Here is a 72,089-nt window from a genome sequence, read left to right as displayed (position 1 = left end):
CCCCCAGTCAGCAATGCCGACAGTTATATTGCTGAGAACACAAAGGTGAAATTCAAAAGAATAACAATTTGATACATTTCAATATTCAAATAAAAACAATTTCCCAATCACTCTTCCTCCTCTAGACCAAGTGATAACCTATTGCATCCTTTGATTAATAGTGTGAGATTGTTTTTCAACCTGTCCTTGTTTTCTACTCATCTGTGTCTCTCCTATCCCGCCAATTTCTTCTTTCCTTTCGACTTCCCTCCTAACTCCTTTTCTTAGCTGCTCCTTCTCCATTTCCTCCTCCTCGACTCCTTTTCCTTCTCCTCCTTGGCTCTGCTCTCCGACTATCCTTTGATTCACAATCGACTTCTCCACTAGTCTCTATTCCGTCTCTCTCCTAGAGACTCGGGACTTAACCACACCGGATGTCTGTCCCCTAAAAGCTGGCTGTGAAAACCCAAGAACGTTAGCATATTTCCTTAGCCATCTCGTCTCACACTAAACCAACAATCAATCATCAGATAAAGGCTATTCAATTTTTCGGTCACGCATTCGTGCACATCGAAATACCCATACGCTTTTCTATGGTAAGCAACGTCGTAATAAAAGCACGGTATCAACTACCTATCATACAGACATCTATAATTGCATCACATCAGTATATATATATATATATATATATATATATATATATATATATATATATATATATATATATATATATATATATATATATATATATATATATATATATATATATTCTTGATCTCATTATACAGAACAATAGCACACGAGTCCGACACATTTCTGTACATTACACTCCTACAAGTGTACACAAATATTCAGATATCTATATTAACTACTTTTACACACTGCAACTATTTTCCAAAGTCACACTTCGATTCAACAGTTGCAAAATATAGACTATCACATGAATAAATGCACTAGTTTACTACGAAGTAACCAAATAGCGATTTACAATATTAATTCTAACCACGAGCTAGCAATGTACATACTTCTTTATATAATCATAGTTCATTTCTCAAATAAGCATGTAAATTAAATACTACAAAGGTAATTCTACGTACTAACGATTCTAGTAATGAAGTATACATATTGCACATAATTACAATGCCGTACTATTCTGCTACAATCGAGCAAATAACTCACTGACCTTTACGAAGCTTTGTCTTTCCTTAGAATTTCATAAGTTTTCCCGCCAAGTTACGAGTGGCTTTCCTGAAGTTATTGCTTAACTTTCCAGCACGATGTTTCACAATTACTGAAGTTTCTAGTCTAAATTACTCAATTAAATTCGGATTGAAGTGGTGACCACGCTCTCTCTCAATACATTTTGGATATCTATTCTACCCTGTTCTATTCAACTTTGCAGACAATGCTCCGGCCGTCTGTCAACGTGGTGAGATTTACGACGCCAATAAAGGTCCTTTGTTCTTGAACATAGCTTTCAACTTCCACGTGTAATTTTTGACACTCAACAAAGCTAGTTACGAACAGGACCATCATAGCCGCGTGATCTAATATATATACATGGCTTCTAGCCGATCCCTTTGTTCTTGACTTACGTAATCGCGGGCAGGCAACGTGACAGTCATATGCATCTCACAAACAACAATAAAAGCCGAGAGCAAACCAGTGAAACCAAAAAGTAACTCTGAAGCTGGACCATTTGTCGCCAATCCATACTTACTTTTCTTCTATTTCATATATAAATATTCAACAGCATGCCACTCTGACTATAACTGACAGATTTCTATTGCTTTTTGATGCACATTAGCCTACGTTGGTTCAATTCATTCCTCAACGTTTCATCATAGGTTGATCGACTTGTTTTTGTGTATTAATCGTACAAACTGATGTATGGGAAGAAAACAGGGATACTTGCATCCTCCAGTTGTCATTAAACAACAAGCGAATGCAACTTTCTACACAATTTCATAAAGTTTAAAGTCATTTTTTATAATTATTAAAATAAATAATTCTTCCACATAAGTCAGTGGCAAATCTTTCACATCAGTCAGTTGCAAACATACTATGGAAACAAAGTACTACCTCTTTGATATCGGTAAACCACAAGGAGCGGGTGGGTGGGGTTCGTGGTCTAAGGCCGACTGGAGATTGTAAAATCCGATTTATATCAAGATAACGTTTCCTAGTGTAATTCTTTGTCGTTTCATAAGATTTTGCAATTGTTTCAGTCCTAAACGACGCTGTCTGCGATTGGTGGGCAGGAAGCGGCTACTGTGATGGGGGAAATTGGTGAAGATGTTGGATACACAGTAGAAGATATTTATATTATCACGGGCATTTATTCACAGCTGCTTGGTTGTTGTTTTGTTTTGTTCTTGTTGTTTGTTGGTTTTTTGTTTTTTTTTTTTGGGGGGGGTCTTTTCTATTTGTTTTTTATTATGCTGAAGACGCATCCAAAGATCAGAAAGGTTTAGGCAGAATTTACTCTCGCATTAACAGCAAGGAGGCTAGACACAAACCATTAGAAAACCAAGTTAGAGAAGGAGGCCAAAATGGACATACAAGGTCGAAAAGGATAAATAAAGGCCTCTAACGCGTCTGGGAGGCTGGACCGTAGACTAGCGCGCCAGCCAACCCTGCTGCTGTAGATGATCGGGGAACGACCAGTGGTAGACCGTCGTTGATTGTCTGCGCCGCTGTTTACAGCGGGATGCTGGACCACGAACAAAATAATAGTAGCTGCCGGCGAGAGATCTCTCAACCAAAACTTGTACCGAGACCAATGCAATGTCGCCACCGATGATTTATTTTTCTAAACCTGACTCCAATGGAACAAACAAATAAAGTTTGGATCGGAGAAAACAAATAAACCTAAATAGCTGAACATAGTCAGAGTGTGCAGAAAATTTTATATTCATTTTTTTTTTATGTAAGGGGCATGGTGATCCAGGTACATCTATCTGCTACTGAAAATTTGTAGGCCTCCAAATCGCCACATTCATGCGTTTTTTGTAGGGATTCAGCTATAGCTTCCATAGCTTGCCTAACATTGTATCAAAATAGTTAAAATTGAAAGTACGACATAAAATACGCCTGCAGACATACAACAAGAACACAGTAAGTGTGAATGACTTCAAAAATTGAAATGACTATGTATGCTTAATTTTCTCCTTATAAACATCGTATATTGTGGCTATATCTCGTAATACACCCACACGTGACAGCATATACTACTCATTTTGCGTCGAATTGAGCCTATTTACGTCACCTAGCGCAACCAATGGGAAGTTACAGAATTATTCTCGAAACATCGAAATCCCATTAGTCACTGAGAAATTACGCCATAGGCGCCATTTTAAGTTATATTATTAAGATTATTTTTAATAATTGTCAACACATACGTCAACATTTATTTATATATCCTATGCAGTTTGCGTTCATAATAGAGCCAGGTCGCGTACATAAATTTATAACAAACATATTCTGTGCGGTTTATAAAATGAATACAAAAAATTGCGAAAATAATATCGTGTACCAGGAGTTACAAACAATATAGATATAAAATACCATCTGAAACATTCTATTTGCGAAAAGTTACGAATATTTATCCTAAATAAATGTTTAAATGATTAGAATGGTATTTTCATTACTGCTTCTCTCACGTGCATATGCAGTTATCACGTCCATTCATTTGCTTGTTTGAAATTTTCATTTTTGTCTTAGTGGAACTCGTCCACATCATTAAAGTTATCATCTCTACTTTCAAATGGGCATCAGCTTGTAGTGTTCATTCACAAATAAATCTAATAAATCAAAAGCTAAAGCATTACTACATGAGCACACATTATGTGTTAATAGCGTAGTTCCTAATACACGATACTATTTTACACACACGTGTCGTGAAGTATGAAGCCTTATGGTATGGGAAAATACTACACGATTCTGACAATGTAAAGTTGTCGGAGAAAGACAAACGTAACATCTAATAAGTACTGTACACAAACCAACCAGAGGAGGGAAGATATGGATCGGTAATGCTCACTCACACACTTATGCATTATCCAACATATCGTGTAACAAAATTACCATCACAAATAAGCAGTATATGACCCGTATTTGCTGAGATACTATGACCAATAAAAAGTAGACTCACTGAAGATTTTACAAACTACCACCACCACCACCACCTCTTGAAATAAGACAAATAAATTATTTCAATCAACACTCAAAGTTATTGCCAAATATTTTCTCTCCAAACCCAACACCTGACCATCTATCCACAAACAGCCTTCTTTTCATTTTTTTTTTTAAATTAAAGCTTTTAAGGAGTTTACAGATCCACTTGCCCGACGATCGAGACAAGCTAACTTCCGGCTCCGACGAATTCAAATCTGCAAAGTGCTTGCATGCTAGCAAGTTTTTTTTTTTTAATGTAGGGGAGAGGAAGCGTGAACCAGAAAGATAGCTCGTATTCAGTACATAGTGCTTAATGTTCTGGAAGTTGCATACAGTACATATATCAACGTCTTTATTTAGCGTTTATATTCACCTCATTTTTCTATTACGTGACTGCCAGCATTTTCTTTCAACTTTTGATCCATTATTTCATTCACAACATTCACTGTCCAAGTCTTCACTTTCCATTTCGAGGTCAATGTCAAGGCCAGTCTCGCTATAACTTGCGTGACTGCTCCAGTGGCCTAGTGGTTAGAGCGTCCGGTTCGGATGCGGGAGGTCGTGGGTTCGAACCCCGGCCGAGTCATACCAAAGACTTACAAAAATAGTACTAACAGCTGCTTCGCTAGACGCTCAGCATTAAGAGGTTAGTGTTAGAACTGGTCGGCCTGGTGTCAGGATAATATGACCGGGTGGGACATCATGCAACATGTCTGCGGCATGATGACCCAGTGCTAGACATATCTATAAACTGTCACACTGGAGACATTGTAGCGATATGACTGACACTATTTCTTGAAATGTTTCTTGTTAGACTTACATTCCCCAAAGTAGCATGCATATAACAACTTCAAACGGGCTGAGGATAATGACATTGTGAAACAGTCCTTGTGCTTCCTTCTATAAAGATAAACGATCGCCTTAGATTCTAAACCCCAAAAATTAACAAATATAAAAGAAATTCTTGCGTCTAATGTTACAACTTTATATTGTTAGAGGCAAAGATTATTCTTGCACGCAGATGAAAATCTCAAAAGATGTGTTCTGGTCAAGTTTGACGTCATGAAATTTCTCGAGAAAAGGCTTATTAGGTCTCACTGGACAGTTTATCTGGTGAATTTTCATCTGACAATTACCTATTGCAGAAAAATGAGAATAATTTTATCCTGGAGATACAAATAAAAACAAAGTAATGATTTTCGTTGAAAATATGCGTGTGAGATTTTGACTGCGGCAATCAGGTTAATTCCTTATACAACTGGTGGCTTTTATACTGAACCAACAATGCCACCAACACCTCTTTTTTACATTCATTTTTGACAGCAAAGATTTTTTTGAATATTTTCCTGTGACAAGGCAGCTAACAGAAGCAGTATGTGCCTTATGCATAAAGTTCACTAGTACTATAACAAATCATCATACTTTTCATCACCCCTCAACCATCTCGATTTTTAGATATTTACCTCTGTAGCAGACATATGTAAATACGTAAGCCAAGTCGACTGTTCATTTGCAGCCCAAGTTACGCATTTGATCTCCAGTGCTAGTCTATCTGTGACAGGCATTCACCAAACAAGCCAACCCATTTTCAAGCCTAACTCAAACCTAACCTAAACCACATTACATATTTAGCGGGCAGGGGCCAGTTTTTATGTACAAATTTAATGCCGCAATCAGCGACCTAGTATAAAAAAAAATCATAAAAAGTCAAATGCACAAGTGAGGTCAAAAAGGTCCATATTTTTAGATACCTGTATTAAAACGAAGCATAAGAATATTATCCACTTGACCAAAGAAGTAAATGGCAGTTCATCGCAGAAGACGTTTATGCACCCCAACCCCAAATTTGCACCTACAATGTTCATGTCCGAATGTCATTTTTGACACCATGTGATGCCCTTTTTCTAGATGACAATTCTGCAAAACAGTGTGTACTAAACAGGTTGATGCAATTGAAAATAGTTGTCATCTAAACCGTTTTTGAGATTTTCTACTTCCCCCAAACCCACGTGTTTACTGCTATGGGAGGCTAGCTCGTCTTCCTAGCCGACTATTGGTATTTCACTATCAACATACTGCAGAGTAACTATGGAAGGTGTACGTGCCTGACATCAGTGTCAAGAACTACACAAGCCGGAAACACCTAGTTCACAAATATATCCATATCTTTAAATAGTAAACAATAATAGCTGAAAAAAGTCACACCATAGCCGTAAGTCAATAAATTTGCCAGGGGCCAATTTATGAAACTGTACCCTGCCACCTTAGTCCTACATGCAAGACCTGACGCTGATATTTAAGTTTTGGGCGTCAGGGTCTTACAGCCTAACTAACGGCGCTGTGTAGTGTGTTTTTATGCCGACCAACATCGTTACGAAAGTAAAATTTTCAGGAATATTTCACACAAGTGACATCTAACATAACGACGCTTTTCTACAAAGTAAGTCATAATGTTTTAGTCAGACTTTACTTACTCTGATGCCTTTTCTCTAATAAATTCAAATTCTCACAAAAGAAATGGAACCGTTTTCAAGTTTCTTTGGCCTACATTTCAGTTGGCTGGAAAGCGATGAAAGCCGAGAAGGCCGAAATCGGGTTAAGTTGAAATATTATTTTTTAACGAAACAAATAAAAATATATTATGCCTATTGGAACTGTAAGCAACGATTCGTTTAGTTCAAGAAACGGATCCCCAACACGAACCTACTTGAACTTACTTCGGCATACCTCGACTACCGTCGCATTGCAACAAATTCAAATGTATGTCAATGGAACGTGAAAATGCATCCATTTGCTAGTGTCATATTTTCATACCACCAGGATAAAGACAGCACAGTAAGTATATTAATTACACATAAATTAGTGGGGAAATGTCGATATAGGCTGCCAAGTGTGTGAGATGTTCCCGAAACATTGATTACTCATTCCTATGTCAACGACATCGAAACACACTATACAAGTCTGTTATTTGGATAGTAAGACATAGCACCTAAACAAAATCACATGTTATGTCTTACATGTAGGACTACCTGCCACCTTAGCTTCTGTGTGAATTTATAAATGCTAGGCTTATCATGTTCACGCTTTCTACCGTAAAAATTAGGGAGGTGTCAAAATACGAAATTATCCAATGAGACCTTACAAATGACCTCAGTACGTACGGTTGTGTTATTCCACGTGCATTACAACTTGTCAAACATAGGATTTGATCTGGAAATAGTATGTACATATTGTCGAGAGGACCCTACAGCTGACCGTAACTCAAGACCTGTGAGCAATGCCGTTAAGTTTCTTAAAATGTACACCGATGTGCGGACAAGAGTGTGCACAGGGAATTGCACACTTTAAAATGATTTTAAAGAATATGCTAGACCAACCATCACACCCACCCACCCCAGTCACACCGACAGTCGTCAGTATTAGTATAGGTTTAAGCTGAGTATCGGACTATATGTGGAGTAACTTGAGTGGATGCACTGCCGTACTCTTCACAAATAAAAAATTTTGTTGTAAAACGCACCGTTATTCAGAACATTTTGAATACCCTTTTGAAACACAAAGTTTTCGAGATCCTAAACCACTGGATGTGACCGGACCTCAAGACAGTAAGGGCAAGACAAACACAAAATTTAAGCGCTGTGACTAACGACAACAACAACAACTACTACTACTACTATACTACTACTACTTATTATTATTATTATTATTATTATTATTATTATTATTATAACAAAGCACATATTCTAGAAATACAGCGCTTTGTCCCGCACTCCCCTCAAATATTTAGCTCTATGATCATGTCCCTCGGGATAAAAATGGACTCCGCAGTCAGTTTTTATTTCGTATCGGACTTTTCCTTTTCATATCAAGTAAGCCTACATATGGTAATTGGTGAATATTTAAATAGTTTGCATGTTATGTCCCAGGGTCTATGTCCCTAGAGATGTATGTATGGACCCCAGAGGTAATGCCAATTGCATGCATACCTGTGTCTTTTCATATCCAATAAGTGTGCATATAGTTATAGGGTAGCGAGATCAATAGATTTTATGTTCTGACTCAGAGTCCATGCTTTGTACCAAAAGACCCTGGAGCACGATGAATCCCAGTCTGACGTGTCGAGACTTTGGTCTTTGTATGCATATTCTCAGACAATTAAAACAAAAATCTCAGGAATTAACTGACTTCTTTGACGTCGCAGGAATAACAATAATAATAATAATAATAATAATAATGTGTTCATAAAAGACAACGCAGTAGGTACAAAAGTGCTCTCAATTGAGGCTTACTCCATAACATACGTACAATATCAAATATGAGTATAAAAAGGAATAGCTTCCTTTTATCATCTAGTTATATATTAATAATACACAAGCTGAAAAGAGCGTTAATATGATATATATATATATATATATATATATATATATATATATATATATATATATATATATATATATATATATATATATATATATATATATATATATGATTCCTAAAAGCTCGACTTTGTTCCAAAAGAATGATAAACAAATATGGGGGCAAAAACATATCTCACTGCGTGATCTATAGGCTCGTCTAAATATTGGGTCCAATTACAAACAAAATAGAACCTGATCTGCCGGCGTATAATGCACCCATAGGTCATGACCAATGTTGTTTGTTTTACTTATTAATCCTATCCAGCTGCATAGACTTAGATCTGCTAGCACATCATGTGACGGTAGATTTGGGTCTGTGCAGTTTGCAGTGGGATCTAACTTATACGTGAGTATACACGGTACATAAAAATGTAGTTTATCCAGAGTGCGATTCGAATTTGAAATTCTACTACAATTATCATTCAAGTACATGTCTACTATAATTACAGTACAAATAGATGTCTATTACAGTTATCATTCAAGTACATGTCTACTACAATTATCATTCAAATACATGTCTACTATAATTATCATTCCAATTCATGTCTACTACAATCATCATTCAAGTACATGTCTACTATAATTATCATTTAAATACATGTCTACTATAATTATCATTTAAATACATGTCTACTACAATTATCATTCCAATACACGTTTACTACAATTATCACTCCAGTACATATCTACTACAATTATCATTCAATTAAACGTCTACTACAATTATCATTCAAATACATGTATACTACAATTAACATTCAAATACATGTCTACTACAATTATCATTCCAATACTTGTCTACTATAATTATCATTCCAATACATGTCTACTACAATTTTCATTCCAATACATGTCTACTAATATTATCATTCCATTGCATGTCTACTATAATTATCATTCCAATACATGTCTACTACAATTATCACGAAATATTTTAGAATAGTATTCTTTACAATATTTACAGTCAACTTAAGAATTGAAAATTTTGGTTTTCGATACAATCAGATTAAACTTTAAAATTACGAAATAGACTTTACAACACAGACTCATTATTGTATTAAATAGCATATCGTTATAGAAGCTAGCCATTATTTTAATGCCAATTTGATGTAGCCATTGTTTTAATGCCAGTTTGATGTAGCCATTATTTTAATGCCAATTTGATGTTCAGAAATAATATCTTCTCAGGTTATACTACAAAACTCTTCTTTGAAAAAAGCTGTCGAACGTATGGTTTGATAAATTAGAAAATCATTGAATACCACGGTGCTGGTGTTTCCTGATAAAAAAGAATTAAAACAATTTTAACAAATCTCTTGTTGAGCTGTTGTGCCGGTACATAATGAGGTACTGGGTACAGATGTCACAACTTTGCAGTTAGAAATGAAGGTATGTGGGAACTTTCTAAAATATGCTACTCCACTTTGTTGTTGGAAGACCACTTAAATACATTTAAACGTACAGATATGAGAAAACATATAAAAATAAATTAGAATCCATTATTAACCGATATTTTTGTGATATTGTCAAAATATTCATTTGTTACCGGAACAAAAACATTATTTTACTTTCCATCAAGTTAGAAACCTTGCGAAAAGTTGACAGGGATTGTCTGGAACAAGCTTTGCCTGTACAATTATTCAAACAAACAGACTTGCAAACAAACAAAGAAAGGTTATCAGCGAGAAATGATCTAAACGTTTTCTGAACATGGCTTAAAAAGAGAAGAATAATCTAATGAACAAGTTATAAGTCATCGGTCAAGTTAGAAATGCACACCCATCGCGTTGTATATGAAATTATGTATTGTATTGACCATGTGTTTGTATGCAAACGTCAAATCAATAATATTCTATTATATTCTGCAACTGAGAACCATTAATTTGCTTCAAGAGTATAATTTAACAGCGGTAGAGAAAGATCGTGCATATTTCATAGCCAACCTGATTCACATTTAATACAATATTTTAATAAAGCAAACGTAGGAAGTTAAAGCATTTATTTTTCCGTTCAAAATTGATCACATCCATTATTGAACTGTTGTACATACTTTAAATATTTTATATTTATGTCATCTTTAGAGTGTTCGTGGCTGTACAGCTTATCAACTGTCAACAGGATGGATTCAAAGTGTCCACCGTTTCTATGCTTGTCAATCCATAGGATCTCAGTCTCTCTCTCTCTCTCTCTCTCTCTCTCTCTCTATATATATATATATATATATATATATATATATATATATATATATATATATATATATATATATACATATTTATTATATTTATATCTTGTCTTGTCATGTAAATTCCATTAAGTCACAGTATTTCCAGAATATGCTAACTCTGACCTAGGTCACGTAGAGGGCTTTATAATCTTGTTTATCTAAGCAAATTAATTCATGCTACAAGATCTTGATGCAGAATCGTTTGTATTGTTCTGTTTAGTATTTGATTTGGGCTAGAATCATGTATTCAAACATTATTCTCTGGAATTACAAAGTGCTCAATAATAGTCTTGAACATTAACTGAGAATTTCAGTGATTTCAAACAAAGACCTTATAGAATGTGATTATTGTGATTAATTAAATACTTGTGTCATATCACCAAGTCACAAGCCACTACGGGCCATCAACACCTTCAGCGTTGGATCTTATTTCGAATACCTCTAGAATTTAGTTGGGACTATATTTAATAGGACTGGCGATAGAACTTTAGGACTATTTTGGGATTTAAGTCCCATTAATGAAACTTCGTTTTAAATTTTCACTTTGTGTAATACGGAAATTAATTATTTGTTGAATTTTACAAAACTTGCCAGTTTTCGCCTTGGGTGGGTGTAATTAATAGAATCGATCTTGGGTATTGACATGTACCTGATACTGGAGAAGGGTATTTGGTGCTTAGAATGACAGTACTTTACACCACAGCTTAATACACGTTTTCCTACACATAATAGTTGTATATTTCCCTTGAGACTTCCGCTCAGGGTTGGAAGTAACATATTTAGAAGTGAGGATGCCCTGTTATTGGGGATTAATGGTAATATAAAAAAATGGGGGGGGGGGGGTTCCAAGACAAAGTAAATTATAGTTATAATTTTATTGCTATGGGTTCCTTACGCCAGCTTCAATAATACACGCAGCATTGTCGTAATCATGGTTTTAGTTTCTATATTATTAAAACAGCTGTGTCAGTGTACGATGACTGAAAATCGGCTCCAATATAATCGTTGCAGATGTCTATCACGTCTTTATATACAAATACGGTAGGTAAGGGAAACTCAGTCAACTAATCTAAACTGTTGTTGCATCACGCGTCGCGGCGTGGTTCCAATACCTCCAAGTGGAAGAATGAGGTGCCGAAATTATATCGTTCGTCGGGATGCAGATGAATTTACAATAATTAAGCATGCTAAAAATAAAATCATCAAAGAGAAATGATGGTACTTAACAAAGTAGGCATAAAGGTAACTATTAATCGTAATATAAGGATTTGACATGTTTATTATGTTTCGAAAACGTACCTGCAAGATTCCATAGCATGACTGCTCCGTCGGTTACGTGAGCGAGTCGTCATTCTTCACACTGTCACAACAACTCGCAAGGGAATCGTGTATTTCCCTGACTTTATTAGGAAATGCAATGACATGCAAACAAAAAGTTCGTATATATCACAATCAAAGAATACAATACGATACACATAGTTAATTGAATGGTTGCTTTTGATTGGATGGAACTCACACACATGGAAGCCATGTATATATTTACCTTGGCATGCAAATATACATTGACCTTGGAAGATATCGAAGAGTATAAAATCATGTAAAATAAATCTGAATACCGTGATTTTAACGTATGGCCAAAATACTGTTTTCATGGTCAGGCATGTTTTGTTCATATGCACGAGCTATCTAAGGGGAAACTTTTAAAACCTCGACAATGATACTGTACATCTCGTATTTTGAAATATTACCTTGTAAGTACCCACTATCAAAATCCGGACAGGTGAGATCACATGTACATTAAAGAATACCCAGGGACGTAGAGAGCTATCACGTGCCCTGGGGTAAACAATACATTTCTTTCATAAAATTAATTAGTGATGTTCTACCTGCACTGGGGATATATCCCCGGTTACCCCCCACCCCACCCCCTTGTCGGTCCTGAGAGTACGTGTGCAGTGACAGCGACAAAAATTAATTGGTTTTAGATTCAAGCGGACATTTTACCCACACCTTTACTTCTTTAATATATATATATATATATATATATATATATATATATATATATATATATATATATATATATATATATATATATATATATATATATATAATTTTGTATATAATTATTTTCAGCTTATCAGCAAAACTGTCATTCTATTAAATACGGCATTTAATATACATCACACCTATATGGGTTCTTGCCTGTGACATAAATGAGTGACAGTTGTCTACTTGGATGAGTGGATTACGTCCACTGAGGGAACAACCAATATCACCGTATCGCGGTTACTGAATGGTTGGGTCCGTTTCCTGCACCAGCATGCCGGGAACACACTAGCAAAGCCATAAGAGCCAAGCAACATGACATTATAACAAATTGCTCCAGTTTCGTTAAACTGTATGCAGACAAAACATCAAATCCCAATGGGGCAAACGAAACTTCCCATATATTTCTTCTGTCTTTCATCCTCAAATTTCAGACGATTGCGCATGTCTTAATCAGTACAAGTCATGTAGCATGTAGGTACAGAATCTAGTGTGTAGTATTGACCGTGCGAGTTTCAGCCACACTCGAACTGTGGTTTTGTGAAGAAAACAAAATCCAATATTTTAAGATAAAAGCAATTTTACAATAACCCAGCTGATACGCGTAGTTTGAAACTTTTGTAAAAAAAATCATAATGTACAAGGATTTTTACGGTCAGTATTACGTTGAAATGTGCCGTCGGTGTACAAGTTATTTAGCTTTAAATCAAACAAAATTTAACTTGACTAAAAAAAAAAAACACGCAGAAATGCATAAAATACCAAAAATAAAAATGACGTTAAAGTTATTTCAAAGAAAGAATTTTATATTCGTATTTAGACATGATAATATACCATCCATAAACTTTCCCAAATTTAGCTCAGTCTACTGAAAATTTATTCCAAAATTATGTGATATACAATATGACTTCATTTGACACAATATGAAGAAACTAACGAAAAATAGCTAGTGCGGATCATTGGCGAAGTAGTACATAAAACGTTTTCAAACTAAGTAAAAAATTGTGCTTTATTTACATTTTAAGGAAATAAATTTACATGATCTTCAAACAAGTTTTTTTTTGGTAATAGCTTTAATCGGGAGCCATTAGGTATATAAGCTTAACTTTTGTAGGATATTTGTATGTTCAACAAACGTTTGTGGGAGTAAACTTGCTATGGTATTAATCTGTCTAGCCTGGGTTATTCGCTCCTATATAGATTACAAGATCAATTTCTCATACCCCAAACGTGGGGTATTCGCTCTTCCAATATATGTTACCAAATCTATTTCTCATGCCCCTAGCCTGGGCTATTTGCTCCTATCTAGGTTATCAGCTTTGTCATTTATACCCCTTGTCTGGGCTATTTGCTCCTATCTAGGTTGTCAGTTTGTCCCTTATGCCCCCAGCCTGGGCTATTTGCTCCTATCTAGGTTATCAGCTTTGTTCCTTATGCCCCTAGTCTGGGCTATTTGCTCCTATCTAGGTTATCAGCTTTGACCCTTATGCCCCTAGCCTGGGCTATTTCCTCCTATCCAGGTCATCAGCTTTGTCCCTTATGCCCCTAGCCTGAGCTATTTGCTCCTATCTAGGTTATCAGCTTTGTCGCTTATGCTCCTACCCTGGGTTATTTGCTCCTATCTAGGTTATCAGCTTTGTCCCTTATGCCCCAAGCCCAGTTATGCCCCTAGCCTGGGCTATTTGCTCCTATCTAGGTTATCAGCTTTGTCCCTTATGCCCCTAACCTGGGCTATTCGCTCATATCTAGGTCACCATATCTATTTCTCATGCCCCTCGACATTACTTTTTAATGTTTCTTTCTTATCTTACCACACAGTGATTCATGTAGAGCGGAGCCTTCCAGCTTTATGGAACTTTAATGCTTTTTCTTCAGTATGTTTTGTTCTGGTTCCTGTCACCTAGGACACATGCAATAGGATATAGGTGATCAGTGAAAATTCTATCAATATGGACTCATATTCGTGTCACGCTCTCAATTAGTTCTCAAGAACGATGTTCAGTCTGACATAAATTTTTAATAGTAAATTATGATTTATTGAAATATGAAAAAACATGAGAAAAAATATTATTGTATTTTCATATGTCTAGATTCAAAGATTTCTAACTGCCCAGTGACCAAAAACCAATGTAATTGAGAAATGGAGATATTATTCATACCAATCTGTTGTCGCCTCGAACCACTCCATTAATTCGACAACAATAGTTCGATGCATTTGCATTTTAAGAAATGAATTTCTTATCTATTTCAAATTTCTTCTTCATTTGATTGCTTCATTTTCCGATTTGATTGATTGCGGCCAACGTTATATGAAATGCAGCGGAAGAATTTTTTATGAATATTACCGTGACGCCCTTTGTTAGAATTACTCGGTTGTCGGAAAGAAATCTCAGAGAGCGTATCGTTAGGCCTGTTTCTCGTTCAGTTTAATCGATAATTCAAACATAGTGCTCCAGGTACAAGTCTAATAAAGCTACCATAACGACAAAGAACAAGAAAGGTAATTCCGCCATTGACACTAATAACATGGATACGGAACGACTGTAACCAAGGTCAACATGGTTTTCCTGTCGTTTGTTTCGCTACAGTTGTCGTTTTTAGAGAGTGTTTTTACGTTCATCATCAGATTTGTTTTCACAACACTTTGACTGGTTATGTCTTTTGGTTGCCTGTTTACTTGGCGTGCTGATATTTTACAGTAAAATAATGTTATTACATACCCATTTAATCTTACACGCATGATCTGGCGTTCAATACAGCTGTTCAGTCCTTATTTCCGTAAAGCACTCCCAGATTTGGACTAAGTATAGTATTCTCACAGATTTCATATCCCTTCTTAATTTTAAAAATCTTGGTGGGGGGTACAAACAAAAGAGATGGTGTGCGAGTTGCCTTCTTCAACGTCCTCACGTAGATATGGTGAATTAAACATGTATAAAACTCAGTTCATTTTTATTTTCATTCATACAGTAAATATCAGAATCTTTACAGAGCGTAAAATGGAGGGATATTTTTTTTAAAAAAAGATACAAAACCGCATTCGTGTTTTGTCCTGAGTTTGGGGGAAAGAACTCGTTTGATAAAGCATATGAACAAGTCTCAGTCTGAAGGCTTCGATGTAACCCTATGCCATATCGAACTCGTTCTTTCCGCTGACTCAAAACAAAACTCGTATGCAGTTTTGTCAATGTATCAAATGTCATATATTCGAACAAAATGAAATGGCCCTGTGGACAACATTGGATTCAAGAAGGTCTCTGAAATTGTGCAGTAAAACCTTTAATGTCTGGACGTTTGTGAAACTGGTCCTAGGTTGATACAACGTCCAAGATTATGACTAAAATATCACTTTAAGCTTCAAGATCTAATACATTTTTTAAATGATACTGGCACGAGAATTTCAGCTATCCCCATTTTCATCAACAAAAGTAAGATCTGAAGTAAACATTTAGAATAGAATCCAGTCTTCATAATGAATGCAATTGAAATCTAACTAAACTTTAGAATAGAATCCAGTCCTCATAATGAATGCAATTGAAATCTAACTAAACTTTAGAATAGAATCCAGTCTTCATAATGAATGCAATTTAAATCTAACTAAACTTTAGAATAGAATCCAGTCTTCATAATGAATTCAATTGAAATCTAACTAAACTTTAGAATAGAATCCAGTCTTCATAATGAATGCAATTGAAATCTAACTAAACTTTAGAATAGAATCCAGTCTTCATAATGAATGCAATTTAAATCTAACTAAACTTTAGAATAAAATCCAGTCTTCATAATGAATGCAATTTAAATCTAACTAAACTTTAGAATAGAATCCAGTCTTCATAATGAATGCAATTGAAATCTAACTAAACTTTATAATAGATTCCAGTCTTCATAATGAATGCAATTGAAATCTAACTAAACTTTAGAAAATAGAATCCAGTCTTCATAATGAATGCAATTGAAATCTAACTAAACGTTGATTAATCAATTGTATCAAAACTAGACTTTACTTAAAGAATTATGCCGGTGAAAAGGGACTCCGGTTACATTGCTCGTATAAAATATGCAGCTAAGTTTAAAACCCTACAGTCTGATTCGCTGAAATTTGATCTCCAATTGACTAATTAAATGTCTTTGGTCTAAACATGTGTTGGTGAAATTGTTGTTTCAAGCAATATGTATCTCCAACTTTTAAGAGGTAGCTCGAGTAATTAAATTGAATCGACCTCAAAATATTGAAGAGGCCACAGCTTGCCGATGGTTACCGCAACAAGGGTTCATACACTACAAGGCAAACATCTAGCTATTATTTTGTCATGACAGTGTAAAAAGCAAATAGGTCAATCAGTCTAGTCCTTGTAAGAATCGTTGTCGAACAAGCAAGGTACATCAGTATGGCACACCATTTATGAATTCGACATACGTGTTTTGGTTCCGTTTCGGCCACTATTAGCTTTTGCTTTACCCGGATTTTGTACTTATAAAAAATCCTTTAAATCACGAATGACATAACCATACGATTTACGAACATTTATCCAGAAGATATTTTCTCGTAAACTTTTGTACATTACTTGCAACGCATTTTTGTCATGATGCCTACAACGGTGTCATATAAAAGTTTGTATTCATTATCGAAGTTGGTTGTCGTTGTTGTTGTTGTGGGGTTTAACGCCATTTTTCAGCACACGATAGGCTATGCATGGCGACCAGTATTATTGGTGGAAGAAGAACCCTAGAAAACCCCAGAAAGAACCACCGGCCCACAAGAAGCTACTGGCAAGCTTTCTCACATACCCATATCGAAGCTGGAGGAGCTAAGAAGATAAATACCAAGCAAATAATTTCTCTTAAAATAGAATGAATATACATTAGAGACTTGCAATAGGCATATTGCAATGAAAATATTTATCACGAAAGTATGGATAAACACGGCATTAATGGCAGGTGTACTAAAACTACAACTTGTATTAATATAAACAATCACACAATAAACGAGTAAAACATCTGACTTTCTATTAAAGGGACGCTCAAAAGTTATTATGTACATTTGAGAGAGTAAGGTATGTAAGGTGAAGTTGTCGCATTTAAAATATGCACAGTGGAGAAAATGTTGGCATAACTCTATGCTACTTTGATGTAATGAGACTGACATTTCTTTTGATAATGTACTTGTGGAAATTGTGCATGATCTAATCACACTGCTAACTAACATGACTGCTCCGTTGTACTAAAAAAAATCAGCCTGAATTAGTCTAAAGTACACTATCTTAGTATATAGTAAAAAGTATATAGTAAAATAGAAAAATTTATTTTTCGGACTAGACAATAATAGCTTTTCACAGATCAATCAATGAATTACCAAATATATAAAACGTAAAATAAAAAAAGTTATCCGCTTTTTTTTAAAATTTACCTCTGAAGTTCAGGAAGTGTAAATGACCAAGTGGAGCTAGCAGTATTTTTAAAGGTACGCATCTGGAGTAAGGCCAAACTGTATACTCCATAAACCCATATTACACCTATCAATCATACATCAAAATAAAAGGCATTAAATGTACTTTGAACAATATCTAAGATAACGCAAAATACGAAAATGTAGAGCGGCACCTAAAGAATATCTTCAAATATATGTGATATTATCTTCGTTGATCCACTTTGTTTCACATTGACTCTTGACATACGTAGCTGGCCAAAGCACGAAGTGTCCCTCCGCTATCCGAATGAATGAAACTGATTAAATTAGACTGCTCGTTTTAATTTACCAGGAAAATAAGATGAATTAGTTAATAGGAGCCGTTACAAACAACGACACATGTGGCATGACAGTTTGTTTATTCATATTTTCTTTCAAATCATGGCATGTGGACATAATGAAGGTCACCATATTTAAAACTTAACATGTCAAGAGGGGAGATCTTTGATTGGTCAAATGATTCTGTTTGATGTGTACTGTATTTCTTATTTACAAGGTGGCGAGTTGTGCTATGTCAAAGGTGGATATGGAACTAAGTGGGTCTGCGAACATTGGGTGGCAAGGACGAAATGGAACATATATATATATATATATATATATATATATATATATATATATATATATATATATATATATACACACACACACAAGCTGGAACGACTTGCAATTCCTCTCCCACAGATGCTCTGATAGGTAGTAGGACCGCAACGCAGTCTTTTGTAGGTGCCAAATGGTAACATGTTGGTCGCCTCGAAGAATCTACCCTATCTGAGATTATAATTACATCAACGGATCATACAGGGGCAGAAGCACGACGTTGCCTGCGTTCTAGCTCCCCCGGTGAATATAGACAACGAGCCAAACTGCCCTGTGGTGCTAACGAATGTTGCACGCAAGTATTTTGTAGGTAACGGTGACAGTCTTCTCTCTGATTGCCTCAGAGGGTGTTAATTCAAACGTGTGTGTGATTTAATTTTTCATCGCTTCTGTGACTAGTGGAAGTCATGTCCACCATTCTCACGATCGCTCTGTGATCTGAGATCTCATTAACTAATCCTACTCGTACTCATTCCGCAAATGTACGATTAAATCGTTCCACAGTAACCTGTTCGAGATATTTATGAACATGAAAACACAAGCCTCAGTCTTATGTTGTGTTAACAACGCAGCAATGGCTATGATAAATTCTATTCGAGGGTACAAATGCAACAGCCGTGGCCGTGTTTGTGGTGAATGTATATAAATACATTTCAGCCCTTCTGTGACAATTGCGCTGAATCTTTATACGTCAACAGAACCGCTTTTCTCTATCTGCTGACAACATCTACGAAGGTAAAGTGTAATTATTTGTTCGTTTGTTTACGCGATTATGTGGAAGAGGCAAAAGATATGTCGTGTGCGGTTGACATCACACGATTGACAATATTAACATTTTTCAGTTGGCCGGAAGATGTTTTGGAGATTTAAAAAATAATCGCATTTTGTGTTTAGGAGGATCTAGATGTCCTATTGCGCCAGACATTGTCAGCATTACCTCAACGAGTCAGATCAATTTATCTGTGACGCCATCAGCGGCAGTTACGAAAACAAAGCTTCCTCAAGCGTAGCCTCTCAGCGTTAGCTATTGTTTGGGTTCTCCACGACCGACGAACCGTATGATCTGCTGTCAATTACCCTCTCGGCGTCTGTGTATCCTCCATGGCTCATATTCGTTTCACGTTTGTGGACCAGGACAGGTATACTGGATCTCCGTGTGGAAAGCTTGCAATACAACATGCAATAGAGATCTGCCTTATATTTAAATACAATGACGGTCGCACTTGGACGCGAGGAGACCTATTTACCTGAAATATTACAAGAAATATCCTTCGTTATTTTATCCGGGAGTGGTTTATAGGCGCACAAAAATGCTCGCAGCCCTGACCTTGCGCACTACATCAATGGCTAAACAATGTAATGCGAGCTGTTCATAACATCAAACGTATTTCTACGGATCTGTTAAAAAAATCTAGGACTGCAAGCGGTTGAATGATTCGACGATTAGTGACTTTTGCACCACCGAAAGCAATTACGCTTCTATCAACGACAATAATGCTACCCCCGGTGAAGAAAATCATCAATTAAGCCACTCAACAACGAATAGCTGATTGCGAAACTAGCAGTGGAACTGGCAATGGGAATCGGATTACGGTTGTCGACTGAGCGTGAACGGCTAAACTGCCTTGTAGTAAACAAAACTAAAAATGTATAAGTAAAAATAAAGGTCCAATTCAAAAGACCCGATTCCGCGTGGGATATGAGCGCGTCTGTGATGGAAACCTTATAATAAACGGAAATATAATTCAACAGGTTCGAGTCCATTGATGATACTGATGCTGCAACAACAAAACGTCGTGGAAGTAAAGATTGAAAAGATGCCCTGACGACCACACGTAGTAGCTTCATCGAGACTAATCGAATGAACATTAATCAAAGAAGGCGCGGAAAACACTCATTTATCTTAGGAAATTGTCAATTTGTTTTTCATCCTCTTGAAAAGTGTTTCGATAAATCGAAAAACTCACATCCCAAAGGTGCGCGAAACAGGATCATACTTGTTTATCGTAATCATAATTAAAGGGTAGTGGGGTAGAGGGGTGACACTGATAAGTGATAAGTGTGAATTGGTTTGTGTCACCAATTTCACATACTGACAGACTGGACGACGTTGTTGTAGATTTTCTCACGTATGCAATACCTCTATTTTTATTCGCCCTAGATACAAATACTTAACCGTCCTTGGTGTTTGTGTTCTAGATTAAATTTTTAATGCAAAATACGTGACGGATTCTGACCGCGGTGATGAGGTTGCTGAATTTACTGACGAGGTGGTGAATCGGCTGGCTAATTATGCCGACATCGACAACAACTTCCTTTCACTTGTTAAACACAATGTTAACAATCGCTCGTATACGTTTTCAAGGGTCGAAAAGCAGTCTACACTTGGGACCCTCGTAATGCCAACTCGATGTCAGGATGGAATCATTTAATTAGCATGCAAAAAATTGGAGTTCGCCGACAGATCCACCCTGGTTGTAATCCCTGTTGATTATGTTGCATCAACATTGACTCAAATATTGACTGGTGTTACTTTTGACCAATGCCCCATGCAGTAAAATGAAAACTTGGTAATATATGATAAATGGAGGATCAATAATTTTGTTATTACACTTTCTGGATGAAATAAAAACATTAAAGTATACAATATAAGTTTTCGACGTTGTGGAGTTCGTTTTTCCCCCTCGAATGAAAACCTCGAAAATTCTCGCTGGATTTGTCGATATTTGCAATACTTAGGAAAGCAAACAGGCATTGTAGAAAAGATCTATTAATTTCAGTTTTCGTTGGATCAGAGTAAAGCTTATTTTTTGTCATCATTTGAAAATGTGCGTGCAGATCAGTCCCTTTGCTGGTGCAGTTCTCGTCAGAGTTTTTTCTTTTAGTATTGTAAGGTGAATACAGCGTAAAACAGAATCTGTGAACGTAACTAGTCTTTATTAATCGCTCGGAAGTTTGGCGTATATTATTGTCCCCATGTGAAGATACACACATCGACAAATCACTTTACTTCCGGGACTTTTGCTACTGTCAATAACTGTTCTGACCTGGAGCTGGAATAATGAATGATAGAATCTCACGAGTGCAATTTGTCTCACAGATTTATATAGATCGCTTCGATGGTCATCATATGAAGATGCGCATAATGTCAAATTCATATGTTCCCACGACTTTGTAATGGTTTATTAGTCTTTAAAATACAGATGGGTACAATATATAACACATTTTTTTTACTTCATTTAGGCTATTATCGATGTGTTTCATTAATAATTAGTCAAGCTAATGGTCTTTAGATGTGCATATTGAACAATAGGTGTGCTTTCATGGTTTTTGCAAACGTTACTGTACTTCTGTCATTGGAGTATGGGTCGGATGCAGGAGAGGCGGTGTATATTTATGTGACCAAATTGCTTACCATTTTTCCAGTTCTGTTATTAAAAGCATGAGATCAGTGGAAATATTCCCCAAGACAAAACAGTTTTGTCTATATTGAAACTTTGATAATAAAACTTAAATAAAATTCCAGTTGCTTAACACTTGGCTTCCTGTACCAACAATAATCACCATCAGTATGAATTTTCAATTCTTTTGCAATTGTTCCATTCTCCTGTGCTAATGTCATAAAGACTCTCTTGGTTCTGCGCGCAAACCCTAACAATATAAAAAGAGTCTAGGGAAAATATATGCCTTCAAACATACTGGGGAAAACATTAACATTTAGCTGCCGTCATATATTAGACGTCACTAATACTCCTTCGTGGAAAGGCGCTCAGCATTAAGAATTTAGTTTTAGGACTGCTCGACCTGGTGTCGGGATAATGTGACTGGGTGGGACATGATGCTGCATGTTTTGCGGTATGATGCCCCAGTGCTAGACATTAATATAAAATGTGACACGATAGACATCGTAAGGGTATGACTCAAATAAATATTAAAGCTACGTTAAAGATCCAAATCACACACACACACACACACACACACACACACACACACACACACACCCCTTCGTGAATCAACAATAATGAATCCAACATAAATAAATTATACCGCGAAACCAGCAACAATTATCAATGTGTTGTTTTGCAAGAACAACATCAGTTTCAAGTGAAGCTGAAACCGAAATTAGTCTGTTTATCTTTATTATTTTGTTCTGATGAGAGCAATTGTGTGCGTGTGTATCACAGGTAACATGCAGCAAGAACATCAATCAATATCCCTTATGAACCCTAAAGAGAGCTCGACGGCGCAAAACCAAAAATCGAGGCAAAATAAGGTAAATTCCTTCTTTGGCTCCATTTGTGGGCTCGTATGTCATGCAAGAGAATACAGTGGGCACATTCTACAACTTCAAATCCACATTGGATCCATTACTACTGACGTGTGTTAGTGGAATAACTGGAATTCATATTTGTATGGCATTAACTAGTATTGTGTATTGCATGCAGCTTAGTCCTGACGAAAAGATCTGAAAAAGTTTTCTTTTATTTACTTTACAACAAATGATAACTAGACTATAAACATAGATCAGGTATCATGGTAACACGATTAGTGACAAAAATATATCAGGTATCATGGCAACACGATTAGTGAAAAAACTAGATCAGGTATCATGGCAACACGATTATTGATAAAACTGTATCAGGTATCATGGCAACATGATTAGTGACAAAACTAAATCAGGTGTTATGGCAACACGATTGGTGACAAAACTATACCAGGTATCATAGCAACACGATTAGTGACAAAACTATATCAGGTATCATGGCAACACGATTAGTGACAAAACTATATCAGGTATCATGGCAACCATATTAGTGACAAAACTATATCTGGTATCATGCAACACGATTTGTGACAAAACTATATCAAGTATCATGACAACACATTTATTGACAAAGCTATATCAGATATCATGGCAAAACTATCAGCGTCAAAACTATATTAGGCATCATGGCAAAACAATTGGTGTCAAAACTATATCAGGTATCATGACAACACGATTAGTGTAACACCTATATCAAGTATAATGACAACACGATTAGTGACAAATCTATAGCAGGTATCATGGCAACACGATTAATGACAAAGCTGTATCAGTATCATGGCAAAACGGTTAGTGTAAAAACTAAATCAGGTATTATAGCAACACGATTAGTGACAAAACTATATTAGGTTTCACGCAACACTATTAGTTTAAAAACTATATAAGATATAATGACAACATTATTAATGACTAAAATAATATCAGGTGTCCTGGCAACACAATTCGTGGCAAAGCTATGTCAGGTGACACGGCAAAACGATTAGTGTCAAACCTATATCAGGTATAATGGCAACACGATTAGTGACAAAACTTTATCAGGTATCATGGCAAAACGATTAGTGTAAAGACAATATCAAATATCAGGGCAACACGATTAGTGACAAAACTATATCAAGTATCATGACAACACAGTTATTGGCAAAACTATATCAGGTATCATAGCAACATGATTAGTGACAAAACTATATCAGGTATCATGCAACACGATTAGTGACAAAACTATATCAAGTATCATGACAACACAGTTATTGACAAAGCTATATCAGGTATCATAGCAACATGATTAGTAACAAAACTATATCAGGTATCATAGCAACATGATTAGTGACAAAACTATATCAGGCATCATGCAACACGATTAGTGACAAAACTATATCAATTATCATGGCAACACGATTCGTGTAAAATCTATATTAAACATTATGGCAACACGCCCTTGCTTGACGAGTACCACACTATACCAACTGCGTTGCCGCGGCTCCTATAAACTTGTTGAAAAAGAAATGGAACTCGAAAACATAAGAATAGTGGCAACTTTAATTGTGATTCTTCTACAAAGTTCAAGTAACAGCTTTTATTCATTCGATGTTGTATCATCAAAATATTCAAATGAGGAACGTAACAATTGCATAGATGACAAGTAAATTTCCAAATATATATTTACACACGGTCATATTAATGAATACATGGCTGACTATCGTATTTATTCAATCAGTTTTTATTTCCATCTCCAAGGAAGTTTATAAAATAATTTTCTTCAAACGAGGATATGTTAAAGACTTCTCCAAGGTAAACATTAAATCAAATTCAAATAAACTATACACAATATAATATAGATGTACACATAATTGTCGCATTTGTTTGCAAATCGTGAAAACAACCTTTTTTTCAATTGTGGCTAAATCAAAGACTTTGTCGAGAGATACATATTATATTCCCATTTAGAGTACGGCAGACACGGCCTGTGACTGGTATAACTATTTCAAGATTCCAAGGTAAAAAATGTCTAAAATTTATAAATCATCATATAACAAATATTCTCTGTAGCTAATAGTTCAAATTCTACAGTATTGTAAAAAAAAATGTATTTTAAAAAAAAAAAAATACAGGCGCGAAGATATCCCTGATAATTTAAGTGGTTCGTATTTTTCTTCTTCCAAGGCACATATCTGGTTAGGTCCCATGGTTAGTTAGACCGTCACAAGCGAATAGAAATCATAATCAATAGTGTGCGTTGATGTAGGGCCGTTTTCAGCTCTGAAGCCATCGGTTTACCTGTAGCAGCGTTTAACAAAGGTACATACCTTTGTGTGTGTTATTGACTAAACTCTTGTTAGCTATTGATCCAGAAGCTGGCAGTGCTATGTAAGTAAGGCTCCTGATACTGATTCGTGCTCCATATCACAGAGCAGGTGCGTGTAGAGCTCATATTCCAGAAACAATCAAAGAATCAAGCAGTGCCTGTTGCTGCGAAGGATTCGTCCTCGGTATTTTGGAACTTGTATTATCTAGATCGCGAAGTCTGTTAAACAAGTGACGAGTATTTATGCTGCTTTTGTGATGAAAAATGATTTAAAGTTCCATTGTCATGTATTGTACATGAACCAACGTTGATTCATGAGAAAGGTATTCCGAACAATATAAGATCGAGACGCAGAAAGTATTCCCTAAATGAATCAAAAGTACCATCAGAGGAAAACATATTAAGGTAACTACCTTTCATCAGCTATTATCTGTGAGAGAAAAAATATCTTACTTAGTTTATCTTTATCATTTTCATCTTCATCTTCATTTTCGTTCTTCTTATATTTTAACCCAAAACTTATATGAAGGTAACGAATTGTGTGTCTCTATTCAAACAACAAATACATGAATGCAGTTGGCTACTTATTTAAGTGATGATGATTAGCTATCTTAAAATATCTCTTGATAACAAATTGTATAAAAAGATGTCAGTCCACATAAAAGTGATTGTCGTATTATGTCAATGACAAAATATTACCTGAACAAGAAACATTCATATGGTATATACATGTCTCAGCCAAAAGGTAATTATCTTTCTTTGTATATCTCTGCTTAGAGATATATAAACGTTGTTAAATATCTTCTCATTTAAATTTGTAATCTGCTATATGTGATATCGCACCTTTCTCCATTTTTTAAAAACCTTCTGTTACGTGTTTAGGCTCGAATAAACAGTATCACAGAAAGAGTGAAAACAACAAGCTTTTTAAAATTTAACAAATAATTTATTTTCCTGGAAAAATTCAGTAAAAAATGAAAAAAGGAGAAGAACTTACGGTTTCAAGAATCAAATCCAAAAATAATCTAAGAATAATCCACGAATTATTTTGCAAAAGTCCTAGTAGCAAATGTTCAAATAATTTCAAGTTGAAATCCTGATGGAAAATCCAAGATGGATGACGATGACATATGCTGTAGTCAATACTGTGCTTATCTACAGTTCCTTGTAAAAAACACAAATAATGGCACTCCGGTGTTGGAAATCCAAATTAAATTTGTAAGCAATGTCTTTCCAAATTTTCTGTGTGAGCACTCCTCAAAATATTTCCAGAGAAAAAAAGAAATAATCCTTTTCAAGTCCAACTGATCTGAAGAAAATTAGAACTATAAATCTGGCTACGACAAAATAACTTGACAACAGTGTAAAAAGCCCAAAACTGAGAAATCTCTCTCAAAGCATCTCTATTAAAATTAACTAATGCGCGTAATGGAAAAACCGGAATTGCGAAATCGAAAGGGGGTCACGTGATCGTGCTTATGTCAGGTACACCAAAACTAACCCTGACTACAACCAATCATTTTACTCCAAGTAATAAAAAAATAAAAAAATGGTTTACATCTTAAATCATGTAGTCCTATCATGACCTTGGAAACAACCAATCATTTTAGAATAAAATAGAACTTGTTTACGAAGGCAGATACAAGTTCGGAAATACGGTCAGAATTTAAATCAACACCTGGTGTTTATAAACTAACAGTCAAGGTCAAACAATTTTCTGAAATAGTGTCATCTCTAGTGAATAAATTTACATTATAATAGCATATAATATAATAAAAAAAATTTAAAACTGACAAACAATTAAATTAAAATAAATATGAATTAAATCAGATATACGTAACACTTCAGATTTTGTAGAATTTAATTATGTGTTTATAGAGCTTAACAGCACATCAGATCAATCTTGGTTATAATGTATTGAGTGAAATGTCAGGTTGCAAAAAGGTATATGTAACAAAAATGGCTGAAACTTTAAGATGACAAGGTTAAAGTATCAACATTTTTATAGCGTTTTCAGAACAATATAATCTTTAATAATGAAACTTATGTTAAAAAATATACAGAGAACATTTATGGTATAGTGTAAATTTTGAGAGGGGACCAAATGTGAACGATTTAGCGTCCTCCTAGTTAGATTGTAAAAAGTCGCGTCAGAACATATCACTTAAAATTATTGTTACATCTGTGCATCCACTATCGCTAAAATGTAAGTAAGTGATTTGTCTATCAGTATAACTTTGCTGGTATGTATGCATGTGTGTTATTTATTTATTTATTTATTTATTTATTTATGTGCCACAGGTACATATGAATGCGTCGGTGGATATTTGTTTGTCTGAACCAAATTTTTAAAAAAGATACTATTAAATAATAATAATAATAATAATAATAATAATAATAATAATAATAATAATAATATATTGTTGTGTATATTCCTCTAACTTTAAAATATTTATCAAAGTTAACCTATGTTAACGTTCATGTGGCGTTTCATATAGAATTTTAACTGTCTCACACGGGTCTTATTGTAAAAAAACTGTCGTATGACACAATTCATACATTACATTTGACTATTAAATCCACGATTTCATGGTGTATGAAATTGATTTTTTTCTACAAATAATCATTGTTTACCCTCAAACAGTGGACTATTATTACTATCGGGACTTCAATAGCTATATTTAAACAAGGAAACGGATCGCTCAGCCCCAGACAAAGATATTTGTTTTGGGATCACGGAAATGGCTAACTATATAAGGCAATCAATGGAATGCGTTGGCATGTATCCGCATTTTATAACAAATAACGCAATCGATCCCTCTATGCATTAATGGAGAAAGAAATGTCAAATTTAACCTCATCCTTGAATCTATGGCAAATAACTGTCGTTTCCCGATCACAGTGCCATTGCAGCACGTACTTAGTGTTTCTTTCTACGGTTTCTACCTCAGTGTCATAAAATTTTCTTTTCAGATTGAAATGGCCATAATACTGGGTAGTAATTGCTGTTCTTTATTGTGTGGTATCGTTGATTTTTCTTTCAAATGTGTCACTGTGGTAAGCATGTTGACCAGATAAGACCCCTGTTAGGAACCCTTAAGGATTGGCCACATAGACTGTGCCGTACGTGTGCTCGATTTTCATCCATGTACTTACAGAACTACATATAATCGTAATCAGCAAAGACTGTCAAAAATACAGCCATGTGTAAGATTGGAAGAAGAGAAATTCAAAGCTAGCAATTACAGACCTTAACCTGTCCTTGCTTCAAAATATAAGAAATACAAGCTTATTAGTCGCAATATGAAGCACCTGGAAAAATATAAAATTTTGACGGACTTCAGTCATGGGTTTTATCGCCCGCATGAGTTGAGAGACACAACTATCAACAATAATCAACGAACTAGCGAGGATCCTGGCAAAGGTGTGCTGACAGTACCCAAAATACTTGAATTTTCAAAGCGCTTGATCGAGTTCCTCTCCAGTGTCTACTTTCTCATCATAGCCTTTGTGACTCCACATATCTATGGGTACAAACATTTCTATCTTACAAACTGCAGCAAGTAGTTGTAGAGCAACATCAAGCACAATCACATTAGTTAGTGCTGTCTTATAAGGAAGCAGGAAACGTTTCAGCGGTCCTCGTGTTCCTCATCTGCATGAATGACACCCAAATAATATTAGAGCCCATGCAAATTTTTTTTTTAAATACGGACCCATCAAGAGATTAGAGGAATGCAAGATTCTATAACGATTTACGACACCCAAGACTGCGACTTTCTTTCCCACTTTTATATGATGAACTCTTGTTTTCCCACCCATGTCAAACATGTTTCCCAGCATATCAGCTTTTTTAAATGTTGCACCATCTATCAAGCTAATTGTAGCCATTATGTTTGTCTACTCACGTGATCATATTCGTGTCTCATTTAAAGCGCCAACATTCGCCATTTGTACCTGAACGTTGGACAGTGCCGTGCTACTGAAAAAGACTATTCTACGTCATTTTCTTAGACCATTTTTAAGAGTCTGGGACGTAAATACTTGATATAAACATTACGGTTTTCTTAAATGGAAATACATTCCTTATTGAAGGAATCTTTTGCAATTTGGTCACCAGAATTTAAAATACGGGGAAGCGCTGACGAGAAAGCTGCCGTCAAACAATAGGAACGTACCTCGAGTTTTTAATCTTTAGGAAACTGAGCATGTACTTTGAGATACAAACAATATTATAATTTGTAAGTTTTTATCAATATACTCTCGCTGAGGACCGCTCCGGTGGCCTACTGGTTAGAGCGTCCGCCCCGGATGCGAGAGGTCGTGGGTTCGAACCCTGGCCGAGTCATACCAAAGACTTATAAAAATGTACTAACAGCTGCAGACATCACTTTAAACTGCCACATTGCAGACATCGTAGCGATATGACTGGAACATTCTTAAAGCTATTTTAAAAATCTAAATCACACATCACACACTCGCTGAGTGAAGTAAAAGAGATAGAACTTTTTTCCAGCACAGGCTCGCTGGTTGTGCTTAGACAGTTTAATGCCTAATTTGCAAGTTAGAAATTTATAGTGATGTCTAGCACTGGGGCATCATGCCGCAGACATTTGACATCATGTCCCGCTCAGTCACATGATCCTGACACGAGGCCGACCAGTCCTAACATTACCCTCTTAATGCTGAGCGCTAAGCGAAGCAGCGGTTAGTACCCCTTTTATAAGTCTTTGGTATGACTCGACCGGGGTTCGAACCCGCGATCTCTCGCATCCGAAGCGGAAGCTCTTACCACTTAGGCCACCGGAGCGGTCTTGTGCATTTTTATAACTTCAGCTGTACTCAAACATCAGAATAGCACGTACTGACTGCATATAGATTTCTTCTTTTGAAAAAATAACAAAATAAACAACTATTTTTTGTAGATGTTCTGTAATACGTTATACATCTAGAAATATAACTTATAATGATCATACATGGCTTGCTGTTGTAGCAGGTTTTTTTCCAAAGACCTCTGGAAAGGCTTGGAACAATAGGTTCTCCTTCCTCATGCTGGAGTAAATGTTTCCACACATCAAACCGTGTTTTACACATGTGTTATTGATCAGATCACGGGTCTTAATACTATATATGTCAACTGACTTCAGAAATGATTAGCATACGTTGTTGGGAATGATTGATTGAAGTCCTATCGAGACGGAGAGGCAAGTAATTTCTTTGTACAGTCTGTAAAACCATTGCTGAATTCATAGCTTGCCAAATCCGGAGAAGTTAATATTTTGGAAGTCAAGTACAAGAGTATTTTCTTTTATAGAATCTCTTGTAGAATATCAAGTAAAACTATTGGAATTTTTTTAATAAATTTTGCTAAATCTTGATTCATGGTAAAAAGTGACATTGTATTTTGTCCAGCCCTTAAGATAGGTTTTCGGTCCATTAAAGATGCCTAGTCGGTTATGAAAAAATATGCATTATGCTGATTCTCGCATTAGCTTTGAAACATATATAATTAACTCAGATCTGGAAATGATTACGTACATTTGATTTTGCCAGATGGACAAACTGAAGTACAGTTATATTTGTGTTGTTTATGCTTGCGAAATTTGATATCAAGTGATTTTATATTGTCGTTGTCTTCACTGCATACCTTCTATTCGTTTGCAGCTGTAAATATTAATGTTTGAATAACATAAAGAAGGCGTTGTTTGTTTGTTTTTTAGTTTACGTTTTGTAACTAAAAAAAAACAACATGACATAAGGTTAGACTGTTACAATTATAAAAAGAAGGGGCTTAGTGCAAACGTAACATGCATACATACAATAATGTCCAGAAGAATGATTCAGATTACAACATGTACCAATTCCAAGTATCTGCAATGCATCTGGCATTGAGATCATTCGTCATATTTTTAAAGCATGCTTTGTTTGATGCTCTGTATTTTCTCAGAGATCCGCGATATTATCAAGTGGTTTCTTCTTCTTCTTCTTTTTCTTCTTCTTCTTCTTCTTCTTCTTCTTCTTCTTCTTCTTCTTCCGCCTAGGATGCGGGAGGTCGTGGGTTCAATCCCCGACCGAGTCATACCAAAGACTTACAAAAACGGTACTAACAGCAGCCTCGCTTGGCGCTCAGCGTTAAGAGGTTGGTGGTACTGGTCGGCCTGGTGTCAGGATAATGTGACTGGGTGGGACATCATGCTACATGTCTGCGGCAAGATGCCCCAGTGCTAGACATCACTATAGACTGTCACACTGCAGACATCGTAGCGATATGACTGAAAAGTGTTAAAGTTACGTTACAAAATCCAAATCACTCACACACACACACACACACACACACACACACACACACACACTTCTTCATTTGGTCTCCTTGGCTTCGGAGTCGGAAGGCAGCAGTTATTTCCCATGACAAATAAAATTACATGGAAGCTACTATTTTTGACGGAAAGGAACTAGTTTATGCATTTTTATTTATACCTTGCAAATCGGTGCATTAACATCCAATGATCGTATATGTCTTTGTATCTCAGATACCGTGGAGAATCGTTTGAATATATCAACAAGAGTGTTTGTTTCCAAATACAGTATCAGGAATTCAAAACTTACATTGTTGCTTAGTTTGTATTTCTTTTACATTGTTTTTGAATAATATACCCGACGAACATAAATGTTCCGTCATTTTCACAATATGTAACACGATAAACTCCGTCCTTTATCACCATTAGTTAATATTTGTCTTTCTAGGAACAAATTTCCCTAACTTGCATGCAACATAAATAAATATATTTCAAGGTTTGCTTTTTGTTATGAATACTACGAGGCAAATAGCGTTGGCTTGTATTCTACGTTGAAAATATAGACTTTCAAAGTATAACATTGTAGTATGCTAGGATTACAGCACACACAGGGTATTTGTAGATAGATGCATGTATAGTTTTATTTTGATCATGCTTTATTGTTGGAATTCGGTAAAGGTTCTCTTTCTGTTTTGAGGGGCATAAACAAAAGACAGCAACAACATTGCTTTTAAAGGCTAAAATACTGAGTAATGTCTGAGCATGATTCAGCAAAAGTTTTGGACAGAGACCTAACTTTAAACCTTTCGTCTTCTTAAACTGGGTCTTCTGCGGGTGAGTTATCTCTGAATTAACTGTGTACCTTACCAGTGTATTTGGCAGGTGTCAGTTCATAATTCCAGGTGTAGTTGGTTCTGAAAAATTGTGATATGATACATCTTTTAGGCCTGAAAACGATTTAATTTGAAAACATAGCTGTAACCTTGCAAACCTTGTTCTGTAACGATTTAATTTCCATGACAACCTGACTGCCTTGATGTTAAAATGTTCATTCTGCGATACTTCCATATATCTTCTGTTCTTTCTAATAATGTTAAAGTGCTGATTTCATTAAGTAAATTTATTGAATTTTTTTATCAAATCGTTATGTTTCCCATGTCAACTGATACATGTTATTATCAGTACACTAACCTTAATATAGTCTCGTGTCAAAATAGTTCTTTCTCTTTCAGCTATCTTTCGTGACTATGCCAAATTGGTCTATTGTTAGACTGGAGTTGGTAATAAAGTTGTGTTTTTGTGTTATGTAATCACTCTTTTGACTCTTATCTCCAGTTTATATTCTCGTACAAGACAGCCACGCTTTAATAAATATCATTAGAGTTACATAAGCACTATCCATACATCAAATGATCCTGCTGTGCGCGCTTTTAATGTTATGTAAATATGTCTCGCTAAAGGAATTTGAAGAATATTTGGCTTGTTGTTTTTTTTTTATCGGTGCAGGATATTGCTTGGAAATTAATCAAATAAAAATTGACAAAAATGAAGAAAAAACACCCCAACTTATTGCATAGCAATATTAGAACATGAAAAAGAAATGACGATGAATACAAAATTGTTGTTATATTTTCAGCTTGAATATAATTTTTAAAAAAACATCATCATGCAAGACATCATGGATATCGTTGCGTCATTTGATGTAGGTAGTACGTATTCTGGTTATGCTTACTCTACAAGAACGGAATACATGGAAAATTTGCTGCAGATTCATCTCAATGATGAGTGGATATCTGGTCACGGAAACCTTCATACGTACAAAACGCCATCTCATCTTCTTCTCACGGCGGATCGGAGATTACACTCATTTGGATATGAGGCTGAACGGAAGTATGCTCAACTAATGGAAGCCAAGGCACACGATACGTGGTATTTCTTCAGACACTTTAAAAAGGAGTTGAAAAATAAGGTACTATTCAATTTATTTTATATGAAAAAACCCACTCATGTTTCCCTATACCCATATTTCTAGCAGCACACGTTTCATCAATTCACCAAGTGGTGATCAACATTATGCATTTCTAAAATTGCGTAGTGTCTTGAATTTTTTTGAAAATTGTCATCGTAGCATTATGCAGTTCTAGTAAAGCCTATGAGGATATACATATTTATAGAGGATTATTTTATCTGTAGCAAGTTTCACCATCCCACATTGTTGGGATAAATAGTTTTTCCTCAGTTTACCATTGACTAACGGGATTAAGTCTGTGGTTCTAGCGAAAACACTCAACACCTTTACGTTACGCGACAACGAAGTCCATTTGCATTTTCGTTCATACATTATCAAAGGTCTTTTATTACACACAATTTCATTATACTGACCATCGATTTGAAATTCGTACTTACACTAAGAGACTTTGTGAGAACGGGTCATAATCACAAGTAATAGAAGTAGCGCACGAGCAGGTGTGTTCCAATTACACGCCGTTATGTAAAAGTCTTGTCTGAGATTCTGAACTCTCTTACATTTATTTCGATGAATTATTAATTTGTTTTGCAAAAGTACATAAATACCAATATTGCGAGCTTATAATACATTCATATTGTATTAGAAACGAACATACAAAATTCTGTATTTATAGACACTATGCCAGCAGGGAACTTGAAACTTTATTTAAATAACTTCGATTGTACAAATAACTTTTGTTTACTCGAAGTAAACTTAGTGACGTAGTTATGTCATTGCATATGAATGTACACTACAGCTCCACATGATTGACTTTTCATACGGTGTGAAGATTTAGGATAATATTAAGGTCAAGAATAGGAAAACTAAGAGCCCAGAGTCCTTCTAGCACGAAGCACATGTAAGCGAAAACATAGAATCTATTAGTCAAATGTATGAAAAATCACTAAGAGCCCAGAGTCCTTCTAGCACGAATCATATGTAAGCGAAAACATAAAATCTATCAGTCAAATGTATGAGAAATCCATTGACTAGGAAGCTCATAATTGATGTGTGTGACAAGACTCAGGAAACAATTACGAATAATTGAGGTGTATTTTAGTTGTCACGCACGACGTGACTTTATTGCGTGACGTTCTGAGACTTAAACCGTTTCCAAAAGGCTCCTCAAGTATGTCAAACCCTTCTCTCGAAACTCTCCACTTTTCAACCTAATTGACCTCGGTTGAACAGACTTTCACATTTTTACATTGTTTTGTTCCTCTCAGATTGAGTTTTTACATTACCTTTGCTTCTGATATTCCTGACAATATTAGAATTGTTTCATCAGAAGTATTGATGACGTACATTAAAATAATACATTTTAAAAATTCTACCTAGTACTGTAATGCATAATAAACATTAACACTTTCCTGGACTCCACATTCATAAACATTTACTACAATGCATACTAAGCAAGAACGTTTTCCTGAAACTCATACTTCAAATGACCATTTTACTGGACTGCATACTTACAATGACCTTTTTTACTGGACTGCATGCATACAATGACCATTTTACTGGACTGCATACTTACAATGACCATTTTACTGGACTGCATGCATACAATGACCATTTTACTGGACTGCATACTTACAATGACCATTTTACTGGAATGCATACTTAGCATGAGAATTTTACTGAACTGCATAATAAATTTGCATATTTTATTGCATTGGATATTGAGTATGACCATTTTCCTGGACTGCATAATAAATTTGCATATGTTATTGCATTGGATATTAAGTATGACCATTTTCCTGAACTGCATAATAAATTTGCATATTTTATTGCATTGGATATTGAGTATGACCATTTTCCTGAACTGCATAATAAATTTGCATATTTTATTGCATTGGATATTGAGCATGACCATTTTCCTGAACTGCATAATAAATTTGCATATTTTATTGCATTGGATATTGAGTATGAGCATTTTCCTGAACTGCATAATAAATTTGCATATTTTATTGCATTGGATATTGAGTATGACCATTTTCCTGAACTGCGTAATAAATTTGCATATTTTATTGCATTGGATATTGAGTACGACCATTTTCCTGAACTGCATAATAAATTTGCATATTTTATTGCATTGGATATTGAGTATGACCATTTTCCTGGACTGCATAATAAATTTGCATATGTTATTGCATTGGATATTAAGTATGACCATTTTCCTGAACTGCATAATAAATTTGCATATTTTATTGCATTGGATATTGAGTATGACCATTTTCCTGAACTGCATAATAAATTTGCATATTTTATTGCATTGGATATTGAGCATGACCATTTTCCTGAACTGCATAATAAATTTGCATATTTTATTGCATTGGATATTGAGTATGAGCATTTTCCTGAACTGCATAATAAATTTGCATATTTTATTGCATTGGATATTGAGTATGACCATTTTCCTGAACTGCGTAATAAATTTGCATATTTTATTGCATTGGATATTGAGTACGACCATTTTCCTGAACTGCATAATAAATTTGCATATTTTATTGCATTGGATATTGAGTATGACCATTTTCCTGGACTGCATAATAAATTTGCATATGTTATTGCATTGGATATTAAGTATGACCATTTTCCTGAACTGCATAATAAATTTGCATATTTTATTGCATTGGATGTTGAGTATGACCATTTTCCTGAACTGCATAATAAATTTGCATATTTTATTGCATTGGATATTGAGTATGACCATTTTCCTGAACTGCGTAATAAATTTGCATATTTTATTGCATTGGATATTGAGTACGACCATTTTCCTGAACTGCATAATAAATTTGCATATTTTATTGCATTGGATATTGAGTATGACCATTTTCCTGGACTGCATAATAAACATGAACATCTGATTGCAATACATACTAGCAAAAACATTTTACTGGACTGCATACTTAGTATGAACCTTTAATTGGACTGCATACTAAACATGAACATTTTACTCGACTGCATAATAAACATGAACGTTTTACCGGACTGGATAATAAACATGAACGTTTTACTGGACTGCATAATAAACATGAACGTTTTACCGAACTGCATATTAAACATGAACGTTTTACTGGACTGCATACTTAGCATGAACATTTTACTGGATTTCATACTAAACATGAACATTTTACTGGACTGCATACTAAACATGAACATTTTACTGGACTGCATAATAAACATGAACGTTTTACTGGACTGCATACTAAACATGAACATATTATTGGACTGCATAATAAACATGAACGTTTTACTGGACTGCATACTTAGTATGAACCTTTTACTTGACTGCATAATAAACATAAACATTTTACTTGGCTGCATACTTAGCATGAACCTGTTAATGGACTTCATACTAAACATGAACATTTTACTGGGCTGCATAATAAGCATGAACGTTTTACTGGACTGCATATTAAACGTGAACGTTTTACTGGACTGCATACTTGGTATGAACCTTTTACTGGACTGCATAATAAACATGAACATTTTACTGGACTGCATTATAAACATGAACGTTTTACTGGACTGCGTATTAAACATGAACGTTTTACTGGACTGCATACTTGGTATGAACCTTTTACTGGACAGCATACTAAACATGAACATTTTACTGGACTGCATATTAAACATGAACATTTTACGGGACTGCATAATAAACATGAACGTTTTACTGGACTGCGTACTTAGTATGAACATTTTACTGAACTGCATAATAAACAAAACGTTTTACTGGACTGCGTACTTAGTATGAACCTTTTACTGGACTGCATACTAAACATGAACATTTTACTGGACTGCATATTAAACATGAACGTTTTACTGGACTGCGTACTTAGTATGAACGTTTTACTGGACTGCATACTAAACATGAACATTTTACTGGACTGCATACTAAACATGAACATTTTACTGGACTGCATAATAAACATGAACGTTTTACTGGACTGCATACTTAGTATGAACGTTTTACTGGACTGCATACTAAACATGAACATTTTACTGGACTGCATAATAAACATGAACGTTTTACTGGACTGCATACTAAACATGAACGTTTTACTGGACTGCATACTAAACATGAACGTTTTACTGGACTGCATACTAAACATGAACGTTTTACTGGACTGCATACTAAACATGAACGTTTTACTGGACTGCATACTAAACATGAACGTTTTACCGAACTGCATATTAAACATGAACGTTTTACTGGACTGCATACTTAGTATGAACATTTTACTGGATTTCATACTAAATATGAACATTTTACTGGACTGCATACTAAACATGAACATTTTACTGGACTGCATAATAAACATGAACGTTTTACTGGACTGCATACTTAGTATGAACATTTTACTGGACTGCATAATAAACATGAACGTTTTACTGGACTGCATACTAAACATGAACATTTTACTGGACTGCATAATAAACATGAACGTTTTACTGGACTACATACTTAGCATGAACATTTTACTAGAAAGCTTAACGAACATGAGATAGTATGAAGAACTAAATTTTTTATGAATCGAGGGACCGAGTGAAATGGGACTTTCAGTTTTAAAGTCTATGTTTCTGTGACGGATACAAAAATAGTTATATGTTGCTCGTGCGCCCTGTCAGACTATAATATTGTATTTCTCCAAACGTTTGATGCTGTTATCGATTTATTAGCGTTCTGAAGCCATTTTGCGACAGCTATCAAATATTTGTCGATTCACGAATAAAAATGGAACAAAGCTACTCAGTGATTTTGATGTTTAATTGTTTGATTCTGGCATAGTTATTTCGTGTTTTCATTGTCAGTTTACATATGTTATTACACGATCAAATTCCACATGAAATAATTTGCCGAGTTCTTTCATTCCAGTTTTCATTATGTAGTTCACATTGATATCTCAATAAGAATTTGTAACTTTTGTTTTCAACATACAACAATTGCTTTGTTCATTACAGTATCCCATTTCATTATTAATGTTTGTAAAAACACATCAACATTATATTTCATAAAATCAGTAAATCTGCATTCTGACCATTAAACATGTGGCCAAAGCCAGTTTGTGTTAGATGTAAAACAGAGGTACGCAGTTTCAAAATGACGTACATATACAAGATGTCTTTCGCATACAGTATAACAACTAAACAGAAAATGGATACAGAAAAGGCAAAACTGGAATATCCAAGATCTGATGCCATGTACAGACACAATGATAGACACAGACACCTTCCGACTATTTGTCTTAAGTAGACATTTGTTCCATAACCAATTCAAATAACCCCATCCATACCACACATTGTTGTCACATTCAACATCATTAAAAAAAACTTTAAATTTTATTTATAAATCCGATTTTTTGTTATACAAGGACAATTTTGTATAATCTTATTTGTCCATCCGATATCTTATTATGATATAATTTTATCTGTGAATCTGATTTTTAGTTATACGACAATAACTTTTGTTAATCTTATTTGCCAATCCGATTGAATGTTATAAACGAAAAATTGGTAAATTTGATTTCATAATTAATAAGGTAGCTTTCGCCTTCTTAGGATAATGTTAGGCATTTTAAAACTTGTTGCATGACATTATAATTAAAAAACAATAGACAAACAAGATCTATCATATCATAGAGCAACTCTCAATAAAAGCGAATACTAGCAACATAGAGTATTATTGATCCTTTGATGTACTTACTGTACATAGTCTTTCTTGATTATTTAGTCGTATTACGTAGCTGTAGGGATTTTTTTTAAATTTCCCAATCGGTTTCTTCAAATTTAGCAATGCCCTGTGTTTATTCGGTGTCCCGTAGCATGAACGTGTAACAACAGGTTCTGTTTACACATTATACATAGGACAAATGCTGAATTTTATGCCAGTTAAATATCTACGTTGTAAATTACGCATATATATATATATATATATATATATATATATATATATATATATATATATATATATATATATATATATATATATATATATATATATATATATATATAGAGTGCAATTTCATGGTCGAAATGATTGCTTGCGTAAAATACGATATGCCCTAGACACTAACGTTTCTTTATTAATCAGTTCCATGTTACCCTTGATATCATTCTCATCTGATATAGTTGTTGTTGTTATAGGGTTTAACGCCATTTTTCAGCAATCGATAGGCTATGCATGGCGGCCAGTATTAATGGTGGAGGAAGAACCCGGGAAAACCCGAGAAATAACCACCGACCCACGAGAATCTGCCGGCAAGCTTTCTCACATATCCACACTGGCCGAGCCCGAGACTCGAACCTACGCAGACAGAGGTGAGATGGCAGTGATCCGTGAAGGAGAGCGCTTTATACCACTCAGCCACTGCTATAGTACAGAATAATATGTGTAATTAATGCAGTTTTGCATTACACTTAAAACCTTGTCTCTGCATTCTAAACTTAAATATTATTATTTGCAAGCTTTTAATTTTTGGGTGAAGTATAAAAGTTATCGTGTAAGTTGATAATTGTGTAGAACCAGATTGTTTTAAAACACCTTAAACTGGGTGCTGACCATTGCTAAATGAATCTACAAGGACGTTCATCGGAGGATCAGATAACACCCGTTAGATTATTCACACTGTATTTAGATAAGTTGCCTCCAAGTAATAGAACAATCGGTTGCTATGTAAATATCATATTTGCACTTTCCATTACAACAAGTCAGTATACAAACTTGATCTTTAAACAAATTTTCTCCAATAGAAAGACCTATCGCCAAATCAAGTCGTTTGATTGAAAGAATATATTTATCTTAGGTCAATCTCAATCCATCACGCAATCGCTTGATCACGTTTGTCAGGGGGAAAAACGTACAATAATATTTAAAGATGTATTTTTCATATATACCCTTCAAATGACTTGTACCGTCAAGGATACGAGCAACCCATAGGGACATATTTGAGTCATTTGTTCTTTTTTTATATAGTACCTACGTAAAGATACCATGGTGGAAGAAGAGGCTGGAAAGTCCATGTCTTTTAGCACTATATTGACGATAGTTTACAAATATCTGAGGCAACATCTGCTTCATACGATTGATGTAGCTGTAAAGTCCGCCTCGTCGGAATCCATCGCAGCCAACTTCCGGGTCGAGTACATCTTGACAGTGCCTACGAAATGGATTACTGTATCCAAGGACATGGTTATCACCGCCGCAAAGATGGTAAGCATAATCTATATCGAATCTTCTGATATTCATACAGCAAATGAACCAAACAAAATATATTTATTGTAGGCATAAATTATCATTTCCATTTGAGATGTAAATCCCCTCTTCTTCTTTTATAACCATTACATGCTGATGAAAAATAAATGAAAAAAGCTATAGGCTAACGTAATTCGTGTGAATTTCGTGCTCACCCTCATCCAATGCTGAAGTATGGAGCAGAATTTACTTAAATGCATAAATGGAGAGAATACAACAATGTCACAAACTAATCCAACTTGTTTTTTATTTTCTTACGGTACTGAATAGCCACTTTATATTCTCCGTGTGGAAGTTAGACTATAAGATAATCTATTTCTCACCCATGCGAAAGAGAAGTCTACCTGTTTTGCTACTCTTACTTTTCCCATCTCATCATGGTTATCTCAGACCTGTTGTCTCAGTCATGGTGTCCACGCGGTAGGAACTACTTTTATAATACTTTTATAAAGAAACACTTAATGTCTTCGGATTATCCTGATGGAATTGTTATAAAATCCAACAACAACGACAACTTTTATATAACAGTAAGAAATTTACTCATAAAGCAACTTAAGGTCTTTCCAATGTCGATAACACCATATACAACATTTTCACACACACACACACACACACACACACACACACACACACACACACGAGCTATTTGATAGAGCTCCAGACACAGAGGCAATACACATAACTGGTCACACAAAGCAAACTCTTTCAAGTGCTGCTGCAAAGCTGGAAATAAAACAGAAATGTGTTTTCTATAAAGTGAACAGCTTATTGACGATATTGAGAGAATCTGGGCTGTACGTAACCTGTCCAGAGAACTCGAATAATTTGATTTCACACCTCTGGCTTTTTGTCCGTCCAGCAGTGGGTGAACATAGCTCAGTATATTTTCTAAAAGCGGCATATAAAGCACGGTAAGTCACCCTCACCTATTATGATGTTGATTGGTGGTTACGGGGCTGATATCGCATACTCATTAAAACATTCCAAAAACGGCAGCCAGTCTTGGCTGCACACATCAGTGCACATTTTATACACTTACCGGTATTTCTCGCGGCTGTGGAGATTCCGTCAGCGGAAGGGTTCTTTTGGTGACATTTACATTATATTTCCGGAGTAAATCCTATGTTTGAAGACTTGTAAATCAACGTGGAATAGCAATATCCTCTGCCCTGTGGATATTTTGAATTTCGGGCTGAATATGGATGTTACCAATTACGAGTATGTGTCTAAAGCAGATGTAGGTTTCTTTCCGGAAAGATCTGCATGCAGAAAAATTGCACAATTGAATTAACAGATGACATCATACCCACATATCATCCGTCGTCAGTATCAAAACATATTTGGATGGTTGATTTATCGACAAATATAGCTAGATTCCATTTAGATAATTATTCAGATTTTCATAATGCCTAACGAATACTGCGCTTTCAATCTGCTAACCTAATTGTAAAGGTGCAGGGTTATTTTAATTTAGTTGGCAAACATTGGGTGAGAAAAATAGTATATGTCCTTGACTGTACTAAGGCAAGGAACTCCCAATCGCGAGGTTACATTATTTGTCTCCCCACAGGGCTATGCACGGTCCTTAGAGATCCAGGTTGAGCGAGGGCTTACAAAGTTCTGTAAAATATACTATTACTGAAAGGCGGCGCTTATTTCTTTTGTCTGTTTTATTTTCTGTCCGAATACATATTATCTATATCATAAAGCCTATCACCACTATTTGTGCAGTAATACCTAACATATTTATAATGTACTTCAGATTCTGTAAAATGTATTGGTGCAAAGACAGGTAATTTGTGAATATATTTGTGCAAAGACAGGTAATTTGTGAATATATTTGTGCAAAGACAGGTAATTTGTGAATATATTTGTGCAAAGACAGGTAATTTGTGAATATGTTTGTGAAGAAGTAAAAATATGCATGTCTGTCAAGAACATAAAAATATATGATTCTGGTATTTATGAAATAACACTGTATTATGAACAGAGGCTATCATGTCAACCAATCGGCTACTTTGCAAGACTTTCTGGCAAGCGTCTGTTGGAGCATTGCAGTCGCTTGAATAGACCTTCATCCGACCATCAAACAGACCAATCGCTTGAATAGACCTTCGTCCGACCATCAAACAGACCAATCGCTTGAATAGACCTTCATCCGACCATCAAACAGACCAATCGCTTGAGTAGACCTTCATCCGACCATCAAACAGACCAATCGCTTGAATAGACCTTCATCCGACCATCAAACAGACCAATCGCTTGAATAGACCTTCATCCGACCATCAAACAGACCAATCGCGTGAATCTGTAAGATCTTAAACCTACGAATGTTAGGTGAAAGGTTATAAAGATCTCTTAGATCTCTCAGAGTCACTCGAGTGCATGGTTGAGCCAACCAGACCCTCCTATGATATTTCCGGTGCTCATGAGGCTGCATATGTAACTAAAAATGTCTGGGATATTGCCCTGCACGTTCTCTATCGAACAAATTTAGATATTTTTATGTATAACCCTGAAGCAGTGAAAGTAAAGGAAAAGACGACATGTTTTAGCAATATTTAGTACCCCTTCTTCTCAGACATGTATGTATGTATGTATGTATGTATGTATGTATGTATATATATATATATATATAGAGAGAGAGAGAGAGAGAGAGAGAGCATAGACTTTACATGTCTGTTTCTACAGGAATTAAACCTTTCTAACTTTATTATGTTTCAACTAGTTTATTTCAGCTTGTTGCTGTTACTGCTGATACAGTAGTTAAAACATAATAAAGTTAAAAGGTTTAATTCATGTAGAAACAGCCATGTAAAGTTTCGCAAACATAACCGTCTTTCTGTTTTGTTAGTTTGTCTTGTCTATGTTTTGTATTTGCCTTTGAAAAAGACTCATTAAAGAGTTGATAGCGCTCATGCTAGGTAGATACTTGTTTCGCACTGTTCGTTGTCAGTTCATTGCATATATATACCAAATACATTAAAATAACATGGCTTTTAAAGTATCGGTATAAAGCAATTTGATATACCCATACTATTAATATATCAAATTGTGATCCGCCCATGGCATAATAAAACGCATACATAAACATACTTGGAACTGTGTGCTGTTGGGTCTATTCCTATAAATCAATGATGAATTTCCACTCATTAATCATTAGTGAGTTATGAAAATGACGAAAAAGGTAAACTTAATCCGCATTTTCTAAATGAATTTAACACAGTTTAATCTCAATCCCTTCTTTTTCCGTTTTCCATTCCCCTCTCATGCACAAAGGACAAAACATGTATAAATCTGGAGTGAGAGAGAAAAAGAAACTGGGCTGGATAAATGACCTTGAAACTGAAATTGCACCAAGTGACCTAAAATATCGTTCTTCATAACATTATGTTTGCACTTACCTTGGGACCTATCTAAAGTGTTTATATAATCAATGATACAAAGTTGCAATTGCTGGTCGATACAGTAAGTTAAATGTATTGGTTACGGGGCACACATATGTAATGCATTTAAGGCTTTGTTGATGTTGTTGTTTCTTAAACCTATTATCAGGTTCCAAAATATATTATTATTAATTAATATGAAAATATCCAAAGGCCGCCTCTGTCTGTCTGTCTGTCTCTCTCTCTGTCTCTCTGTCTCTCTCTCTCTGTATACCATCGTATCAAGATAAGGGCGAAAATCCATGAAAAGACGATAATATAGGATTTTAGCTTACGTAATACTGTTATAATAAGGGTTGTATCATGGCCTTCTTCTCGTTTCTTGCTATGAGAAGGGATTACAAATTAAGAAATGTATTTGCCCATGGTAAGAGAGAGAGAAGGAGTTCAGGCTCTCTTAACAAGGGTGTCACGCATAACGATGTAGATACGGCTACATCTTGGAGAATGAGGTACGGAATTGCTGTAAGGAAAAGACATAGCTGTTCTGACTCGAGGAACAAACTAATTCTGCGTAAGTCTGCTCTCTATTTTTACACAGATTTTTCCGTACATTTCGGGTCAGAACAAGGCTCTGGACCTTACCCAAGGAAACCGTGAATCATCCCGCTCAGCTCATCTCTTATTGATTTAATAATTTGCATGTTCAGCAGCTTCGCACCAAATCTAAATTGCTGACCTCTAGATACAAGTGAAATGTATTTTATGGATTTCTGCACCTGCCCATAAAGCGCGTACTTTATAAAATATCATACAGTTGTATTACACAAATGGATAAATTAATCTCAGTATATTTTAGTGAAAAATGACTTTCAATATAATTTAATAAAGAATTACTTTCAATACAATTTAGAGAAAATGTCGATCTTAATACTTTTACTAAAAAAGTATGGCCTAATAATACTCTTTGGGTCATTTGAGCCGAGTCCTCGAGGTTCGATAGAGGAAAAAAGTTACATTCATAAAGGAAGGTAAAAGGTGAAAGATCTCAAACACAATGATGATAACATTTTTGAAACACTTGGTAAAATTCAAAATATACAATGCAAAAAACATTGCCAGACATTTGCTGAAGTTCAAGAATACAATGAGAAAAACTACAAAAATCTCAGAAAATGCAAAAGAAACTTAATAGAAAGGACCTTGCACAATATTTAGTAAAATTCCAAAAAACAGAATAAAAAGAACACTTCTCGAAATTCAATAAAATTCAAAATTGCAAGGAAAGAACATGGCACGACACTAAATAAAAATTGAAAGAATACAATGACCCCAAAAAAATGTTTTAAAATATTTCAGTAAAATTCTACGATATCTAGTTTTACGACTAGCCTTGTTAGACGATTATCGCCATAACAAGAGGATTCTAGACGGTTACCAACGTAGACATCCTATGGATCAAGGGTAATTTGCTTTTGTGGTAGTTTCATAACCGAAAGACATGACAGTTTATTAACTTACTGTGTATTTGTTTTGTGCAGGAGTCATTTGAATTTCCTTAAGTGCTAAATATGAGGGGAACGCAGACAGTTGAGGAAAGAGATGTATTCTACCCGGATAAACAAGTTGGGGTGTATATGTGTTAGGACTTGGTCGACAACGTTCTATGCGGTGCTAAGTTCATCGAGGATACACACAACGAGGTCTCACTCGTTTAGCCAAATATTCTTCGACATTATGGGCATCTAGGCATAACTTTTTGAATTTGTGATAAGCAATTTGTGGGTTTTGTAACAATGAAAGAGGTAATTTAGCGGAACGAATTTATAATTCGGCCAGTCCAGTGTAAGCATGGGTTAGAAGTTGATGGAAAAAACCTAGAAAGCTCGGAATCATAGCAGAAGAGGGCACAATACCCGTGAAAAATTGTGCTAATGTTTCCTCAGTGAATAAGAGGTAAGCTGCGATATTGACAAAGTGAAATAAGGAATTTTGATTATTATATAATGTAGTGCCCTTGTCAATCGATAAATATAAGTACCTAGCTATAGTGGTGTCAAATTTATCCATTCGGACAAAAGATCCGCCCAACATCTGATTCTGAATCGTCTGTAACACCGGTGAAAGGTTAACCATTTTTTCGAGTACAGTGGAACGCAGAATAATATTCTTGTTCGTACCGAAAATGAATGTGATAGACTCTTCTATCCTTCACCCATTGCCTTAGCCGATCCTTGTCAAACATGTATTGCTTTAGAAAACGAATCAGTAACTGTCTCCCGCCGCACAATCCATTCGGTGATATGTCCAGTGTTACAGTGCTAGTTTCGACAAAAACACAACATATATAATTTGTGGCCTAATTATTTTCTTATAGAGAAGTCATGGTGTGTCCAAAATAACGTAAGCACAGAAGAGTTGGCTAAAAATTGAACGAAGTTTATATGCAGATTCAGAGCTATACTAAACGATGTTGGCATGGTTACTGTTTACTTTGGTGAGCTTAAAATATGTCCATCTGATATGTAATCGTGGTCGAAAATATCCAGTGACATGAAGGTTATCAATCATCGATGGTCCAGTAATGTTCCAATATGAAGGACATAGACTAAGCTGAAGAATATCAACCATTACACAATGAACTCCCGTAGGAATTCCAAGACGAAGTTTAGTTTGCGCATTGGACTATGAAATCCATTTTTAGACTTGGACAAGAGCAATTGTAAACGTCATGATTGAAACTGAAAAGATCAAATGATCCCAAGTGAGTACATCCGAAACAGTAGTAAACCAATCAGGGGGAGAAGTCGTAGGCGCAGCGGTGTACTGGAAGTGAACTGTAGATTGGACTTTTGTCGCTTGTGCAAGTAACCGTGCAGTCGACAATACTCTAAAATGCCATATGAATGAAACAATTGCCAATGTGTTAAGAATAGAGAAGGAAAACTAATTATAGTCATAATATGTAGGGACCCAAACCAAGATCCGCTGTCAATCGCTATTTCACCACTCAACATTGTTTCTGCTAAAGACGAAAAGAATTTTTGATCGCTTTTAGCACGTGCAGCTATCTTCTTAAGACTTAAATCAATCTTCTCATCTGTCGCGAAAAAGTGTGATATTTGATGCTCATATAGTTTGAACTCAGGAAGAAATAGTCAAGGGATTGTCAAAAGAGGTGTTAGCCAAAATGGCTGCTAAATGTGCAGAATTAAAAAATTGTTGTAACAAAACGACAACATTTAATAACGCGACGTCGATTTTGACATTCAAGTATTATTCCGTCCATGAGGTAAACTAATATTTGATTGGAGGAGATATCGGGAATATGTGGTAAGACGCGGATTGTCATAAAACGAAAGCTAAAAGTCTGATGGGTATTATCCTTATCATCCAGAAAGAGACTATTGATACATTCAGGCTGAGACAAGGGTTTAAGTGTAGGACGGATATTACAGTGTAAAATGTCCTTACCGGTACATTGATTTAAGATTGAGAACGCTAGTGTTGTGTAAAATTGATGGTCATCAGATGCAAATATTATATGGGTAAATCAAGTAATTGTGTAGCGTGTGTTGATGATGCGTTAATTGGGACCGGAAATGATTGAATTCGATACGTCTCGGATGGCCGCTGTTGAAACGAAATTGGGATCTGTAACGCAATATACAGGCCGCGATCTTTACGCGTCGCTATAAATGACCCAAACTGATAATAGTAATGTGGATCTTTCGGCGTTATTGAATAACCCGGATAATCGGTATATATAATGGTCTCGATTTTATTCATCGATTCCCCTAAAATATAAGGTGGAATCAATATAGCAGGTAACTTGCCTGCCGCTGAGATTCCAGCATTTGAGCGGCAATGACTTCTGATTTATGATATTGTTGACGTGTATTTCCTCGTTTTCAGTCATCTCTTTCTCTAATAGGAGAAGCGTTCTCGAGTTTCGACCAACAGCCGTTAACATATTATTAAATCGATTATCGACTTGTGAGATATAGGAGGAAAAATAACTCCATGTCGAACAAGAGCACCTAGAAGTTTATTTTTCAGCATATTTATGTGACAGGCTAATGTGGCAACGTCTCCCGTTGTGGCCAACCCAAATAGGTGTTTACCTGTTTCACAAATGAAAGGCAAAATTGCTCTTTTTGACACATTTGAAAGTTGAAAAGCACCTTCTGGTATTAACTCATTAATTAATGAGATTATTGTATTAAACTGTGCATTCATTGTATGAAGTATTGCATTTATTTGCTGAGAAGTCAATTTTCGTAGCTACATTTTACACCTTTAACACAATATTCTATAGGTTTAACCGAAATGTTCTCTGGAAGCTGTGTTTGAAAAGTGTGGATCCACTTGTAGGCTGAACAATATACTGGTGGGAGAGACTGGAAGATAACTCCATAGTTCAATCTTTGCTCATCCACTGCAAACTCTGTATACTGAGTCAGAAAAAGCAGCACTACGACCCAAAGCCACATTCCACCCATACCTTAAAGAAAACGGATCATTATAATGCTTAAACCTGTTGGCGTGTACAAGTGATTTCATTTCTTTATTGCAGGAACAACTGCGTCATCTGTAGGTGTTATTCGGACCTAATTGAGTAATGTAATATGGACCCTACAATCGGGGGGAGGGGCTAAAGCTTTTTTGTTAACCTTACGGGTATATGAGAGATTTGTAGGTGAACATAATCTCCAACGCAAAAGGACGGTTCCTTTGCTTTCTGATCTAACTTTTGTTTGATTTTGTTTTGCGCTTCGCGGGTGTTTGCTTTAGCTAGTTCTTGATTTTTTTCGAATTAACTGAACTATGTATTGTTGTTTCTGTTTCTTGACAGTCTCTCGAGGTGTAAGAGACACATCTAAAGGTAAAGTCATTCCTTTTCCAAAGACTATGTAATAAGGCGAATAACTAGTTGAGTTAACTGCTGGGCTCATTCGGAATGCCATCATTATGCTGGACAGTAGTGACGGCGAATCATCTTGGTGTTTACTAAAGTAGGCCCTTAACGATTGCCTATTTGTGCTATTCAAACGCTCACACGCAAAGTTGGTTTGAGGGTGATATGAACTGATATGGTGACGTGTTACTTGAAATAGTTCAAGTGCGAGGACAATTTGAGACATAAAATTTCGTCCTCGATCACTGACAAGTGTTCGCGGTGCACCACAATGTGTGAAGATTTCGTTGTACAAAACACTGGCGATTTCCGTTGCTGTCTGAGAACTCAAGGGAAATGATTCACACCAATGTAACAAACTGTATGTCACCAATAAGATATACTGGTAACCTTCCTTACTTTTTGGCATGCACAAAATCTCCTTGTGCCACTGAGAAAATACATCTTCCGAAGGCAATGGGTGCAATGAAGCCTTTCGAGCATTTGTGTCCCGTTTAATGAGTTGACGTTGAAAGCATGATGTAGTGTATTCATACACATTTTGATACACTTTAGGACAAAATTAGTTTTGTTTGATAGCTAGATATGTCCTTTGGAAGCCTAAATGACAACCACCTGCTTTTGAATTGTGATAAGACAGAAGGATATCGTGTTTCCAATTTTTTGGTAGAGCAACTTGCTTTATGAGATGATCTGAGGAAATTTTGCGTTTTGCACGAGGCTGGAAAAAATTATGTAAGACACCACTGATAAGTTTATACTGACTTGCTTCATACGGAATAGCTTTTGCGCGACGAGTATTGTCTGGTAATATTCCTTGCTCTAAGTAAACATACATGTCCTTGAAATTAAGGCACTCGCGCTAATATTGGGCGATATATGGTAGTTCTGAAGAACAATCACTGAATGTGCTGTAATTAGTGTGCACTGCAGATAGGATTTGGATATCTTCGTCAGTGTAGTATAATGTAATTTCTGTTAATTCTTTTTCTATAGACTGAACGGTTAGCTGTGATTGAGTAGTCTGTGTGTATATGTAACCTGGAGATATCTTCAATTCACTGTGGGTGTTATCAGTTTGTTCGTAGTGTCGACATGATAGTGTACCAGCATTTGTGTTTTTATGTCCTGGTCTTTATACGATGTCGAAATCGTAAGCTTGCAAACGAAGTGATCAACAAATTAATATATCTGAAGTGTGTTTTGCGGTCTTAAGCCACACTAGTGCTTTGTGATCTGTAATGACAGTAAATTTCTGATGTGACAGGTAAACATGATATGTTCGGATACCCTCCAAAACAGCTACACATTCTTGTTTAGTAACTGGCCAATGCTTTTTATTGTTTGTTAAAGCTCTTCCACCATAAGCAATAACATGTACCTTATCATCTGTCCCTATTTGAGACAAAATATTCTCTATAGCTGTGCCGCTTGCGTCATATGTGAGTCTAAATGGTTTGTTAAAATCAGGATAAGCCAAAATAGGCGTTGAGATCAGAGCTGTCTTAAGAATTTCAAATGCTTTTTGACACTTATCTGTGCAAAGTAATAACTGTCTTTTCTAAACAATTTATTTAATTGTGTTGTTATAGTAGAATAACGGTGAACACATTTCCTGTAATAATTGCACAAAACTAGAAAACTCCTAACATTTTTCTGTGTTTTAGGAACAGGAAATTGTGTAACTGTATTTATTTTCGTCTACTATGATTCCTTTTGTTGAGAATTTATGACCAAGATAAATAACTTCAGATGCAGAAAATACATATTTTGAAGGTTTGAGTGTCAAGTTAATTGACGTAAACTATCAAAGATGAATTCAAGATGTTTGAGGTGGTCTTAAAATGAATTGGAAAAAATGATAATGTAATCAATGTATGCAAGACATGTTGACCATTGTATACCCCATTGTATATCCCTAAGAACATGACCTAAAAGAACACAATAAGCGGCGGGTGCATTTCTGAGCCCATACGGATTACAATCCATTGGTAAAGACCATGTGATGCTATAAAAGAGCTCTTATGTTTGGTCAATGAGTCCAGTTTAATTTGCCAAACTACTGAATTCAAATCTAAAGTACTGAAAATACATAGTTGAGTTTGCCCAACTGCATCAATGACATCTTCTAATCGTGGAAGAGGGAAAGTCATCGGTTGTGTCGCCTGATTAATTTTGCTATAGGCAATAGCAAAACAATAGTCAGTTTTTCTTGGTGAGCAATACAGCTGGGGATGCATAACTAGATGAACTGTGTTCAAGTAGTTGATGTTCTAATAATTCCTCTACCTGTCTATCAATTTCCGTATTGATGTTCGGTGCCGCACCGTAAGGTTGACAACGAATCGGCATGAAATCACCTGTTTCGTTTTGATAAGTAAATACGGTAGTACTACCCAATTCGTCTAATAAACAGCAAAACATCCCTATGTTGATTCACAAATAAGTGAAGTACCTGATTGGGGTTTTCTGTCAAATCTGAAGAATGTAAATCAAAATTAATTGGTTATTGTGGTTGACTAGATTGTGCATTCAGGAGGTTAGGTGTGTCATTCCTTTCAAGAGTGTCCTAATCAATTGTAAATATTGTTTGTGGGTGTAGTGCGTCCACACATACTAATACGGTATTGGCACATACATGCAAAGCCATTACAGTAGGGTTAACAATTTCTAAAAAGTTGTTTTTGGCAACTGTCAAAATTGCTCTAGCTGGAAGAATTGTAGAGTTTGGCATGCTATAAGACGGTTCAAGTAAAAAAAGACGTTCCTTTTGGAATCTTATTGATACGTACTGCGATTGTGCTTACTGGGTTAGGCTAAATGATCGTGAATTTCGTGGCGGGTGCTAGACCAGACTGATATTGAACTGAATGTATAGTTACCGTATCGTCTAGCAAGGAGAGCATTTGTTTATCTAGATTCACGACAGCTTTTTATTTAGTCAAATATTCCATACCCAAAATCATCGAATGATGTATATAAAAAAGGTACAACGTAGAACGAATGAGAGAAGAGTATGCCTGCTATTTTTAAATCAAGTTGAACTAGACCCAAAACACCATGATGTTCACCAGCGTCTCCAACAATTTGGGTAATATGTGATTTTTGAAACTGACGTGAATTAAACCTGCAATATGAAGGAAAATTAAATTAATGGCCGAAATAGTCGCGCCTGTGTCTGCTAATGCATGTGTTGGTTTGTTTCTAACAAAGCTGGAACAAGGTTTTTCTGAATAGGTGTGACTAAGGTAATTTGTGTCCTCTCGTGAGATGTGCATTCCTATTTTTTCGGGTTTTCATGGACAGACCTTTCTTGTGACAAAAGTGACACTATACATTGCGTGCGCGACAGACTGAACGTGACACACATTGTCCGCCACATCCAAAACAAGGAGTGGGAGGACGACTTTGTGGTTGTGGCTAGTAGCGCGTAGGTGAGTTGCTATGATCAATATATTTGTTTGGAAATGCTGGTGGCTGTGCTTGAAAAGTTGTATTTTGTCTGTAATACGTACCGCGCTGTTGGTAGTTTGAATGTTGAGGGAGAAATTGCTGTTTAATGGCATTAATATGTGCATGTGTTTGAGAGTACGAATTGATGTATTTGTTTTGTTTCGAGTTTGCAACCTTAACTTTATCTTTGAGTTGTTTTACTTCATCTAAAACTGTGTAAAGGGCAGACAGGTCAGTGTTATCAGTAGTGACAATGAATTGTTCAGCTATAACTGCAGCTTGGCGTAAATCTGCCGTGTTTGTTGGATTTTTTTATCATTACGATCCTTTCGAGGGAACGTTTCAATCCATTCAATGCCGCCGCTAATAAAACTTGACCTGGGTTAGTTTTGTTAGTTGCGATTGGTAAAAGGCGACTTATATAGTCCATAACTGATTAAGAAGACCCTTGCTGAGTTTGCAAAATTGATAGATCTAGAATGACATCATCATTGTGAAATATAGATTTAAAAGCCGTGACTAGAATGTGTCAATTGTTTCTAGCAGTATCTGGTAAGGTATCGTGCCAGATTTTAGCCTGCCCGTGAAGATGAAAAGAAAAAGAATTTAAAACCTTACCTTTTGACAATTCATAAACTTAGTCTATTGTACAGAATGATCTAACCATTCACAAGATTCTGAGACTGATCACCCATAAAAAAAACCATCTAATTTGATAGCAGAAGACATACCTGTTTGCGAGAAACGGTTGTTTCCAAAAATATTAACACTCCTAGAAAAATATTCTGGCGGAGTTAAAGTTACATGCACTGAACTAGACGGCTAAGCACTAAATGTTCTAGTTTCTGACACAGCAGGCAATATTTGTGTAATATTCAGTGGGTTTTGCCGTAAAAAAAGTTCTTTTTGGAGTCACACGTACTGGCAAAATTGTCACAAACGTTGGCTGTAACTGGCTGAAATTTTTGAACGTTGCTGTGGTCACATCAATTGGGCGCCGGGTCACTGGTGCTGACCTTGGCGTTTGTGGCGTTATGTCAGTTGAACCATGGTCGAATGGAAGCTGAATCACAGGTACGGACCTAGGTGTGGACAAGGTACCTGTTGACCATGTTGAAACGGTCTACAAGGTGGTCAGTGGTGGGTTGATTGTCAATGGCGATGTGTAGATGGTTCTTGATCCATCCAATAGGAGCGAAGTTGTGGGAATCAGGAATCTATCTTGTGAATATGGTGGAGTTGTCGCTTCTGGAGTTGATGTAGAATAGCTGGGCGGCGTGAAGTCTGATGGTCTCAAGAGTTTCGGTGCGAATCTATTCCGTAGACCATAACTATGCGGTGTGACACATTTATTCATGATATTTTCTCTAATTGTTTATTCTGCACCAACTGTTATGATAAGGTTTGTCTCATAACCTTCTTCTCATATCTTGCTATGAGAAGGGATTACTCACAAGTTAAGAAATGTCTTTTCCCATGATGAGAGAGAGAGAGAGTGTGTGTGTGTGAGAGTGAGAGAGAGAGAGAAGGAGGAGTTCAGGCTCTGTTAACAAGGGTGTCACCCATAACGGTGTAGATACGGCTATATCTAGGGGAATGATGTACGGAATCGCTGTAAGGAAAAGACAGAGTCTTCTGACTCGAGGAACGAACTAATTCTGCGTAAGTCTGTTCTCTACTTATACGCAGTTTTGTTTGCGTACATTTCGGATCAAAACAAAGCTCTCGACCATTGCCATGTAAACCGTGTGAACCAACTCGCTTAATTCATCCATTATTGATTTAATAATTTGCCTGTTCAGGAGACCTCTAGATACAAGCGCGATCTTTATAAAATAACATACAGTTTTATTACACAAATAGGAAAAAATTAATCTCAATATATTTTATTGGAGAATTACTTTCAATATAATTTAATGAAAAATTACTTTTACTAAAATTTAGAGAAAATTTCAATCTTAAAACTTTTGCTAAAATATTATGTCCTAATAATAGCATAACGTCTCATGAAGAATGATGGTAAATATTAAGTCAAACCGACCAAAGGAAAAGAGAGAGAGAGAGAGAGAGAGAGAGAGAGAGAGAGAGATAGAGAAAGAGAGGAGAGAAACAAAGTTACAGGCGCTAGTAATGTTAATTATATCAGAATAATGACTTAAATCAACTGTAAATACATTCGACTACTTTAATTACCTCTTATTCGTTCGTCTGTTCGCTTAAATTCTATTCCACGTTAATTTCCCTGCGTCTGTTCGTATTGCATTGATAAGCATTCAGTATTCAAGAATCAGTGTGTCTGTAGGCCTAGTACTCTACTTTCTTCATTAAAACCATCTTTCATGTATAAATCATAAGTGTAACTTACATCGATTTAATCAATGTGAATAAAATTAGAAGCTCAAAAATGAAGACAATCAACTTATCAACATGAAAAGGTGCTTTTGAATAGGCACAAAAAGGCAGAACTACATTTTGTAGCGGACACACTCGGCAGGGATATGAGTTCGTTCACCCAGTCAATACACAGATGCCTCTCATCAGTCTAACTCCATTAAACTGGCAAATAATGTATTTGTATGTGATATAAATAAAATGTATGTATAGTATGTACGCTGTATCAATGATATACCACTCGTTGTATAAAGTTTTCATTAAAAGGAAACTCGGCAAGCCTCGTTTCCTTTTAATGAAAAATTAATACATCTTTGTGGTATATCATTGATACAACGTACGTACTATACATATATCATCAATCTTCCTCTTTAGTTTCTTTTCCAACTCAGTTTTTCTTTGATGTTTATATTTTAACTTTAAGTTCTGCTCATTTGAAAGTAGTCCTTGCTTCTGCCGATTATACAAACCAACGAGGTCATAATTTATGACATCAATTTGGAACTTCAAATGTAATTGAACAGTTGCATTTTTCAATGTAGCCAAATGGCTTGTGGAAGGCAATGCTTCAGAAGTAATGATATTCAAGACATCAGTCAGTTATTCATTGGACTCTAAATTATTGTGAGTAGAAACCTCTTTTGAAACTGATGGTGCTTGTTTTGTCGAAAAGTTAAGAAGTGATCCTGTTTTGGTAATGGAGATCTCCTGAAGCCCTTGCAATATATGGTTAACTCTTTCAACCAAATCTGTATCATTCTTGATACTATTCCACTTAATAATAAGTTCATCTAGGCACATGTTTTTGGTTTTTGTAGGATATTCTAGCACATAAGCATTAAATAAAGAATGATATAATTTATTTTTTACCCTTTTCTACGGGCTGCCAAAAGTCATGAAAATTAAAGCTAATGCAACACTGGACAACTTACGTTGTATGGTTTCAATAGCATAAATGTTACTATTGCCACACGCTGGATCAATCCTCAAAGTTCTTCCCTCCACTCATCTTGTCTTTGTCAGACTGCTTTAAAAAATATCATCAAACTTCAAAGACTCTTTATACTAGTAGGACTGTTTATAATCGACCACTTCAGTGGTGTCAACAAAACGTTTTCAATAAAAGAAGGGAAAAAAGCTAACATTTAATATATGTATTCCCTTTATTAGTGCGGCGCCCCAGAGCGACACACAATATTTCGTCTGAAATAACAATATTAATAAAAGTTGTCAAAGAGAGAACTGCTATCTATTGCGGATGAAAATTAAGTGCGGATGCAGTTTACAAAATCGTTTTTGTTCTGACATTATTTTTTAAAGAAGCGTTCCACACTCATATTTATTATGACGTTATACTTTTAAACCCTCTCCCCCCTCGTCACAAACTTTTGATCCCCCTTTCCCTTTTATTACTTTTTAAAAAAATGCATTTATTGATACAATAATGAAAATTGTACATTTTCTTCTTTTCAATTTGAAAGTTTACAGTGTTTTAATTTATCTGTCAGTATCCAATAATTAAATGCAAAAATATGTTACTTTGAAGAAGAAATAAAGAATCCCAACAACAACAAAAAACTTAATTTAAACAGTGAAATTAGAATTATGTCCCCTGGTACAATTATTCAACAAGAATTCAATATTGTTCTAATTTATATAAGTAGCCCCTTTAACCTACGAGAATTGGTAGATACTAACACCGATACAGATAGTTTAAATAATTATCGGAAGAAAAACAATCATTGTCATAGTATCGTAAGCAGTTTCACCAAGACTTGATAGAATTTAAAAATATATTTAACTTCTATTCCGTTTGGAAAATAATCAGACAGACACTGCCCAGGCTTAAATGTGTATATGAATATCTTACAAGTGAACATGAATGGTATAGAAATCAATGAATCTGTCAAATTTGCAATCTAGATCCAATCGGTGAATAATATCACTTCTTGCTTGTGTGTCATACTCTGGATCAATATGGAGACTCGTTACAATATTAATCCCACATTACAAACATTGCAAACTGTAACGCCAAATGCATCGACTGGAATGATTGACACATCAGAAGTTTTGTATACATTGGTCGGAAACAAGAAAAGCAATAGATAATTATAGGTTTTCTAATAATGTAGGTTACTTTTTGTTCAAATATTTTTTATATTAATGTAAAATGTCATTCTAAATTCCTCTTTCGATGTAAATTATTTTGTCATGTATTGGTTGTTTGCTCTTCCCGATGTATACACACTGTAAATATGTTAGGCTATGGCGAGAGGCCGACATCGTACGTGCCAACAAAGAACTAGAATACTAAGCTTAAACATGGAGAATATATAATCATAACCTAATGCCTTTCTATACTATAAGTACAACAATACTGTGCAGAATTCATTGAAATGAAAACAGTTAACTCTTTCGACTTGTATGTATTCTCTCAGTTGATTCTCTAAATAAGATTTCTATTCACGGCGTAAATTTATATTTCTTTGATTTAGAAAATGAGAACTAGAAATATGCACCTGATCTCTGCAAATAAACCCAATGACATGAAAGTATTCGCCTGAAAAATCGATATATCAGAACATGTTTGAGAACAAAAAGGACTGAAGTACACCTGAATTTTTTTCTGTTTTGACGTGCAATATATATATATATATATATATATATATATATATATATATATATATATATATATATATATATATATATATATATATATATATATATATATATATATATATTGCTTATAGGCTGGCTTGACCCATTTCCGGGTTATAACCGAGAGCGAAGCTGTAGGCCGATACTGTCAGTTACATCCACTAACAATGGGCAAATCTGGGTCCATCCACGTCTTGAAGCCAGGAATGCGCCATGTCATTCTTAATATAGGAGGTTTGTATTAGTCATTAGACTCAATGGAAAGAAAAATTAATTGTATTTCCGATTAGCAGCAGAGGGGGTGAACAGTGGGATATGTCGGAAGAGCGGCAATTTTCACTGTGAAAAAAATACACAGGGCTTTTTTGTGATGGGACCTTGAAAGAAACTTGTTACTAAACCCCGTTACTCAATTATGATGCCTCTACGAAATTGTGTTATGTTTCAATGAAGTATTATTTTATTTAATACCAATTACCCAATCCGGGCATTAAAAAATATTGCGGTATTATTTACTAAGGGGGTGAACAGAGGCCAGACTGGGTGAATATGACCTTGAAAAATATACAAAGCCCTGTTTTCGTAACAGACCTGTTATTAGCCCTGTTACTCAGTTCTGAGGTTCTTTTTCCAGCATGTATTATTGTATTAATCCCTGCTCGATTCGCTTCGTACTTCGTACCTACTGTATTCGGGATTCTTTCTAAAATCATCATCGTCACTAACTTGTTCCACTGATTCATCACAAATTTGCTCAACTGATTTTTCGCTTACTTGATCAATCATTTTTTGTTATGCATCTCTCGATATAATAATCTTGTTGATTTTTAAAAACCATCTGCATTCGTTATATCTAAGTATCTCGTGAGCGCACTGTATTCTTTTCCACCACAAGCTATGCAAATTTGTGTTACTCTCTTGATTCCGACTCCGCTTATTAAACATTGGCTTGGCACTGTGCTTCCTTGTCAAACACTTTATAAATGAATTCCGCAATAATCACATCTTCATGATTTTCCACATGGTGTTGTTGAAGCAACCATCAACCAACGACAAGTATTTTACGTTTGCGACATTTATATGATACTGATATTATCGAATTAAAAAGATGTTCGTTTAAAGAAAAGTAATTCATGTAACAATGGATCGATGGACAAAAGCTAGATTAGTACAACAAAAGTATCAAGATCTCACAGGTAACAAACTACCGCTTGCAAAATCAAATACAGATCTAAAAATTATCTCCCAAAACTCAGCAATCACTAGAATCAACACAAAATGAGTTTATAAGGTTATCAATGATTGAGCCATCGACATCAAGATTTGGTTCCGACCGACTGACTGATGATATAAAACAATTACCATTTAAACTAAAATTACATGAAATAATCAGAATGGCTACTAATAAGTTCTACAATGATGGCGCTGCTTATGTTTGGTCTACGTTTAAAGTAGATGCTGATTGCATATTTATCGATTCAACAATGAATCACATATTCGCGGATATAAAAAAAATAATCGTCTGCAAGACAACAAAAAGTATTTTTTCAGGATCAAATAACCCGGGCAAGATGGATTAACATGGATCATACGTGATAAACTAGAACTGGTTAAACAATCACGATCAAAGTTAGTTGTTATCTTGGATAAAAACTCTTAACCCAATATACACGTTGCCATTGACAACACCTACTACAAGACAACCCCTACTACAAAAACGCGTACCGCTGCAGATTACGCGATTTATCATCCAAAACACCTGATATAATTGCTCTTGTTCCAGTGAGGACAGGAACATTCATCTGTGTTACTCAACTTTTCATTGAACATTTTGTAAATTCAAGTCGTGGAAACAGATGAGCTGAATCGAGACTTTAAAAACAAAATTAAGAAATGTTTATCAGTAATAGTGGTGCTCGTATAGATGACGTCGCCAAGTTAGAAAAATTGTTATTGTTTCCCATAATTGTAAAAGTAAAAACAATGACGAATGGTGTTTTATATAACTCGAACAAATATTGAACACGGGGAGACACCAATCACGATAATAGATCATAACGCTATTGCGTGGACTGAGTCAGTTACAAAATTTCCACGAGAAAAACAATAAGAATTTACAATGTTAATATTTTTAAAGAAATCTACGGCATCAGTAAAAACGACCCCGTGTCTGTTTGGTTGTTTTAGAGTGTCAGAGTGATCTAGATTCAAGATTTAATCAGACTGTGTCACCATCTGGCGTTCTTTATCGAAAATAATTGCTCCAAAACACGATGAATGGATTTGGATTAGAATTTTTCTTTTAACGTAGCATTAACAATTTTTTAGTCATATCGCTAAGATGTCTGCAGTGTGACATTTTATAGTGATGTCTAGCACTGGGGCATCATGCCGCATACACGTAGCATGATGTCCCACCCAGACACATTATCCTGACACCAGGCCGACCAGTCCTAACACTGACCTCTTAATGCTGAGCGCCAAGGGAGGCAGCTGTTAGTACCATTTTTGAAAGTCTTTGCTATGACTCGGTCGTGGATCGAACTCAAGACCCCCCACATCCGAGGCGGACGCTCTAACCACTAGGCCACCGTAGCGGTCAAAAAAATGATGAAGCAATCTGCGTTAAAATATGACACAAACATAGATGAATAACTCTTTAATTATGTTATGGTGTCATCGGTTGTTGCTCACATTGTGCAACAAAAAAAATTCAATTGTGTCCAACACTAAAGGAATTTCTCTACGATAGATCACGGTCCTAATTCGAGATTGGCCATGGCCGTCTCTGGAACACAAAATACAATTCCGGCGATATGATGTCGGTTGATAATGTCGCTGCTTATCCAGCTGCTTTTCCTGGTCTTGGTGAGTGTAACCCACATTTTGAACGATTTGGCCATCCAACACATGAAATGACCAGAGTTGAAATAAGCGGACCACTGCCGCCCAACATTGATCTTACTGGATTTGCGGAGATTGAATCATTTGATTTTGCGTCAAATGATAATCAGATTAAACCAATTTGGTTTGGTTGACACTTTAACAAACCGGATACAAAAATTAATATAAATGATTGTTGTGCAAAAACTCAACGTTGAGATCCCGCTACATTTTATTGGTATCATCTGTATTCACACGGTTTAGATGTTTTATTGAACTAACAATATTTTGGGTTAAGATAATCATTCGGATATTGAATCACATAGTGCTCAAATAGCGCTCGTAGATTATGCTGCGTAATTTTATGCTCTAATGCCATCGCGATGGCGATTTCTTCTACCTGAGGAATTGATATGCTACTATACAGCGGTGACCGTCTAATTCTCTCACAAGAGAAAATCCTTTCAGTGAATAATCAGATCGCGTTGGTTGTGGTGGTACAGTATAAGCTGGCACTACCAGAGGCCATCCCAACACAGTTCTGATCGACGACTTATATATGTCAATGGCGGCGCTCAGCGTTGGTTCGTATACTTTGATAGCTATCTTCGATTTCCCTGTTATTGATTTAATTCTTCGCTGAAGTTCATTGATTTGCTCGATTTGATATGATCTTGTTTGAAAACAAACAACTTCCCAGACGGGGCCCGTTCCATTATCGCCGGTTATGTATGAGAATATCAGTGAATTAATAGCGTCTAATCCTCCAAGTGATTTTTCTCTGAAATTTGGACAGCTATAATACAGCCGTAATTGTGCCAGTACGATCTCAAGTGAACGACTGTTTGGCGCTTTTATCGGATTTTGAAAACTAATATCAAATTCCGGCCTCGTTGACGTCACTAACATCATTGTGATCGTAGGCGGCCTTGTGCTAGTGATAATCTGTTCCAGTAGTATTTCTGCTATTATTATTATCTATACGGCGGATTCAAATGTGGCGTTGGCAACGTTGGCACTGGTATATTTGCGTTCTTGTAATACCAATAATAATTATCCCTAATTTCAGCAAATTCGTTATCTGATACTGCTCCGTCACTTAACTCCGCTGGCAGTAGCAATGATACATTTATGCACGCATACGTCGCCGCATTTATTATTTGTGTGCTCGTGCAATTTTTTTATCGGCACATGTTGATAGTTTTTTCGGATGTTAATTAGGATACCAGCAACGCCGACAACAACACCGACACTGATTTAAAAAACGGGCGATATCAATTGCGTCCCTGATAACGTGCCGATTAACGTCGTTGTTTCAGCAATCATAGAGGAGACCGCGTATACAACATTGTCAATAACAGATTCTCTGGACAAATCCGGATGTCCCAACGAAAAGTAATAGATTGGATACAGCGTTGAGAAATCACGCTGAGATATCTGCAAACCAGAATCAACATTCTGATCACGTCCCATAAATTTCATCAAACTATGATATGCCCGTGCTGTGTTGTTTTGTACGAGACTCAGTATTATGTTTTCGGATGGTTCCTGATGTCCGCTTATTCTTAATGAAATCGAAGACACTGCTAATCTGTCAAACGCCATTGGTTTATCTCTTTTTTCTAATCTTGTATTACAATGAAACGCAACGAATATATGATGTGATGCTGAAATTCCCCGTTCAGATGCTAACTGCCATGCAAATGAATTTGCTGTGCATATAACTGAGTCTGTGGTCATTGTCAGCCACGACAACGATGACTTACCACCACTATCGATGAACGATAACAACCGCTATTCTTTTGTTACTAGTGAAGTTAATGTTGCCATCCAAAATGCAAGTTTTATTAGTAATACTTTACCAGGACCTTCAGCATCGTCTCGCCAGATTGCATCGTTGTCAGTGGACTTTCGAACTAACTCAGTCGTGTATTTTTCCCCAAAGATAACGTTCCTAACATGTCTTCAGAATCCGAAGATATGTGACAGCGGTATCACACAGCTGAATCTATCTTGAACATCAATTTGAGATCGTCGTGTTGCAAATCCCAAGTTTAATTCTGGATTAACGCGATGGACTACCGGGTTTACGTCGGCGTCAGCGGCACCGGCGATGTATCTTGGTTGTATTATGTCATACGGTATATGGTCAACATGGCCAGTAATATTCTTTGAGAACATCATTGATGGACCAGCAGACATCGATTAATCATCGGAATATCTTGCAAGACCGAGTATCATCGTGGAAACACCGACCTCGTTGCGACATACTTCAGTTGGTCTACTATCAATCATATACACGGTACTTTTAAGTAACAAAATGATACAATTATTAAAAAGTCCACATTTGCCATCTGCAGCGTATGGATTATTGTCATTCCTCAAAAGCAGACCCTAAACTTCAATGAATGCCTCAGCGGGTAGAAAATACCTGGATGTATCTTGGACTTGTATTTCGAATCGTCCACGTTGATTTGGTCCTCGTGCTTCATAACAATAATATTGATAATCACGTACCAACTCATCCTTGACTACTGTGCATCCAGGTCAAATGCGCGATCAGATACACGCTTGAACATTTTATTATATTCGTTGTTGTCTATAAAGATGTTCTAACACTGATCACTATCACCGATGACGACGGGCCAGACCACTACGCTCTATTAGGTTTGCGACTATGGTTTTATCTATCTCGGTTGCGGCTTGTTTTATCAGCTAATTCTTTCAATCGCTTTTTTGCAGCTTGATTTATTATTTTACTTACAATTTCTGGCATCACTTCGGTGCTATGCAGTTTTCAGTTTTACTGGAATGCTTCGCATTCTGCTGCAGTTTTCTTCCTACTGATTGTGCGAGTCTGTCTTTGATCAACGAGAATGCAACATCACCAATAAGCCAATACCCTTATCATAAACAACTTCGATGGCTTTCATGCCTAAATGTTTTGCAATCGGACTACCTTTTGGTACAATCCTTCTAAATAAACCTTGAATAACATCACCGAGTCTATCTCCGTAGATCATCTTATAAACCGGTCTTCGTGAAATTATCACACTGGCGTTTTCAGGTCCACGTTGGGCATTGTGTATAATTATGTCATTTTGTTATCACCGATCTAACTGATCACTCACTGTAGTAATCGTCGGTTATTTCATCAATCAATGCCCGATAAACGCTACTGTCCATGACGCCAACGGTAAATATACGCTTACAACTATCAGCTGTTTCATTGATAATTTCGTGGGAAGTAATGCCGGCTCGTCTTCTGCCAAAAAGAATTCCCAGTCGATCAATATAGCGAGGATGTTATTTGGGCAAAGTTTATCTTGAATCGCCGGCAAGGTTTTTTTTTATGACGTCTATAGCGAGTGGCAAGGACAGTTCCGGCTGCTTCTTCTTCCTCAATACGCAACGGTCTGAATGGTGATTTTTCGGGCAATAATATATATATATATATATATATATATATATATATATATATATATATATATATATATATATATATATATATATATATATATATATATATATATATATATCCAGATAATGCTCTTTTTTCTTTGGCCGGTTTCTCAAATTTTTCAAATTCATTCTTATATTTTACGTTCGAAACATAAAACGAGTCCAAAAAAAGTTAGCAACATCGGCGGTCTCTGGATCCAATAGGTCACGACAAGGTGGATATTCTGCTGCAGCAACCGCTATTTGTTTTCTCGGAATATTTTACTACCTTCTTTGGTAAATTGGGCATGTTGTTTTTTTAACAGGTTTTTGTTCTAGTGGAACAACATACCTTACATCACGGGCTTGATCGATACCCTCTTTTACTTCCTGTAATTGAATTTGAGCAGCAGCTATTTCAGCTGGAAGTTCAGGAGAATCTTTTAGGGGTTTAGTTTGTTCTTTCAGCTACCTTTCCAGCTTTGATTTAGCGGTTTCTTTCAACGACGGAAAAAGATCTTTAATGGTTTTTGTGGCTGGTTTAAATAACTGTTATATACCCTCTGTAAATTCCACACAAGCTTCCTGGCGTTCTTGTAGTTTGTGTTTTACAGAACCACGTACTGGAATCTATTTCTTAACTGCAATAAGTCTTTCTCTAGCTAATTTAGATGTATGAGATTACATAGTAAGAGCAGAATCACCCATAATTATACTTCTGAAAAATGTAATTACTCTTAATATCAGTGAGAACATAAATGTAACGTATTTTCTCTTAACAAACAATAATTATCGGAAAAGGCTCTTCTAGCCGCAACTTAGAATAACCAATCATGTGATTAGGAATAGCTATAAATAATACACAGCTCACATTACAAAACACACGCATGGTCGACTAAATGCAAATTATGCCTGTACGGCGGAAGAGGTGTGGTCAGGTGGATAATTACACGTCAGCAATTAATGTGAATGACACAAAATACATATTAGTGATGAATAAATAATAGAAATGTATATTTTGATTCCGAAATACACTTAGTTATGTTGTCCACAGCTAAGATTATTTAATTTTTTGTAAATAACATTGCTGGTGACGTGTAAATGTAACAAACAGCTCAGTCACTATACGCACTTAGCTTTGCATCTAGAAATTCACCTGGAGGGGTGTCCGTGTGACCATGAAGGGAAAACACTGCCCCCTCCCTTCATGGTAAAAATAGACAGTAAGGGTAAATAGCACAAAAATAGCCACAAATAAATAAAGCCAGAAGTGCATTGGAAACGCCAAGAGTAATAACCAGAAATACCCTGAAAAACCAAGAAATAAATATAGCCAGAAATACAACGAAAAGCCTCACTGAAAGATACCGCATGAAGGTACTCTCGTACATTGGTGAAGTTTGAAGTTTGACAATAAACTAAACTGGCAAAGCTTGAAGGGTACCCCATGAAGGGACCCCATAAATTGGTTACAAACTAAACTGGAATAAATCGGCACAAAGAAAAGCTCAGCTCTTACTGTCTATTTTTGCTGCACGAAACTCCGAAGAAAGGTATTTTATACAAAAAATTATTTTTTGGGCCAGGATTGGGCCACTGACATCAAAGAAAATAATACTTGCTGGAAACATAACAAAGCTCCAGAAGTGAGTAACAAGGCTAATAACAGGGCCTTGTATATTTTTCAGGTCATATTCTGTTCACCCCTTTGTAAATAATATCACAAGAAAATAATTTTCGTATGCCCAGATTGGGTAACTGGCGTTAAATAAAATAATAATTCAGTGAAACAACAAAAATGTAGAGGCATCATAACTGAGTAACGGGGTTTAGTAACACGTTTTCTCACATAGGCCAAAAGGAGCCCTGTGTATTTTTTCCACAGGGAAAATTCCCGCTCTGCCGCCATATCCTTCTATTCACCCCCTCAGCTGCTTCAGTCACAGGCATATATATCTGCTTAAACATTTACCGCTAATAAATTGGTGATCAGCTTGGATCAGTTCGTTTTGAAACTGAGTTCATGTACGTTGTATGCAGAACAATTCAAGGTACTGAAATGTGGAGTTTTACACAAAAATAACTTGCGCACTTTTTAAAACACCAACTTTGAATAATACACACTATGCTCGCACTGAAAATGGGGCCACATGTACACAGCAGGTGCCATGCCATTAGCTACACATATAACGCTGGTCTGAATCTAATTCACGTCATGCAGCAGATGCATTTATGCATTTCACAGATTTCTTGTAATTTTTCTAACGTTAGGGATGTAGTACTAATCGACTGTCTTAACCACACAAAAAAAATTGAACCTTTCCTTTTGCGGTTGAATTTCGAATGAATTTGATTTAGTTTTTACCGTACATCTAAAATATTATCTTTATAAATAATTGAATTTAGTTTTACTGTACATCTTAAATATTATCTTTATAAAGAATTGAATTTAGTTTATACTGTACATCTTAAATATTATCTTTATAAAGAATTGAATTTAGAGTCTACTGTACATCTTAAATATTATCTTTATAAAGAATTTAATTTAGTTTATACTGTACATCTTAAATATTATCTTTATAAAGAATTAAATTTAGAGTTTACTGTACATCTTAAATATTATCTTTATAAAGAATTGAATTTAGAGTTTACTGTACATCTTAAATATTATCTTTATAAAGAATTTAATTTAGTTTATACTGTACATCTTAAATATTATCTTTATAAAGAATTGAATTTAGAGTTTACTGTACATCTTAAATATTATCTTTATAAAGAATTGAACTTAGTTTATACTGTACATCTTAAATATTATCTTTATAATAGGTTCAATGATAAGGAGAAGGACTAGCGTTAAACATTTTTTAATCAGTTTCAGGACATGTTGATATCCTATGCATACAAAATTGTCTACATTAAGAGAGTTCTACGAAACAAAACAGAAGCTATCGAAATCTTTATTTAGACATATTTTTGGTTCATTGTAGATAATTTGCATTTTTAAAATAATTATTTTGGCTCTTTTGCTTTTTTGACTTTTGGGTAAGTCGGGAAAAAGTATTTACGCACTGTTTTACCAGATTGTTTTGTGGCACTGTGTATCAAAGTGATAAGTGGGCTCTATTTATATCACACTTTTTTGTTTCTTTTGAAAGGTTTTGGCGTTGACACAACTGTCCAAGATGCCCCCGAGAACGAACCGGTAAAGGAATTCTCAAAAAGCCATGGTGATGCAAATGGCGGAGTTCGTGTTGATGAAGAATTCATGAAGTTGATTACAAAAGTGTTTGGTGCCGATATTATGGGGATATTCATGAAGAAGCATAAGTTGGATCTTATTGATCTTCAGCAGGAATTTGAAGTACGGAAACGAAGATTCACTCTTGATGCGGCGTATGACACAACAGAACTGTATCTTCCACTTTCTCTCTTGAAGATCTATGCAGCCAAATCTAAGGAAAGGTTACAGGACAGAATCGACGATACTGACCTTGTTGGAAAAATCATCGCAAAAGATGATAGGCTGATTATAGACAAAAGTATCATGAAGGATCTATTCGGTCCATCTATTAAAAGTATTATTAGTTACATGTCAACCCTTGCAAAGGATCCAGAAGTACGTCAAACGGATGCGATTATCCTTACTGGTGGATTTTCACAATCATCCGTTCTTGAAGGAGCGGTGCGATTCTACTTTCCGACTGCCAAGATTTTAATCCCACCGAACGCTGACCTGGCTGTTCTTTTAGGCGCTGTACTTATTGGGCACAATCCCGATCCTGTGATCACAATCATCGCAAAGTACACATATGGTTTTGGTATTGCTTTGCCCTTCAATAAAAACCGTCATCCTAAAGAAAAAATGTTCATCTCTTCAGGAAAAGAGTTCTGCACAGACGTTTTTCAGACTCAGATACGACTTGGTCAAAGAATTGAAATCGGGCGTTTGGTCAAACCTCACCATCTCTTCCCAAACAGAGAAAAACAGACAATTATTTCAATTCCTGTTTACGCCTCCAACAAAGCAAATCCCAAATTCACAACTGATCAGGGCGTCGTATATCTGGGAAGACTTACAGTAAATTTAAACAAATCCTACTCAAACTCCAAGGTACGGGTCCAAATGACTCCACTTGCCAGTACGCTATTAGTTGAGGGAGTAGACGAAGCAACTGGCGATGTTTCACAAGCAGTATTCGCGACAAATTTGTCACGTCCAAGCAGCTATTAACATATCGCCAGTGTTGCGATAACTACGCAAACTGATTAGCATTACGAGTCATATTAAACCAAAGATATTTGATTTAAAAATTGTTTCTTACGATATGTATAGTTTTTGTTATAACAATTGAAAATTCCATAAACATTTTTTGGTAATGTTAAATCCATGACTATTTGAAACTGTATATGATAAAAAGTGACGGACCTTGACATTATGTCCAACAAGCTCACGAGTGTGCTTTCGATATAATTGAATGTTACGCACTTTGGCATCGATAGCACTGGTCAGCTGTCTATCGTTATTGGTACCATGTTAGATTTGATTTATTCCCTGGTCACGGTACACATTGTAAGGAATGGATCTTCGCATAAACAATATATATGTACGGGGCTTTTCCAATTTCTACATCCTCAATAAGCAGTCAAATATTTAATCGGAGTGTAGCATACGGAGAGGGTTAAGTGCCGCAGTCAGTTACACGAGAAGCTTCGGGACATACGTACGGACCAGCTCAAGCCTTCAGAGAATCACGACTTATTTCGGCTATTCCAACCCATGTTTACTTCTATTAAATTTTTAAGCAATACAAATTTATATGTTGAAGAAGTACAAGGAAAGAGATTAAGGTGTAAAAATTTTACAAATTAGAGCCATGCGTTGTTGTTTGTTGATTTGTTCTCTCTCTCTCTCTCTCTCTCTCTCTCTCTCTCTCTCTCTCTCTCTCGTGACCTTTGCGACTGGAGATAATGTTGCTGATTCTCATGATGATGGAAGCTGTATCTTCTCCACAAGATTGATTTTAGAAATAATATTCCTACAATAGCTTGTTAATATTAGTTACGGAAAAAAAATGTATCTTTCAGAGGTCGTCAAAGACAAAAGACCACACTTCGAGATAAAGTAATTTCATCGTTCTACAAAATCAGTGATAATATACGCGACATGCTCAAAATATAGGTCGTGAGATAATATGTATTACTATCTTCTTTGGTACAAGAGTTAACAATCTGATTTTCTCATTCAATTTAGAATACGAGCCACTTCTCTCTCTCTCTCTCTCTCTCTCTCTCTCTCTCTCTCTCTCTCTCTGCGTAGTAGCTGATGTGCATGCAACATATGCATTGAATATATTACACGGCTTATTTCAGTGGATGACTTAATTTGGAGGCGAAAACCTCGCAGGAATCGGATCGCTCATTTCAAATGTAGATCCATTTTCAAAGTCGTGTGTGTGTGTGTGTGTGTGTGTGTGTGTGTGAGTTCACGCTTCTGTGTGTAAACACTTAAAGCTGACCTAGTTCCCGACCTTAATTCAAAATTAGTAACAGCCACGGGAACAAGTTTTTTTTTTAATAAATATTCATTTGTATTGTGGGAATAATAAGGTTGAGGATGAGGCTGTATTGAATACGTGACCCTAGGCTTGTAAATAGTTTTAGTGAAGTAAACATTTTTCTTTTGGAGTAAAATGATTGGTTTTTATCAAGGTCATACTGGGGCTATGTGATTTTTATATGTAAACATGATCACGTGATCCTCTATTTCGCAATCAGGCATTTCCAAAATTGCGCATTACTTAGTTTTAATAGTGATGCTTAAAGAGAGAGATCTCACAGTCTGGGCATAAAAACGCTTGATGTCAAGTCGTTTCCTACTGTTGTAGCCAGTTTTCGAGTTATATGCTAATTTTTCTGGATTATTTGGATTCTTAAAAGATTAATTCGTTTTCTGGAAATATTTTCGTGCCCATGATACAGGATACAGCATGTGTTTAAATCAATTATATTCAGTTACACTGTTGCCACTCGTTAAGAACATTCTATTATTTCATTGATTTCCCTCTTACTGTGCAGGAATAGTGAATAAAAACTAAACGAGACGAGGAAAATGAAATTCTTCACTCGATTTCTATACTAGGAAGATCAAGAAAAACGTTACTGTTTGGAAATACTGCTGAAGATTTGTTTATTTTATGCTTTGGTGAAACATTTAAATATCTAAAGCATTCATAGGAAGAGTTTAAACCTCGATGATCGTAAGAAGTCTTCTAGATAAGACAGAAACAGTCATTGAGACGGAATCATGATATACGTGTGAACGATTCAAACAATGGTTGTCGTGATACGGAACTTATCTGCATCACCCCAATACTAAGTAACCGTTGGGGCAGGAGATAGATCAAATTACTCTGCCAGTTATTTGTGGGAAAGTTTTGAAACTTCGAGTGATAACATAACCGATATATAAACATTTATTATTATTATTATTATTATTATTATTATTATTATTATTATTATTATCATTAAAACATGCAGTTTGAAGCGGCACGAAACGTTAGAGAACTTCCAAATACACGAGTTGGGAATTTCTCAGATATGAGACCTTGTGGGCATTTTGCAATCCAGACGAAAAAGCAAAGATTATTGATACTTTGTAAAATTAAAACGAGACAATCTTACTAAATTTCTCCCTCCCGATTTGTCCAAACAAAAAATTATTACATTCCACGTTCAAATATTATAGTTATTTGCAGTTTTAGGCTAAATTCAATGAAATCATATTTTATACCCCCCCCCCCCCCCGTGGAGCAATCTTAAACAGGATACACAGCGTAGCCTATCTTACAATGCTTGGTAAAAAGTGTTTATGTACAAATATAGATTCCAGTAAAATGACTAGATTCAGTCATCAAACCTTAGATACAATCCATACAAGATTACAACATATTGTAAACACATTAAAGGCTTATCTTTACTAAGTTCAACTTGTTCATACGTTTTTTTTTCTTTCTTCCTATAGTGGTAATGAAAATACCTTTGGAGTCAGGGCGATGTAAAAGAATAGCAAAGAAAATAATTTTACAAGATATATATATATATATATATATATATATATATATATATATATATATATATATATATATATATATATATATAAATCACTGACTCCTGACGATTTCAATAACTTATTGAAATTACTTATGCTGTCATTGTGCCCCTCCCCCTCCCTCCAATCATTTGTCAACATAAGTTTTTCATACACTGCTGTAATTTTGAAATGTTATTCTTGTTGTTCACCCTTCGTCTTATTTTTCTGTTGTTTGTAAGCATGCGAGAGTCAAATCAGGCCAATTTGTTCTGCTGAAGTCACACACACCTTGGCATTTCTAGCATTGGTACCATCATTGGTGTAGACTGCGCGTGAAAGTGTGCTGCCAAGGAAAACGAACGTGTTAACTGCCAGAAGGATTTGGCCACTCACTGTGATGATAGGCTCTACGTACGATTTTCTTGGTGCAGGTTGATTCGTCACCTCTCTTTTGATGATACAACATGTGAGACCCATACTGTCACAAACTGAAGAGAAATGGTCCACACTCTGTTGCATCCCAGACTCGGATTTGGCATTCAGTGAACTGTCACTAGATCACAAACAGTCAGTTCCTGTAACTTCGTCTTCATCCGTAGCCTCCTCAAGTTGAAGATATTGCCATCAGTCAGGTATATGATGTCGATCCCAGTGTCGTAGCCATGGAACGCATCTGTAAGTATAGCGGACATAAGGCTTTAGCAGGGACCACATCGCAAACTTTCTTGACTCGGTTGGTGACTAGGAATGGTTCAGATGACTCACCGTCGTGCACAA

General features: G+C 35.7%; 1 protein-coding gene across 1 annotated transcript; it reads left to right on the top strand.

Moving 5' to 3' along the window:
* Positions 1–25,672: 25,672 nt before the first annotated feature.
* On the top strand, positions 25,673–69,093 carry LOC149797391 (heat shock 70 kDa protein 12A-like). Its single transcript, XM_089960408.1, has 5 exons — positions 25,673–25,938; positions 33,466–33,798; positions 40,814–41,050; positions 57,991–58,132; positions 67,378–69,093. The coding sequence occupies exons 2-5, from the start codon at positions 33,496–33,498 to the stop codon at positions 68,451–68,453; spliced, it is 1,758 nt and encodes a 585-aa protein (XP_089816534.1). The 5' UTR covers positions 25,673–25,938; positions 33,466–33,495; the 3' UTR covers positions 68,454–69,093.
* Positions 69,094–72,089: the final 2,996 nt, after the last annotated feature.

This window comes from Sinohyriopsis cumingii, chromosome 6 (genome assembly GCF_028554795.1).
Source record: "Sinohyriopsis cumingii isolate HCF-2022 chromosome 6, ASM2855479v2, whole genome shotgun sequence".
NCBI lineage: Eukaryota > Metazoa > Mollusca > Bivalvia > Unionida > Unionidae > Sinohyriopsis > Sinohyriopsis cumingii.
This window is presented reverse-complemented; position numbering and strand designations above follow the sequence as displayed.

Bases quoted from the DNA above. Each gene is read 5' to 3' on its own strand.
- LOC149797391 (XM_089960408.1), top strand. From the start codon at position 33,496: ATGCAAGACATCATGGATATCGTTGCGTCATTTGATGTAGGTAGTACG. The intron at 33,799-40,813 runs GTACTATTCAAT...TTTTTTATATAG, and splicing joins AAAAGGAGTTGAAAAATAAG to TACCTACGTAAAGATACCAT. The intron at 58,133-67,377 runs GTTTGTATTAGT...TTCTTTTGAAAG, and splicing joins TGTCATTCTTAATATAGGAG to GTTTTGGCGTTGACACAACT.